Below are 72,089 nucleotides of genomic sequence, written 5' to 3'. Positions count from 1 at the left end.
GGGATCTCAGTCAGAATGTGATTCATCCATTTCTGAATGACCACCTGACAAAAGTCTCCCACGTCTGGGAGCTCCATCCACCCACGTCTAGGTGAAGTCAGAGGGGGCCGGCAGAGCATCGCAGGCTCTATGCATAACTCCCTTTACCATTTCTGGCAAAGGTTCACAACTCCCTTTACCATTTCTGGCAAAGGTTCACAACTCCCTTTACCATTTCTGGCAAAGGTTCACAACTCCCTTTACCATTTCTGGCAAAGGTTCACAACTCCCTTTACCATTTCTGGCAAAGGTTCACAATATCCCACACACCAGAGTACAAGAAGGCAGTTTCAACAATAAGCAGCATATAACGGAAGCACACGCGGAACAACCAAACGTACATGTGCCTTTTCAAAACAATGATGCAAGGAACAAATCTCTCACAAAAGTATTCAGATTTGGAAACGAAATGAAAGCAAGAGCATTCAAGGATTCCAAACAATCATATATAGCTCAATTCAAATAAGAAGATTTGATGAATTCAATGTCCAAAGGAATGAAACTGGAATAGGCACATATCAAAAGCAAATGCGGAACAATAGGATATACATGTGCCTATATGAGTCAATACGATATAGCATAAACGTTACACAACAGTTTTCAAGAATGCAATAATTTTAGGGACAAGAGCATAAAAGAATTCAAAGCAGTAATATAAAGCTCAATTGAATAAGAAAGCTAAAGGGTATCAACTTCCAAAGGAATGAAACCAGAATATGAGAAATCGACCAAAGCTCGATTTCTGGCAGAATACAAAAGGCACATTGAACAAATGATTCAAACTATCAATCGTGCTCCAATTTACTCAGAAATAATCATTGGATAATACTTTCAGATAAGACAGGCTTCATATGAATTGAACTGTCCAACAGAGAGAGTTACAAATAATTTGGTAAGCAAGTGTCGTAGAACAAAATCTTTGTTGGCAGAATTCATAAAGTCAGATTCAATAGATAACTGGCCAGGTGTTTGGATTCCAAATCTTTCAATCCATATATCAAAGAAAGGTCTACGAGTCTAGTTTCCAATGAAATCAGTTTTGAACAAATCAGAGTTTCCAACAAAGACTTATAGGCAGCTCGGTATCAAAAGGTCAGAATCTCAGAAGTTGCACAGATTCGAATCGTTACGTCTAAACAGGAGATATATCAAATGCAAGGCTAGAACAATTCAAAGTTCCTCATATTCAAAGCAAATGTGGAGATAAAATTGGCAGTGAGAAAATATCAGGATACTTACAATAAGACATATCAGAGCAATTATAGGAGAAACGATCAGGGAACTTGCAATAGAAAGGATCGAAACAAGCGGGAAACTTGCCTTTCAAATATTTTGATCTGAATATCCAAGGAAGGTGCCAATCCAATCTTTCTACTTTTCCTCCGTGTCCTCTCTCTGTTTCGTTTTGTGCTCCCGTTTTCTTCCTTTCTTCGTAACTACATCACGTGTCGAACATCGAGGCACAGTCACCTACTCTCTCTTACTCTCATTCCTTCTTTTTCTTTCCCAAACACAGCTGCCACAGCCGCCGTCGCTGCCGCTGCCACAATCGCAGCCACGACCGCAACTGCGGTCACAACCGCAGCCCCCTTCCACTGCACTATTTCCTTCTTCCCTTCTCTCGTTCCTACTCTTTCTCTTTCCCAAAAGCAGCTACTGCAGCTACTGCAGCCACCACCGCTGCCGCAGCTACCGCAGCCAACGTCGCAGCCGCAGCCGGAGTCGCAGCCACGGCCGCAGCCACCACACTCGCAGCCTCTTCTTCCTCCCCTGCTCATCTTCCTCTCCTTCTTCTCTTCCAACTGCAGCTGCCATCACCGTAGCCGTAGCCCCTTCTCTTCTTCCTCTCCTTCCCTTCTTCCTTTCTCTTCTTCTTCCTTTCCTTCTCTTCTTTCCCAGCTGCATGCTGCAGTCGCAGCCTCAGCCACGGCCACAGCCCTTTCTTCCTCCCCTGCTCATCTTCCTCTCCTTCTTCTCTTCCAACTGCAGCTGCCATCGCCGCAGCCGCAGCCCCTTCTCTTCTTCTCCTTCCTCCCCTTCTTCTTCCCGGCGTCACACACACCCTCTCCTCTGTTTCCTCTGCAGGGAACAGAGGTATCACAACCTCTTCTCCTACTTCCCCTTCTTCTTCTCTTCTTCTCCTTCCTCCCCTTCTTCTCCCCGACGAACAGTACCTCCTCTCCTCTGTTTCCTCCTGCAGGAAACAAAGGTGCCGCCTGTTCACCCGCTTCTACTTCTTCCTCTCCTTCCCTTCTCTTCCAACTGCAGCTGCTTTCGCCACAGCCGCAGCCCCTTCTTCCCCTTCTCTTCTTCTCCTCTTCCCTTTTCCTCCCCAAGGCGACACACCTCCTCGCTGCAGCCTTGCCGCAGCTATCCTCCTCTCTTCTTCTTCTTCTTCTTCTTCTTCTTCTTCTTCTTCTTCTTCTTCCCTTTTCATCCTCAACGCCCCACACATCCTCTCCTCTGTTTCCACCTGCGGGAAACAGAGGTGCTGCAGCCCTAGCTGCTGCAGCTGCCTCTCTTTCTCCTCTCTATCTTCCCTCTCTTCTACTTCTTCTTTTCTTCTCTTCTCCCTCTTCTTCCTCTCTTCTTTTCCCTCTTCTTCTCTTCTCCCTCTACTTCTCTTCTTCTTCTCCCCACGCCCCACCGCTTCTCTCTGTTTCTCGAAGAAACAGAGAGAGCGTGGGAGGCGGTGGGATAAAACCGAAGTTTTCGGTTTTCTTTATTTTCTTCTTTTTACAACTTAACAGTTTAGTCCTTGAAATTTCCATATTTACATATAGGTCCTCCGATTTATAAATAAATCTTTATTAATAAGTTTCAAAAGTGAGGGATATTACACTCTCCCCTCCTTAAAAGAAAATTTAGTCCTCTAAATTGATCATAGCTCAATCGATGAAAAGATGAGGATTATGATATCTTTATTTCCTCCTCCTGCTCTTAAATAGTTTCATCAATACAATACAATTACATAGTTATCCACGAGTGACCGAAATATTCTCCTCCTTGATCCTCAATAGACGGTAACCCGACCTTCAATCAATTTCTAAAAATACTTGCGCACCCTACAGTTAATCAAGCAAGTCGTTACTTCAGAAAATACTCATTTTTTTATGGTCACCTGATTCAATTGTCTATAATCATTACAAAGCCTTAATGTTCCATACATCTTTTTAACTAACACCGGAGCACCCCATGATGAAATATTAAGCCAAATAAAATCCTCATTTAATAATCCTTGTAGTTGCTTTTCCAATTCCACTTACTCAAATGATATCTTTCTGTAGAGAGGCTTAGATATTGGGATTGTCCCAAGGACCAAATCAAAAGCAAGATCACATTTGGAGATAAGGATTGTCCCAAGGACCAAATCAAAAGCAAGATCACATTTGGAGATAATCCAAACAAGTCATCCTGGGATACATTAGGCAAGGAGATAAATAATGTCCAATACTCTCAAAATAAAAGATCGGCTGATCAAATATGCAAAAAGTGATCATTGGTTATATACCAATCCATACTGGTATGATAAGAAGATAGCCAATCCATACCAAGTATAATATCATAACTCCAAATCTCTAGGAGAACTAAATCAGCAAAGTTCAAGTTCTCCAACAAAAATCAGATAAGAGGACCAGATTCAAGTTCGTTATCAAAGAATCTCCAATGATTGTACTTACATATAGCACATAATGTAGTGGTCTAGGTTGAATACCCAAGTGATAGGCAAAATATTCCGAATCAAATCGTAGATTGGACCCATGGTCGAACAAATATTTGCATTCTTTCATAAACATGCATAATACCTTTGACCACTAATTCAGAAGTTTCAGAATCATATTTAGTGATAGCATACACTCTGACATGGGCTGATGATTTAAGAGGCAGTGACTCTTTCTTTTATTTTATGATCCAACTTTCCACAAGCAAAATAGACTCTAGTCACCCGAAAGCACAAATTCGTTTCATAATTTAATTTGCAATTCACATGTGATTGAGTCTTTTGTGATGACTTCCCATTTCAAATCCAAATATCTTGACCCCCTCGTTATTACTTTCTGATTCATTTCCAATCATATTTTTATTGCTAAACTTATCCTTATCATTCTTGCCACATATCTCCAAAAATTCTTTTCATTGTTGCCAATAATAATCAGCCTCTACTTCCAATATAAGGTAGCAAAAGAAATATTTCGATCATCAGAACAATTTTATACATCGAATATCTTCTCTATTCGCATCATCCATTTTTCTACCACCAATGAAATTAGGTCCACCATGCTTCCGCTGCGCCACTCTGATTCAATATCCCCGATTACCCCTTTCATCCCACTTAATTAATCAAAATCAGATGAAGTAGGAGGACTAAATGTCATCGTCATCCTAGATTCCTAAAATGCATCAAAGAAAATTTCCACCAATCACTATAGTTCACTAGACCTCAATATATTTTGCACGTCAACATATCAAATATTTCAGTAATCCTCAAACAATGCTCTGATACCACCTCTGTCACGCCCCTCAAAATATCCATGATTTTTAAAACAATTTTCATCACAGACCAATCCAGGATCCAAACTAACGTTTGAGGATACTGAAAAACATTCTATTCATATTCACATCCATAAAACCTGTGCAGTTTAAAATCATATATCACATCACTCGATAATTCACATTTATGGCAACCCAAGCCAACTTGACAAAAAAATGAACAACATTTATAAATCCACAAGCTAAATAAATTATACAATCAGAACTCCAACTATTCACCACAAGTTCATATCACCATAAATTAGACTTAACATTCTGAAATTCCAAATAAGAGAGATCTCCTAACACTTGGACACAGTATATCCATTTCGGTTCATCGACAACATTTCATTATATACAAGACATACTTATACAACAATATCGTAATAACCAACCAGACTTGCCCATTATTCTGAATAGCTATCCACTGCCTCAGCCCAAATCAAACATCTCGAAGAGTGACAAGCTGACCTGAAAGATTTATATAACAACGGAGTGAGCCAAAAACGGCTCAGCAAGTGACAAAGCATATTCAGAACAAAAGGAACGATTTCAAACGAGTAAGGTATCATAATGCAAGGCAGAATACAAGAATTCTCAAGGATACCATCTCAATAGATACCAAATCATACGTATCATGTCATTCAAAACATATTTGATCCATAAGGAATGGGGCATAGAGTAATTGGAACATATCAATGGCAGATAGGACATTTCAGAACATATCAGTTCATAGCAAATGGAGCACAAAGTGATTGGAGCATATCAATGGCAGATAGGACATTTCAGAACATATCAGTTCATAGCAAATGGAGCACAGAGTAATTGGAGCATATCAGAAACAAAGGAAACATATCGGAGCTTATCAAAAGCATAAAAAATGTTCCAGAACACATCAACGATCTATGGAACATTACGAAGCAAACTCAATAGTGAATGAAGCATTTCAGAGCATATCAAACTCATATGTCGTACAGAAGCTCAAACGTCGTCCTTGACGTTGCAATCATATCATACTTATCCAGAGCACGAACAGAAATAACTCACCAAAACTCTGGATGTCATATCAAACATATAGAGGGTGTAGTGGGATCTCAGTCAGAATGTGATTCATCCATTTCTGAATGACCACCTGACAAAAGTCTCCCACGTCTGGGAGCTCCATCCACCCACGTCTAGGTGAAGTCAGAGGGGGCCGGCAGAGCATCGCAGGCTCTATGCATAACTCCCTTTACCATTTCTGGCAAAGGTTCACAACTCCCTTTACCATTTCTGGCAAAGGTTCACAACTCCCTTTACCATTTCTGGCAAAGGTTCACAACTCCCTTTACCATTTCTGGCAAAGGTTCACAACTCCCTTTACCATTTCTGGCAAAGGTTCACAATATCCCACACACCAGAGTACAAGAAGGCAGTTTCAACAATAAGCAGCATATAACGGAAGCACACGCGGAACAACCAAACGTACATGTGCCTTTTCAAAACAATGATGCAAGGAACAAATCTCTCACAAAAGTATTCAGATTTGGAAACGAAATGAAAGCAAGAGCATTCAAGGATTCCAAACAATCATATATAGCTCAATTCAAATAAGAAGATTTGATGAATTCAATGTCCAAAGGAATGAAACTGGAATAGGCACATATCAAAAGCAAATGCGGAACAATAGGATATACATGTGCCTATATGAGTCAATACGATATAGCATAAACGTTACACAACAGTTTTCAAGAATGCAATAATTTTAGGGACAAGAGCATAAAAGAATTCAAAGCAGTAATATAAAGCTCAATTGAATAAGAAAGCTAAAGGGTATCAACTTCCAAAGGAATGAAACCAGAATATGAGAAATCGACCAAAGCTCGATTTCTGGCAGAATACAAAAGGCACATTGAACAAATGATTCAAACTATCAATCGTGCTCCAATTTACTCAGAAATAATCATTGGATAATACTTTCAGATAAGACAGGCTTCATATGAATTGAACTGTCCAACAGAGAGAGTTACAAATAATTTGGTAAGCAAGTGTCGTAGAACAAAATCTTTGTTGGCAGAATTCATAAAGTCAGATTCAATAGATAACTGGCCAGGTGTTTGGATTCCAAATCTTTCAATCCATATATCAAAGAAAGGTCTACGAGTCTAGTTTCCAATGAAATCAGTTTTGAACAAATCAGAGTTTCCAACAAAGACTTATAGGCAGCTCGGTATCAAAAGGTCAGAATCTCAGAAGTTGCACAGATTCGAATCGTTACGTCTAAACAGGAGATATATCAAATGCAAGGCTAGAACAATTCAAAGTTCCTCATATTCAAAGCAAATGTGGAGATAAAATTGGCAGTGAGAAAATATCAGGATACTTGCAATAAGACATATCAGAGCAATTATAGGAGAAACGATCAGGGAACTTGCAATAGAAAGGATCGAAACAAGCGGGAAACTTGCCTTTCAAATATTTTGATCTGAATATCCAAGGAAGGTGCCAATCCAATCTTTCTACTTTTCCTCCGTGTCCTCTCTCTGTTTCGTTTTGTGCTCCCGTTTTCTTCCTTTCTTCGTAACTACATCACGTGTCGAACATCGAGGCACAGTCACCTACTCTCTCTTACTCTCATTCCTTCTTTTTCTTTCCCAAACACAGCTGCCACAGCCGCCGTCGCTGCCGCTGCCACAATCGCAGCCACGACCGCAACTGCGGTCACAACCGCAGCCCCCTTCCACTGCACTATTTCCTTCTTCCCTTCTCTCGTTCCTACTCTTTCTCTTTCCCAAAAGCAGCTACTGCAGCTACTGCAGCCACCACCGCTGCCGCAGCTACCGCAGCCAACGTCGCAGCCGCAGCCGGAGTCGCAGCCACGGCCGCAGCCACCACACTCGCAGCCTCTTCTTCCTCCCCTGCTCATCTTCCTCTCCTTCTTCTCTTCCAACTGCAGCTGCCATCACCGTAGCCGTAGCCCCTTCTCTTCTTCCTCTCCTTCCCTTCTTCCTTTCTCTTCTTCTTCCTTTCCTTCTCTTCTTTCCCAGCTGCATGCTGCAGTCGCAGCCTCAGCCACGGCCACAGCCCTTTCTTCCTCCCCTGCTCATCTTCCTCTCCTTCTTCTCTTCCAACTGCAGCTGCCATCGCCGCAGCCGCAGCCCCTTCTCTTCTTCTCCTTCCTCCCCTTCTTCTTCCCGGCGTCACACACACCCTCTCCTCTGTTTCCTCTGCAGGGAACAGAGGTATCACAACCTCTTCTCCTACTTCCCCTTCTTCTTCTCTTCTTCTCCTTCCTCCCCTTCTTCTCCCCGACGAACAGTACCTCCTCTCCTCTGTTTCCTCCTGCAGGAAACAAAGGTGCCGCCTGTTCACCCGCTTCTACTTCTTCCTCTCCTTCCCTTCTCTTCCAACTGCAGCTGCTTTCGCCACAGCCGCAGCCCCTTCTTCCCCTTCTCTTCTTCTCCTCTTCCCTTTTCCTCCCCAAGGCGACACACCTCCTCGCTGCAGCCTTGCCGCAGCTATCCTCCTCTCTTCTTCTTCTTCTTCTTCTTCTTCTTCTTCTTCTTCTTCTTCTTCCCTTTTCATCCTCAACGCCCCACACATCCTCTCCTCTGTTTCCACCTGCGGGAAACAGAGGTGCTGCAGCCCTAGCTGCTGCAGCTGCCTCTCTTTCTCCTCTCTATCTTCCCTCTCTTCTACTTCTTCTTTTCTTCTCTTCTCCCTCTTCTTCCTCTCTTCTTTTCCCTCTTCTTCTCTTCTCCCTCTACTTCTCTTCTTCTTCTCCCCACGCCCCACCGCTTCTCTCTGTTTCTCGAAGAAACAGAGAGAGCGTGGGAGGCGGTGGGATAAAACCGAAGTTTTCGGTTTTCTTTATTTTCTTCTTTTTACAACTTAACAGTTTAGTCCTTGAAATTTCCATATTTACATATAGGTCCTCCGATTTATAAATAAATCTTTATTAATAAGTTTCAAAAGTGAGGGATATTACATGTATGATCTCAAATGCAGGGTTGACAAAGGACTTTTGGGCAGAGGCGATTAATATGGCCTGTTACGTTGTCAACCGCGCTCCTTCTGCAGCACTTAACTTTAAAACTCCGGAGGAAGTTTGGTCAGGTACTCCTACTGATTATTCTGATTTAAAAATTTTTGGGTGTCCAGCATACATGCATATAAATGAAGGAAAATTAGAGCCTCGGGCTAAAAAGTGTATTTTCCTTGGGTATGCTTCTGGGGTGAAAGGATACAGATTATGGTGTTCTGATCCCAAATCCCCAAAATTTATAATCAGTAGAGATGTTACTTTTGATGAATTTTTTATGTTATCTTCCAAAGAGGATTCTACTAGTTGTACAAATGATAGTGTGCAGAAGCAGGTGGAGCTTGAGATTGGTAGTTCAGATTCTTTTAAGTCGAACTCTTCTACTCAAAGAATGCCAGTAGGTGGTCCCGAGTCTACTGACGCAGATGATCCAGAGGAAGAGCAATATTCCATAGCCAAGGATAGACCACGGAGAGATATTCGACCACTACAAAGATATGCAAATTTGGTTGCATATGCTTTGTATGTTGCAGAAGAGACAAGTGAAGTTGGTGAGCCTACTTCCTACTCAGATGCAGTTTCTTGTGATAATTCCGCTAAGTAGTTGATTGCGATGAATGAAGAAATTGAATCTCTCAATTGGAATAGAACATGGGATCTTATGAAGCCGCCTTCGGATAAGAAAATTGTTGGATGCAAATGGGATACCATTGCTGAGGGAAAGGTCCTTGTTTAGAAAATTCATACAAAGGACAATCCAGCTGATATGCTTACGAAGCCTCTTCCGGTTTACAAGTTCAAGCAGTGCTTGGATTTGGTTGGTGTTCATTGTTGGTAATTGCCCATTTGGGCTTTTATGAAAAAAGGTGGAGCAAGTTTTGTTGGGACATGCCAAGGTGGAGATTTGTTAGTTTGGCAAGTCCCATAGTCCTACATCGGGAAAATTAGACTTGTTATCTCGTATTAGAACTATAAATAAGGGTCTGGGCTTTGAAGTCAGATGCACCACAGGCACCACAAGTGGCACCACAAGAGGCACCACAAGAAAAACCTAAGTGTTTGCTTTGGTTTAAGTCCATACTTAGTTAAATAGTTTGGACTTATAGTTTGGTTTTTCTTGTTTAGTATTTTCGGGTGTTTTATGGCCTAGGAACATCTTCCTAAGGCATTTGTAATTGTCCCTCTTTTGCAGTAGTAATTTGCTCCTCTTTCGTCCGTGGATGTAGGTCAAAGTCAATTGACCGAACCACGTATATCTAGTGTTCTGGTGTTCTTGTCTTGCTTTTATTCTTTCCGTTTTATTGTCTTGTTGGGTTGCTAAAATTACCTTGTGGTAAATATCCTAGGGCTAGCTCTAACACATAGAATCCATCTCAGAATTCATGGTTTTTTGCCACTTCCCGAAGTCAATACTCATAATAGCCTCCTCATAGGTTTGAGGATCAATATCTTCAACATCCTCTCCTCTAATATGTACCACATATCTTTCAAGAGGATAGGATACTCTGTCGGACCTACGTAAAGTCAGAACTTGTGTGCTATGTACCTGAACAAACTTGGGCTATGGAGTAGTGCTTGAGCTAGGTTCTACAATCTCGCTCAACTCTATCAAGCTCCCACTGTCTCCATCAAGAATGTGTTCATTCTCAAAGAATATCGCTCTCTTAACTATAAAGACCTTTTGGTCCTCGGGATGATAGAAATAATATCAACAAGTTTCCTTAGGGTATCCCACGAACTTGCACAGCTCCATCCTCGATTCCAACTTATTGGAGTTGTATCTTTTAACGTGGGCAAGCCAGCCCCAAATCTTAATAACAAGATCGAGTTTCTTCTATTTTCATATCTTATTTAGTGTAGATACTACCGATTTAGTTGGAACTTTGTTCAAAAGGTAAGTTACGGTCTCTATGGCATATCCCTAGAGTGAGATGGGTAGGTCAACGAAATTCATCATTGACTACATCATGTCTAATAGTGTACGATTCCTCCTTTCATATATACCATTGAGTTGAGGTGTATAAAAAGGTGCCAATTGGGATAGAATCTCATGGTCCTTGAGGAATTGAGTGAACTCTGTACTCAAGTACTCACCTCCTCGATCTGATCGAAGAGTCTTGATACTCTTTCCAATCTAGTTCTCCACTTCATTCTTATACTCTCTGAATTTCTGAAAGGCCTATGACTTATACTTCATCAGGTACACATGTTCATACCTTGAAAAATCATCAGTAAAAGAAATAAAGGATGAGAAACCACCTATAGCATGAGTTGACATGGGTCTATATACATCACTATATATGAGTTCTAGCAGCTCAATGGCTCTCTCTCTAGTTCCTCTAAAAGGAGAGTTGAACAATCATTATTCTTAAAAACTAATTTATATCCACTAACTATCAAACATAAAATAGAAATAATATTTTTGATAATAGAAGGAACAAAATAGCATGCATCCAATGCAATAATAGCTCCACCGAGCAGATGTAGGGTGACCTCGCCAATAGCAACTGCAACAACTTTTGCTCCATTACCCATCATGAGGTCCATCTCGCCTCTCACTAATCTCCTAGATCTTGCTAGAACCTGCAATGAATTACAAATATAATAAACATTACTGGTATCCAATACCCATGTGTTATCATAACTCCTTATGATTCTCGTCATGTTCGGCCTCGGAACTACCATGGTCTCGAGGGTCTCGACCAACTATGATGTTCAATTAAGTCAACATCATCATTACAAGATAAGTCTGATTCGATTATATACCCTCGAGGGACTCGACCAACCATACCATGTCCTCAAGTCACCGGTGACATCTCTATATCATAGGCAAGATAGAGAATCACGATATAGGTGAGCCTCGAGAGACTCGACCAACTCAACCTACATCGAGAATTAGACCTTGGCTGTAATGATGGAAGGCCACATGGGTCAATATAATTGTCTCATGTTTACCGACTTAATACTATCAAGAGAGAGGATTTTGATTTGGTATCGTAATTATAGCATGTCACACACATACATATTTAATATATATCTACATCACATGTAAATATATATACATATCTAGTATCTAGTATATGTATAAGCAATCACACATCACATGAACAATCAAACCAGATGATCATGGACCATAGCCTAATATGATTAGGTCCGAGCAAATAGGCCTAATCACTCACATCAAGATCTATATATGCAGTGGTGCATCTCTATGCCCTGTGATTGTCAATCTCGTCCTCGTCGGTTTTGTTAGCATCTCGACGCATCTCCATGCATCGCAATCGTCCATCTCGTGGGTCCCGTTATCACTTTCACATTCCAATACATCTCCTCATGTGATTACAACTTAATTATAGGCACGCAGGCCCGACGATAAACGAGAAATAAAATAGAGGCTCATAGGTCCCAATAATAATAATCATAAGTACACACACATCATACGGTTCATGATCATCCGTCTACATATCATGCATCATATGCACACATCATCATCATGTAGGACTACTAGATAATAAAAATAATAATAATCAATTAATTTTTAATTAATTATTATTTTTTGAAATTAGGGACATATAGAGAATTTTTTGAATTATAAGGGGTATTTTCATAATTTGATCAAAAGGACAAAATATGAAATTTCTCAAATTCAGAGGGGCAAAACTACCTTTTGTTCGAAACCCTACTACTCCCATATTGTGTTGCGGCGTTACGACCGCTGCCACCTTGCCGGCGGTGGCCTTTGTGGGCGGGAGCGCCCTTGCTTGGCGGCAACTTGCTCGCAGGTGCTATTACCACGGATGATACTACCCCTTGTGGGTGACTATAGCCCTAGTAGGCACCACTGCGGGCGTTGTGCCTACGGGTGGTGCCACACCAGCAAGCGAGTGCCACCCGTTGGGGCTCGCGCATGGGCATAGTGTCCGTGGGCCAACTGCCGCCGCTGATGGCATGGATATGTGCATGGATATATTGCCTATTACTTGAATATATTGTGATGTCCACAGATATGTGCAATGGGAATTGGATCGTGATGAGATCACGATAATGAGATCGATTCGTCTTTAAACACAGATCCTAAATAATCTCGATCATAGATTACTCGAGAGGTTATACTCGTTCATATGATAGATGCAACTGGTCTCATAGCTGCTCATGTGGGGACACTAATGATACAGTACAAGTGCTCATTGAAGAATGAGTTTGCTAATAGATCTGCTTACGAAATACTAGATAGTTGGTGATGCCTTATTGTCAAACATTGATTCAGTAGTCCTAGTGGTATATATGGTTCTTAGACTTGAGATACCAAGGATGTCCTGTATAAGTACTCTATTCTTTAATACCAGACTTACAGATCTAGAGGTTCCAAATCTAGCACAGTTGGTCATCAAGAGTGGTAGCCAACCTTACGAGGATTATTGAGTATCGATAGAGGATCAACCACTCTTGGTGTCATGAGAGGAATATCTCATATGTTCTTGCTCAGACAAATCCTTAGCCAGGGTCATTTGAATTGAGAGAGAAAGAGTTCTCTGAGAGAATCCGATTAGAGCGAGACTCGAGCAGAAACCATATGGGTCTGACAACACCATGCCCGATATACGGTCTATAGGATATTAGATGGATGAGGGACTATATGTACACGATAACTAAGGATAGACAGGTCTAATAGATTGGATTCCTTTGTGTCATCTGGGGACTACGGCGTGAATTATTATAGAGATAATAATTCACTGAATCAGAAAGAGTTTTGATTAGTATGACTAATGGCCAGCCCAATATTGGGACTAGAGGATCATACATATATGGTTGGCGTTGCAATGAGTAGAGGTTCGGATATGAGATATCCGCCGGAGCCTCTATCTTATTGGATATCCAATGAGTCCCTAAATTATTGGATCATTTGGATGAGATCTAATAAGTGCCAATGAGAGATTATTGGATAGAGATCCACTAATCGAATAGGCTTGGGTAGCTAGATGGAGAACCAATACCCAATAGAGCTGGATCCATTAGGGTTATATTGATAAGGGACCTCTATAAATAGGAGGGAACCAACGGTTCATAGGCTAGACCCTTTTGGGTTGCCTCTCCTATTCTCCTTCCCTTCTCCTCCTCAAATAACAGGCTTGGAGTTTTTGAGGAGCATCACTATAACTATGTTGTATGCATTGTTGAGAAATCTTGGGGGCGACATCAGATATGCGCAGCGGAAGAACAAGAAAACAAAATCCCCGATTCCCAAAAGGATGTTCGTCGTCGTGCGAAGATTGGTGCGCAAAATCCGCAAAACTCAAAACTGCGTATAGAGTAGGTTGTGTTACCTAGGGAGATCGTATATCCCTGTTTCCTTGTAGATCCTTAGTCGAGGGTGAAGGAGGTCAAGCGTCCTCCTCTCTAGCGGTGATCCACACAGCAGAGTTGCGACGACGCTCCTCAAAACTCCAGGCCTGCTCTGAGGTGGAGAGGGAGAGGAGAATAGGAAAGGCAAGCAAAGACTCTAGCCTATGAGGCTCTGAATCCCTCCTATTTATAGAGGTCCCCTATCAAACCCTAATGGGTCCTCCCCTAGTGGGGTATTGGATCTGCATCCAATAAGACAAGGGCTCCGTCGGATATCTCATATCCGAACCTCTACTCATCGCAGTACCTACCATATGTGTGTGACCCTCTAGGCCCAATATCGAGCTGGCCGTGAGTCATACCTGTCAGAACTCCTTCTAACTCAGTGAATTATTATCTCTGTAATAATTCACTCGACTCATCGACTACGGACGTACTAGACCACTACGCCGTAGTCCCCAGACGATACAGGGGACTCCAATCCATTGGACCTGTCTGTCCTCAGTTACCGTGTACTTATAGTCTCTCATCCATCTAATATCCCAAAGATCGTATATCGAGCATGGTGTTGTAAGACCCATACGGTTTCTACTCGAGTCTCGCTCTAATCCGAGTCTCCCGGAGAACTCTTTCTCTCTCAACCCGAATGACCCTAGCCAGGGATTTGTCTGAGCAAGAATACATGGGATATTCCTCTCATGACGCCGAGAGTGGATGATCCTCTATCGACACTCAATAGCCCTCGTAAGGTTGACTACCACTCCCAATTACCAGCTGTACTAGATCTGGGACAGCCAAACCTATAAGTCTGGTATCAAAGAGTGGAGCACTCATACAGGACATCCTTGGTGTCTCAAGTCTAAAGACCAAATACACCACTAGGACTACGGAATCGCTGTTTGACAATAAGGCATCATCAACCATCCAACATTCCGTAAGCGGATCAATTAGTGAACTCAGTCTCCAATGAGCACCTGTACTGTATCCCTATTGTCCCTACACGAGTAGCTATGAGACTAACTGCATCCATCATATGGACGGGTATACAGCACATCAGTCTGTCCGGTTATCACAATATCCCTCTCGAGTAACCTATGACAGGGATTATTTCGGATATGTGTTTAAAGGTGAATCGATTTCATTATCGTGATCTCATCACGATCCTGTTGAATCTCGTATTTTGATGATGAAACCACTTGATATGTGTTTATAATTTAAATTGCATTTTGAGTGAAGCAGGTCTACTCGATCAGGATTAGACAGTTAACGCAGGAGGAATTGACGTTGCGCCGGAGGAGATCACATCAAGATATTGGACGGCAGAAGGCTTCGGACGTCGGGCATCGGGCCAAGGAGAGCGAAATTACGCCAAGGATATCGGGGTTGCGGAGGTCAACCGCTGATTGGGCAACAAGCCGCAAGAGAGGACGATGCACCAAAGAATCGGACGAAGCGCCAACTAATGACGTGCCGGGCAACGGAATGTCAATTCGCATTGTAATAATTGTCTAGATCGGAGTAGAGTTTTAGCTTGTGTGTGCAGGATTAACTACGATAACGACGAAGACATAAAGCAAAACAAAGTGTCGGAGTCAAGCACGAAGGATTCATTGCGAGTTCGAGAGTTCGACGGAAGTCCGAAGGTTCGTCGGGAATGCTGCCGGAACTAGCCGAGAATGAGTAGGGAGCTTGCCGAAGGGTTTTTCGGAAGCTCGCCGGAAGGTTCGTTGGAAGTTCGCGGAGCTTGCCGAGAAAGATCGGAGCTTGCCAAAGAAGCTCGTTGGAACTTGTCAAGATCAAATCGTGAAGTCTAGGAGCTTGCCGGGAGTCCGCAGAATGGTTTCCGAGAGTTTATCGAAAAATCGTCGGAAGTTCGCCGGAAGAAGCCTTGACTTACGGACTTTGTAATAGCTTAGAAAATGTCTTTAAATTCATAGTTAGCACATTACTTAGGGTAAGGATTAGGTGTTAATCCTATAAACCAAGTAGGGGCCAATTGGGCTCTAGTTCGGACTGGTTTGGGCCAATTTTGGAGCCCAACCAGTGAGCTGAAATAGTGTAGGCGATGGCACCGCCAGCATCGGGAACCAAAGAGAATTCAAATTTTGGAGCCCAAATTTGAATCCTCTTGAGGCCTATAAATACCCCTCAAATCTCAGCTGAGATCACAACCTTTTGAAAAGCAATAGTTTGAGTTAAGAGCCTTAGAATAGTCTTTGCAAGCCTTGTTTTTCATATTGCTTAAGTGTTCACCTCCTCCCATCTTGTTGAAAAGAATTGTAAGAGTGTGAACCACTTGTAAAGGTTGTAAGAGGGGTATTAGTCCTTCCCCTACAAGAAATTTGCTAGTGGAAGTTGGAAGCCTCTTCGAAGAAGGCTTCGCAAGTGGATGTAGGTCATTTTGACCGAACCACTTTAAAAACTGCTGCGTTATCTGGTTTGCATCCTACTCTTGCCATTTACATACTGCAAACTTCTCTACTTAGTTACTACACTTCCATACGTTTCTAAGTTATCAAGCTTCTAAAATCGGTTTCCATTGATATTGCTTTTCATCGTACGAAAGATTTATAAAAATCGAAGTTTTAATCCGCTGCACTAATTCACCCCCCCCCCTCTTAGTGCCGCTCCGATCCTAACAATTAGTATCAGAGCCCGGTATTTCTCATTTCGGATTTACACCTGAGAGAAATTGCTCTTCATGGCTTTCAAGAGGGCTTATCGGTTTTTCGTCCACCGTTGTTTAACAGATTGGACTACACTTATTGGAAAACTCAAATGAGAGTTTTCTTGATTTCTATGAATTTGGATTTATGGAATATCGTTGAAAACAGTTTTCAACTTCCCTCTAAACCGATGAACGAATGGTCGGATTTGGAGAAGAAGTATTTTTCTTTAAACGCAAAGGCTATGAATGCCTTATTTTACGCTTTGGACAAAACTGAGTTCAATCGGATTTCAACGTGCGAAACGGCTTTTGATATTTGGCGAACACTTGAAATCACGCACGAGGGAACTAGTAGAGTCAAAGACTCGAAAGTTAACATTTTATTGCATGATTTTGAGCTTTTTCGAATGCAACCAAGCGAGACTATAGACGACATGTACACCCGTTTCACGGATGTCGTCAATAATCTAAGTGTTCTTGGTAAATATTTTTCAAATTTTGATCTCGTGAGCAAGATCTTAAGATCCCTTCCAAAAAGATGGGATCCTAAAATAACCGCAATACAAGAAACAAAAGATTTAAATATTTTTTCACTTGAAGAACTAATTGGTTCATTGATGACATATGAAATGGTTCACAATACACATGATGAACATGATGAACAAAATCACCTTCCAAAGAACAGGAAGGATTTGGAACTCCGGACAAATGAATACCACTTGAGCGATGACTCAAGTGATGAGGACAATGTTGAACTTTAACTTCGAACACTAAATCTTAATAAGTTTATTAAACAAAAATCTAAAATAAACAATGAACTTGAACGGAGGAAGAGGCCAAAGAAGAGAAAGGCAACCAAGGATGAATCAAAAACTTCCAAAGGCGAAACAGCGAATTGGGCTTTGACGGGCTTCGACTACAAGGTAAGTAACTCAACTCTCTTGAATTATTTTGAAATTACTTAAAGCCCTTCATAAGTGCTTAATTTAGATAGTAGGAATAGGAAATAAAAAATTATTTTTCAAAAATCATATCATGTTTTTCTTTGTAGCATCTTTGAAAAATTAAAAAAATTTGATCATGAAAAGTATATTGCAAAGGTTTCATGCATGTTATGTTTTGAAATGTTGAATGATGCAATATTAGGGATGATAATATGATATGTGATAATGCTTAGGATTAATCCATACATATGTATATGTCATGCATGAGTTTTTGAAGTAAATGTTGATTTGAACCTCTCATTTTAGATTAATATGCTTTTGGTCTAATCGTTTTTATGATGAATTAAGATAATATTCTCATGACATATTAAGATGACATAGTGCATGTACATCTATGTATGAATTTCTTGATAGTCTTTTAATAATAGACGTGATATCATGATGTGTTTGGTCTTAACGGCTTCATGATGAAACTTATGTTTCAATTTTAAATGATAATACTTGTTTTCACAAAAAGACTTGAATACCCTCACATGAAATCAATTGTATGAAATGGAAATAATTTTCTATCCTATTAAGATTAATGAATTTATTTTACCAATCTTGTGAATCTCATGAAATAAACATGATGAATATTTTATAAATGAGTTGTCTTATAAGATTTTGCCTTTACGTCTTGAACTTTCATGCTTATATTGATTTGACATATAAAGACTAAGACATGCTTAGATGAAAAAGAATCACTTAAAAAATGCTTTTCCCATCTGATCGAGATTAATGATTTCATGATATTTTGTGAACCTCGAAATTGATTTTGATGACTTGATTATGAGTTTCAAGTTACCGATTTGATTTGAATAAGTTTTATTTAAATCATAATCTTGATCTTGCAAAATTGGAATCACAAATAATATCTTTTGGTATTCATGAATTGATACTCACAATATGAAAGTATTGGTATTCATGACTTGAATTTGATTGAAACATTGCATGCTTAAATTAATCATTCTCCTATGTTTCAAAAATTCTTTAAAAGCCTTCTGAGATGACTGAAAATTAATTTGCTTTATGATGAATCACGAATCATGACTTGATCTATGATATTGATATATTGGTTGTATAATTCTTTTGCTCTATTAAAAGGATTTATTGAATGAATCATGTCCTTCTTGAATTTTCTTGATATCATGACATGATTTTGTAAGTTGTCTTGTATAATGATTAAAATCTTTTAGCCATTGATTTCTCCATTCTTTTCGGTAATGACAAAGGGGGAGAAATATATGAATTGATACTATGAGTGCCATATTTGAATGATAAATATATGAATTAATGCTATAAGTGCCATATTTGAATTTGAATTATGTTAAGATATCAAAAGAAGCTTGCATCGAAATATATGGTAAATTGATAATCGAAATGCTATGATTGACATATGCCATGTTAAGATATCAAGAACTTGCATTGTAATTTTACTTGTTGATATCTTGTCATGTGATGAAATGCTACGATTTGTTGCTAAAATGATGAATGCAATACTTATGCTTTTTATGTGATGTATTACATATGATGTGAATCATGATTAATATTGCCTTAATTTAAATTCAAGGTTTATCTCAATTATGGAATTTTGAAATAAGAATGATTACTCACCTTTGTCATGATTTAGAAATTGACATAAAGGGTCTTCCCTTCCTTTTGACAATGACTAAGGGGGAGATAGCTAGCTTGCACAATTCAAGAAGAAAGCAAAAATTACACTTCTCAAAAGAGAAGAAATTGCTATCTTGAACATCACCGAGAATTGCTAGCTTGAAACATCAAGAAAATGCAAAAATGTGCTATCGTGCCTATCTCAAGAAAAGCAAATATGCCAACTTGCATATATTTGAATTTGCTAGCTTATAAAACTTGCATATTTCAAGAAGCAAGAGTTGCTTTCTTGAACATCTCTAAATTGCAAGCTTGCAAGTTTTAAAATGTTGTAAAATTGCTAGATTGCATGATGATAAAAATTTAATATTATGTTTTTCATGCAATGAGTTGAACTCATATAACAAACACTTGATTGTGGTACTTCTCCTTTATGTTGATGACAAAGGGGGAGAAGTATGTTGATGATATGACATGTGATGCATAAGTTTATGCATATGTTCATGATGATGTGTTGCAAGTATTCATGATGAATATTGCAATGACTTGAATTCAGTTTGAATTCAAGGTTCTATCAATATGGCATATTGATAGGGGGAGTTTGTTTAAACTCCGGGAGTTAAGGTAAACTCCATCATCAAGTGGTTGTCATCATCAAAAAGGGGGAGATTGTTGAATCTCGTATTTTGATGATGAAACCACTTGATATGTGTTTATAATTTAAATTACATTTTGAGTGATGCAGGTCTACTCGATCAGGATTAGACAATTAACGCAGGAGGAATTGACGTTGCGCCGGAGGAGATCACATCAAGATATTGGACGGCAGAAGGCTTCGAACGTCGGGCATCGGGCCAAGGAGAGCGAAATTGCGAGTGAGGTCAACCACCGATTGGGCAACAAGCCGCAAGAGAGGACGATGCACCGAAGAATCGGACGAAGCACCAACCAATGACGTGCCGGGCAACAGAATGTCAATTCGCGTTGTAATAATTGTCTAGATCGGAGTAGAGTTTTAGCTTGTGTGTGCAGGATTAACTACGATAACGACGAAGACATAAAGCAAAACAAAGTGTCGGAGTCAAGCACGAAGGATTCATTGCGAGTTTGAGAGTTCGACGGAAGTCCGAAGGTTCGTCGGGAATGCTGTCGGAACTAGCCGAGAATGAGTAGGGAGCTTGCCGAAGGGTTTTTCGGAAGCTCGCCGGAAGGTTCGTTGGAAGTTCGCGGAGCTTGCCGAGAAAGATCGGAGCTTGTCGAAGAAGCTCGTTGGAACTCGTCAAGATCAAATCGTGAAGTCTAGGAGCTTGCCGGGAGTCCGCAGAATGGTTTCCGAGAGTTTATCGGAAAACCGTCGGAAGTTCGCCGGAAGCTCGCCGGAAGAAGCCTTGACTTACGGACTTTGTAATAGCTTAGAAAATGTTTTTAAATTCGTAGTTAGCACATTACTTAGGGTTAGGATTAGGTGTTAGTCCTATAAACCAAGTAGGGGCCAATTGGGCTCTAGTTCGAACTGGTTTGGGCCAATTTTGGAGCCCAACCAGTGAGCTGAAATAGTGTAGGCGGTGGCACTGCCAGATTTGGCGGTGGCACCGCCTAGCAACCGATAGCCAGGTGGTGGCACCGCCCAGCACCCGATAGCCAGGCGGTGGCACCGCCCAGCACCCGAGAGATGGGCGGTGGCACCGCCAGCATCGGGAACCAAAGATAATTCAAATTTTGGAGCCCAAATTTGAATCCTCTTGAGGCCTATAAATACCCCTCAAATCTCAGCTGAGATCACAACCTTTTGAAAAGCAATTGTTTGAGTTAAGAGCCTTAGAATAGTCTTTGCAAGCCTTGTTTTTCATATTGCTTAAGTGTTCACCTCCTCCCATCTTGTTGAAAAGAATTGTAAGAGTGTGAACCACTTGTAAAGGTTGTAAGAGGGGTATTAGTCCTTCCCCTACAAGAAATTTGCTAGTAGAAGTTGGAAGCCTCTTCGAAGAAGGCTTCGCAAGTGGATGTAGGTCATTTTGACCGAACCACTTTAAATACTGCTGCGTTATCTGGTTTGCATCCTACTCTTGCCATTTACATACTGCAAACTTCTCTACTTAGTTACTACGCTTCCATACGTTTCTAAGTTATCAAGCTTCTAAAATCGGTTTCCATTGATATTGCTTTTCATCGTACGAAAGATTTATCAAAACCGAAGTTTTAATCCGTTGCACTAATTCACCCCCCCCCCCCCTCTTAGTGCCACTCCGATCCTAACAGATCCGATTCCCATTGCACAAATCCAAGGACATCACAATATATATATGCACATATGCAATAGTTATAAAGTGATATACGCCAAAATATAATAAGCAAAAAGATTCTGTATCAAGTCACACGTGCTATCACTCACGTGATTGGCTTGCTGGGCACCTATGACTAGCAATCTCCTGCTTGACCTAAAGCCAATCACCTATGTGTCTGATCCCCATCAGACCCCTGTGACGCTCAAAGACAATCTGAGACAACGGCTTTGTCAGTGGATCTACAATGTTATCTTTGGATGGTACTCTTTCCACCGCTACATCTCCTCGGGTTACGATCTCTCTGATAAGGTGGAACCTCCTCAGAACACTTCTGATGAGACCCGGGTTCCCTTATTTGAGTAATCGCCCCATAGTTTTCGCAATATAAGGAAGTCGACTTCTCGCTTTTCGGAATGACTCCCAAATCTATGATGAACATCTTCAACCAGACTCCCTCCTTTGCTGCATCTGATGTAGCAATGTACTCTGCCTCTATGGTCGAGTCAGCAGTGGTATCTTGCTTGGAACTCTTCTAGCACACTGCTCCTCCATTCAAGGTGTACACATACCCTGAATTCAACTTGCTATCATCGACATCAGACTGAAAACTTGAGTCTGTGTAGCCTTCAACCTTAAGGCTATTACCTCCATATACTAGTAAAAGATCCTTAGTTCTTCTCAAGTACAGAAGGATACACTTTACTGCTTTCCAATGCTCCAAGCCTGGATCTGCCTGATACCTGCTCGTGACACTCAGAGCATGTGCTATATCAGGCCTAGTACATAGCATGGCATACATGATAGACCCTATTGCTAAGGCATAAGGTATCATATATATGTTCGCCCTTTCTTCTGGAGCCTTTGGGGACATACTCGTAGAAAGCGATATCTCATGTCTCATCGGTATGAGACATCTCTTAGAATTTTCCATGCCAAACCTTTTGACAATGGTTTCTATGTACCTGGACTGGGACAAGCCAAGCATCCTCTTAGATCTATCTCTATAGATTCTAATCCCCAAGATATAGGATGCTTCCCCTAAGTCCTTCATGGAGAAGTGTCTAGATAACCAAGCCTTTACTGTGGATAGCATTCCTACGTCGTTCCCAATGATGAGGATGTCATCCACATATAACAACAAAAAGGTGATAGCGCTTCCACTTACCTTTCTGTACACACAAGGCTCATCTTCGTTCTTAACGAAGTCATAAGATCTGATTGCCTCATCAAATCTTATGTTCCAACTTCGGGAAGCTTGCTTTAGTCTATAAATGGATCTAAGCAACCTACACACCTTATCTGGGCAGTTCTTGGACACGAATCCCTCAGGTTGCATCATATACACCTCCTCCTCGAGGTTCCCATTGAGGAATGCGGTTTTCACATCCATTTGCCAGATCTCATAATCATAGTGTGCTGCAATAGCCAATAAAATTCTGATGGATTTTAGCATTGCTACGGGTGAGAAGGTTTCGTCGTAGTCAACATCTTACCTTTGACGATACCCCTTAGCCACTAGCCTTGCTTTATAGGTCTCTACCTTTCCATCTACTCCGATCTTTTTCTTAAAGATCCACTTGCAACCGAAGGGTACAATACCTTCGGGCGCATCAACTAGGTTCCAAACCTTATTGGAGTATATAGAATCCATCTCAGAATTCATGGCTTCTTGCCACTTCCCGGAGTCTATACTTATAATAGCCTCCTCGTAGGTCTGAGGATCAATATCCTCAACATCCTCTCCTCTAATATGTCCCACATATCCTTCAGGAGGATGGGATACTCTATCAGACCTACGTAAAGTTGAAACTTGTGTATTAGGTACCTGAACAGACTCGGGCTGTAGAGTGGTGCTTGAGCTTGGTTCTCCAACCTCGCTCAACTCTATCATTCTCCCATTGTCTCCGCCAAGAATGTGTTCCTTCTCAAGGAACACTACTCTCTTAGCTACAAAGACCTTTTGGTCCTCGAGATGATAGAAATAATACCCATAAGTTTCCTTGGGGTATCCCACAAATTTGCATCGCTCTGTCCTTGATTCTAACTTATCGGGGTTGTGTCTTTTAACGTAGGCAGGGCAGCCCCAAATCTTAACAACCTTAAGATCAGGCTTCTTCCCTTTCCATATCTCATATGGTGTAGACACTACCAACTTTGTTGGAACTCTGTTCAGAAGGTAAGTTGTAGTTTCTAGGGCATATCCCCAGAATGAGATGGGTAGGTCAGCGAAACTCATCATGGACCGTACCATATCTAATAACGTACGATTTCTCCTTTCAGAGACACCATTGAGCTGAGGTGTATAAGGAGGTGTCCATTGGGATAATATCCCATGGTCCTTGAGGAACTGAGTAAACTCTATACTTAAGTACTCACCTCGTCGATCTGATTGAAGAGTTTTGATACTCTTTCCAGTCTGGTTCTCCACCTCATTCTTATACTCTCTGAATTTCTCAAAGGCCTCAGACTTGTACTTCATTAAGTACACATATCCATACCTTAAGAAATCATCAGTAAATGTAATGAAGTAGGAGTAACCACCAATGGCATGAGTTGACATGGGTCCACATACATTACTATGTATGAGTTCCAACAGCTCAATGGCTCTCTCTCCAGTTCCACTAAATGGAGAGTTGGTTAGTTTTCCACGAAGGCAAGGCTCGCAAGTTGCATATGACACATAGTCGAATGAATCTAGATATCCATCATTTAGCAACTTTTGAATCATTCCCTCATGGATATGACCTAGCCTACAATGCCATAGGTATGCACTGTTCACCTCATCTCGTTTCCTCTTAGACACTTACATTCATGATATGTGGAGTAGTGTCTTGCATAAACAAACCTTTATGCAATATTCCTCTCGTCAATCTCCCCTCGGCTTTGCTAGAATTTACAATAAATTGTAGATGTGATCAGCAATACTGGTATCCAATACCAATGCACTATCACAAAAATCTGGCAATTGGAGATTGATCATGAATGTACCTGAAGCTTCTCCAAGCTTCTATTTCGCCCTTTCTATAAGGTACTCTTTGTAGTTCCTCTTCCAGTGCCCATCTTTACCATAGTGGAAGCACTGGCCTTTGTCCTTTGTTGGGTCTTTCTTAGCAACCTTTACTTTACATGGTCTGCCCTTGCCCTTTCCCTTATTAAGGGACCTTTCTGCTTTTCTTTTCTTTTTGGTCTCACTAGTGTAGAGAACTGGCTTTTCTTTCTTAATAGTACTCTCTGCCTCCCTCAACATATTGAGGAGCTCTGGGAGAGTCACCTCAAGCTTGTTCATATTAAAATTCATTATGAACTGTGAAAAGGAATCTGGTAGGGACTGAAGCACAATGTCCACACACAAGTGATCCTCTAGGACCATTCCTAGACTTGTGAGTTTCTCTATCTACTCAATCATCTTTAGGACATGGTTCTGAACCGGTGTCCCTTCAGTCATCCTAGCGCGGAAGAGGCTCTTGGATATCTCATATCACTGAATCCTTCAGTGTTCCTCAAACAATTTGCGGACATATAGGAGAATGGATCTGGCATCCATCTTTTCATGTTGTCTCTGTAACTCAGGAGTCATAGAGCCCAACATATAGCACTGAGCAAGAGTGGAGTCATCAATGTACTTCACGTAGCGAGCGATCTCATCCTCGTTTGCCCCTTCTTCGGGCGTAGGCATCACTGTATCAAGGACGTACACGATTTTCTCCGTTGTGAGAACAATTCTCAAGTTACGGAGCCAATCCGTATAATTTGGACCAGTGAGGCAGTTGACATCAAGTATGCCACGTAAGGGATTTGAAAGCGACATTTTATAAAAATAAAGATGCAGCAGAAATGAATAACATGCAGATTTTACAAGAAATAAACTATCAAGATATGGACTTCTATCTTAATATGCTCCCACTATTTTACTAACGAGTCACGCGACACCCTCAGCACGTGAAACGGAAGTCTCAGGCAGACTTCTAGTGGGGATCAGGATCCAATCAGCATCTTAGTGTAACCTCGAGGGACTCGACCAATCACACTAAGCCTAAAAGGTAGGCAACTCTTGCCGATCACAACTCCTTGTGATTCCCGTCCTGTTCGGCCTCCGAATCACCATGGCCTCGAGGGACTCGACCAACCATGATGCTCGGTTAAGCCAACACCTTCGTTACAAGATGAGTCTGATTTGATGATATACCCTCGAGGGACTCGACCAAGCATATCATGCCCTCAAGTCACCGGTGACATCTCTATGTCGTAAGCAAGATAGCGAATCGCGATATAGGTGAGTCTCGAGGGACTCGACCAACTCAACCTACTCCGGGAATCGGTTCCTACTTATAACGATGGAAGGCCACGTGGGTCAATCTAATTGCCTCACGTTTACCGACTTAATATTATCGAGAGATGTTTCTATGATTTGGTCTCCTAATATGACATGTCACACATATATATATTTAATATATATCTACATCGCATGCAAATATATATACATATCTAGTATGTGTATAAGCAATCACACCAGATGATCATGGACCACAACCTAATATGATTAGGCCCGAGCCAGTAGGCCTAATCACTCACATCAAGATCTATGTGTGCAACGGTGCATCTCCATGCCCTGTGATCGTCCATCTCGTCCTCGTCGGTTCCGTCGACATCTTGATGCATCTTCATGCATCACGATCGTCCGTCTCGTGGGTCTCGCTATCGCATCCACGCTCCCGCCGCACCTCCTCATGTGATTATAACTTAATCATAGGCACGCAGGCCCGACAATAAACGAGAAATATAATGGAGGCTCGCAGACCTCAATAATAATAATCACAAGTACACACATCACACGGTCCATGATCATCCGTCCACACATCATACATCACATGTATAAATAATCATCATCATGTAGGACTATTAGATAATAATAAAAATAATAATCAACTAAACCTTTTAATTAATTAATATTTTCTGAAATCAGGGACATGTAGGGAATTTCTCAATTCCTAAGGGTATTTTCATAATTTGGACAAAAGACAGAAATTAGAATTTCTCAAATTCACAGGGGCAAAATTATCTTTTTATCCAGAAAACCCTAATGCCCTTCTCCCTTTACTGCCGCCGCCGCCACCCTACTGGCGGCGGCCTGTGCGGTAGGGCGAGGGCGCTGCCGCTGCAGGTGGGCGCCCCCGCGGGCGGTTCTGCCGGGGGGGCAACGCCCATAGGCGGTGCTGTCCCACCGGGCGACCGCCCTTATGGGGGGGGGGGGGTTTCGCCCGCGGGAGCAGCGGTGGCAAGCACCGCTGCCCTACGGCGCCTCACCCCGCGAGAGAAGCGGCCGCAGGCGCCTCTGTCCGCGGGCTGCCAGCCCCGCCAGACGCAAGCCTGCTGCAAGCAGGCCGCCGGCCGGTTGCTGCAGACGCAGCCCCTGTGCTGCCCGCCTTCGGCTGCGCTGCACGTACGCATATCGAGGGCATCAACTGTTGCTGCCCTTCCTTGTTTTTGCGTCAATGATTTTGACGTCAAAATTCTTCCTAAACACAACACACGCGGTTCAAAACCAATTATTCGCACGAACAACCTGACTCTGATACCACTGTTGGGAAATCTTGGGGGCGACATCAGATATGCACAGCGGAAGAACAAGAAAACAAAATCCCCAATTCCCAAAAAGATGTTCGTCATCGTGCGAAGATTGGTGCGCAAAATCCGCGAAACTCAAAACTACGTATAGAGTAGGTTGTGTTACCTAGGAAGATCGTATATCCTTGTTTCCTTGCAGATCCTTAGGAGAGGGTGAAGGAGGTCAAGCGTCCTCCTCTCTAGCGGTGATCCACACAGCAAGGTTGCGACGACGCTCCTCAAAACTCCAGGCTTGCTCTGAGGTGGAGAGGGAGAGGAGAATAGGAAAGGCAAGCAAAGACTCTAGCCCATGAGGCTCTGAATCTCTCCTATTTATAGAGGTCCCCTATCAAACCATAATGGGTCCTCCCCTAGTGGGGTATTGGATCCGCATCCAATAAGACAAGGGCTCCGTCGGATATCTCATATCCGAACCTCTACTCATCGCAATACCTACCATATGTGTGTGACCCTCTAGGCCCAATATCGAGCTGGTCGTGAGTCATACCTGTCAGAAGTCCTTCTAACTCAGTGAATTATTATCTCTGTAATAATTCACTCGACTCATCGACTACGGACGTACTAGGCCACTATGTCGTAGTCCCTAGACGATACAGGGGAATCCAATCCATTGGACCTGTCTGTCCTCAGTTACCGTGTACCTATAGTCCCTCATCCATCTAATATCCCAGAGACCGTAGATCGAGCATGGTGTTGTCAGACCCATACGGTTTCTACTCGAGTCTCGCTCTAATCGGATTCTCCCGGAGAACTCTTTCTCTCTCAACCCGAATGACCCTGGCTAGGGATTTGTTTGAGCATGAACACATGGGATATTCCTCTCATGACGCCGAGAGTGGATGATCCTCTATCGACACTCAATAGCCCTCGTAAGGTTGACTACCACTCCCAATTACCAGCTGTACTAGATCTGGGACAGCCAAACCTATAAGTCTGGTATCAAAGAGTGGAGCACTCATACAGGACATCCTTGGTGTCTCAAGTCTAAAGACCAAATACACCACTAGGACTACGGAATCGCTGTTTGACAATAAGGCATCATCAACCATCCAACATTCCGTAAGCGGATCAATTAGTGAACTCAGTCTCCAATGAGCACCTGTACTGTATCCCTATTGTCCCTACACGAGTAGCTATGAGACTAACTGCATCCATCATATGGACGGGTATACAGCACATCAGTCTGTCCGGTTATCACGATATCCCTCTCGAGTAACCTATGATAGGGATTATTTAGGATATGTGTTTAAAGGTGAATCGATCTCATTATCGTGATCTCATCACGATCCGATTTCCATTGCACAAATCCAAGGACATCATAATATATATATGCACATATGCAATAGTTATAAAGTGATATACACCAAAATATAATAAGCAAAAAGATTCTGTATCAAGTCACACGTGCCATCACTCACTTGATTGGCTTGATGGGCACCTATGACTAGCATGGATCACCGCTAGAGAGGAGGATATACGATCTACCTAGGTAGCATAATATTTTATATACACATTTTTAAGTTTCACGGATACGGATTTTGTGTACCAATCTTCGTATAACGACAAACACATCTTTAGGAATTTTTTGGGATTTTTTTTTATGTTCTTCTACTACGCATATGATGTCGCCCTTATATTTTCCTATAATAATATTAATAAGCAAAAAGACTGCATGTCAAGTCACATGTGTTATAACTTATATGATTGGCTTGTAGGGCACTTATAACTAGTAATATCTTATTAGCAAATTCAAAATTCGGAAAGTTTTTAACAAGTGCTTTTTGACCATTGATAGCATCCGTAAACTAGGTATACATGTTTCTAATGGTCTCACTTAGTTTCATGTGAAATAATTCATAACTATGAACCAAAAGATTAATTTTTAACTCCTTACTACCACTCCCAATGACCAGCTGTACTAGATCTGGGACAGCCAAACCTATAAATCTGGTATCAAAGAGTGGAGCACTCATACAAGACATCCTTGGTATCTCAAGTCTAAGGACCAAATACACCACTAGGACTACGGAATCACTGTCTGACAATAAGGCATCATCAACCATCCAGCATTCTGTAAGCGGATCAATCAGTGAACTCATTCTCCAATGAGCACTTGTACTGTATCCCTAGTGTCCCTACACGAGCAGCTATGAGACCAACTGCATCCATCATATGGACGGGTATACAGCACACCAGTCTGTCCGGTTATCACGATGTCCCACTCGAGTAACCTATGACCGGGATTATTTAGGATATGTGTTTAAAGGTGAATCGATCTCATTATCGTGATCTCATCACGATCCGATTTCCATTGCACAAATCCAAGGACATCATAATATATATATGCACATATGCAATAGTTATAAAGTGATATACACCAAAATATAATAAGCAAAAAGATTCTGTATCAAGTCACACGTGCCATCACTCACTTGATTGGCTTGATGGGCACCTATGACTAGCATGGATCACCGCTAGAGAGGAGGATATACGATCTACCTAGGTAGCATAATATTTTATATACACATTTTTAAGTTTCACGGATACGGATTTTGTGTACCAATCTTCGTATAACGACAAACACATCTTTAGGAATTTTTTGGGATTTTTTTTTATGTTCTTCTACTACGCATATGATGTCGCCCTTATATTTTCCTATAATAATATTAATAAGCAAAAAGACTGCATGTCAAGTCACATGTGTTATAACTTATATGATTGGCTTGTAGGGCACTTATAACTAGTAATATCTTATTAGCAAATTCAAAATTCGGAAAGTTTTTAACAAGTGCTTTTTGACCATTGATAGCATCCGTAAACTAGGTATACATGTTTCTAATGGTCTCACTTAGTTTCATGCGAAATAATTCATAACTATGAACCAAAAGATTAATTTTTAACTCCTTACTACTTTTGCCTTCGTTTGTGATTTCAAGTATATGCCAAATGTCACAAGCTGTTTCATAAATAGAAACTAGATTGAATTCATTTTTATCCAAAGTACAGAATAAAGTATTCATAGCTTTGGCGTTCAAAGAGAAAGTCTTCATCTCCAAATCATTCCAATCGTTCATTGGAAGAAAAGACTTTTGAAATATGTTTTCAATGATATTCTATAACTCGAAATCCATAGAAATCAAGAAAATCCTCATTCTAGTTTTCTAATATGTATAATTCATTCCATTGAACATGAGAGGATGTGTGATAGAATGACCCTTATGATTATCGATAAAAACTATCTCTCTTGGGTTTTAAATTAAATTGAGAGTAACCTTGCTTTGATACCAACTGTTAGGATCAATAGGACACAAGGGGGGGGGTGTGAATTAGTGCAGTGATAAATATGATGGTTGCAATTCCAAATCTTTCCGAGTTGACAGAAACATAATAAAGAAATTGTATCGAGAAGATGTCGACTAGAAGTAAATGTACAATGTAGAGTGCAGCTAAGTAATGAAAGTAAGCAGTAAGGAAAGAACACATCAGATTTATATGGTTCATTGTTGTGACCTATGTCCACTTCCAATTCCTCCTCCATCGAGGTCACTGGCGTCCACTAATGGTCTTCCTTTAATGGGCAAAGACCAACCACCCTCTTACAACACTTTCTCCTTTTCATAGGTTTAGTAGACAACCCTTATAAACCTAACACCTCACTTGAATGATCATAAGACTTAGAAAGGGAGGAGGAGGACACTTAGCACTTTTATAACACTTTCACACCTTAACTCTTCAAGATTTTGTTCACACATTATTGTACCTTCATGTATAAAAGAGTGGGGTATTTATAAGCCCTAATGACTTCAAAATTAGAGCTAAAAAGTGTCTCATTCCGGGTTTCCAAAATACTTGCAGTACCACTGCCAGTATTGGGCAGTACTATCGCTTGACACTCTAACACTAGGTGGTACCACTGCCCAGTCTAGCGATACTACCACTTGATAGAGCCTCAGAGACTGAGCTTTGACGTTACCATCGCTTGACAGGATGGTACCATCGCTAGGCAACATTAACTACCGATGGTACCACCACCTAGACCACTTAGGAGGCTGAGCCTCAAGTGGTTCCACTGCCAAGTCCGACGGTACCACTACTTGACTGGGCTCTAGGTTAGTATTTGGGCCATCAGTCCGACCCAAACTAGCTCTAAATTGGGCCTAATTGACCCTTAACTGAGATAGTGGGATTATCTCCCAATCCGAACTCAATCTAAGTTCTAACTACAATAATTGAGGTAATAACTAAGCAATCTTTATCTGGTATGTCAATTATTCTTCGGGTGAAGTCTTGGCAAACTTTTAGTGAACTCTCGGTAAGCTTTTAGGGAACTCTCGACGAATTCTCAATGAACTTTTGATGAACTATTGGCTAGTTCCCGATAAACTCTCGACGAGCTTCTAGCACATCATTCGAATCTTCGACGTATCGTCCGATCTTTGACTTCGGCCCAACATCTACTTTATGCCTTATTTATTATTGTAGTTAATCCTACGATACTCTTCTCCAACATATGGATTAGATCAATAATTTATTAATTGATTTCATCATCAAAATTCGAGATTCAATACCTCATCCATCTAATATCGCAAAAAATCGTATAGCAGGCATGGTGTTGTCACCCCCATACAGTTTCTACATGAGTGTCACTCTAATCAGATTCTCTTGGAGAACTCTTTCTCTCTCAATCTGAATGACCCTGGCCGAGGATTTGTCTAAGCAAGAACACATGAGATATTCCTCTCATGACACTGAGAGCGAATGATCCTCTATCGACACTCAATAGCCCTTGTAATGTTGGCTATCATTCTCAATGACCGGTTGTGCTAAATCTAGAACCTTCAGACCTATAAGTTCGGTATCAAAGAGTGGAGTACTCATATAAGACATCCTTGATGTCTCAAGTCTAAGGACCAAATACACTACTAGGATGACGAAATCGTTGTTTGACAACAGACATCATCAACCATCCAACATTCCATGAGCGGATCAATCAGTAAACTCATTCTCCAATGAGCACTTGCACTATATCCCTAGTGTCCTCACACGAGCAGTTATGAGACCAGTTGCATCCGTCATATGGACGGGTATACAGCATACTAGTCTGTCCGATTATCTTAATGTCCCTCTCAAATAATCTATGACCAGAATTATTTAGGATATGTGTTTAAAAGTGAATTAGTCTCATTATTGTGATCTCATCACAATCTGATTCCCATTACATAAATCCATAGACATCACAATATATTCATGTAACAAGCAATATAAAATAATAAAATATCAAATAATAATAAACAAAAAGATTATGTGTCAAGTCACATGTGCCATCAGTTACGTGATTGGCTTGCTTGGCACTTATAATTAGCAAGTTGATCTTTGTTCATTGAAAAGAAGATTGATAGTGAAAGTCAATGGCCTCAACGGAAGAAGAATCGAGAGTGGACATAGATTGGGAAGATCAAACCATTATAAATATGTTCACATTGCTTTTCTTACTTTTGATTTGTTGTTGCTAACTCATTTATTTTACTTGAACCTTTATCCACATTTTTGGTTAATCATATTTTTTATACGAATTTATCGAACGAACTTTATAATTGATTAAATTTGTCAAGGTACTAATTCATTCCCTCCCCCAATCTTTCCAATCTTTTAGTATCATTACGATCATGAGACGAATTTAGTCTATCAATTATTTATAAATTTTATTAGTTTATGATTTATTTTATAAATTGTCACATAGCAATATCCAAAATGACTCTAATTTAGTTTCCTAATTTACTAAGGAATATTTAAAGTGAGAAAATATAGAAAAAATGAATAGAATTTCAAATTATAACTATAATCAAAGATTATAAATTCTGATTGAAGATTAATGAAAAAAAATTTATGAAAAGATTAAATCATATATTTGATTTGATATATATATATATATATATATATATATATATATATATATATATATATATATATATATATATATATATATATATATATATATATATATATATATATATATATATATATATATATATATATATATTACTTATCCCAAGGTTAGATACCGTAATGTACCAATAAAAAATAGATCAATAAATTGGGTTATGTTCTCCTTGAACCAATAAAAATATGATATTTATCTATTTATTTTTTGTAAAACCTTATAATTATTATTATTTTTCTTTCATTGTCTTCCTTTTTACTCGTCCTATGTTAATTTCTCTATTATCTTTCGATTATTATTTTCTCTTCTTTCTTTTTTATTCGTTTTTGCTTGTCCGGATAAAAATAATAATTAGATATTAATAATTCTATGTTTTCAGCTATTCAACTTCTGATGATGCTTCACTCAACGGTGTTATTGTTTATGTTTGCTCTTCCGATGTCAATTGTTTTGGAAGTCCACACGCGGAGACAGGGAAAAAGACTGATCAATTGGCTTCAGTCTAGCCATCAGACATTGATTTAAAGAAAAAGAATGAAAGAAGCAAACAAGACCTGACGCGTTATTGGTCTAGTCTTTACGGTAGTTGTACTCTCTCTCTCTCTCTCAATACAATATGATCTCAATACGTAAGGATTCTCCAAGTCTTCGATGCTGTAATGGGAGTCAAGTCTTTGCCAAACGTGTTCACGCGTCTCTCTTTATCTTAACGCGGAAGCTATCGCAAGTAACCGTGTTTGGTAGAAGCATCAGCATCTGCATCTTGTCGCGAAAGAGAGGCTATCCGCTGCAATAAAGATTTGATCACTTTCTTCAGCAGGCTGTTGTGCTCTTCCGGAAGTCGATTTTAACAGACAATTGCTTCGGTTACTTTTGTATATTGGGTAGGTAAGGAAGTCAGCACTCCTGTGTCTCTATCTACTTGTTTTGGGCTTTAAAGAACAACAACATATGGTGCAATATTCAACATCAAATGCAGCTAGGTTTCCTTGCTTTGTTGAGATCGTCACTGTCACTCCCGCCTATGTTCGAGTCAACAGTAGTCTATTATAAACTGCATGTGCAATGATGGTTCCTTCTTCAAAGAGATGAGAAGGAAAAATCACTCGGTAATTCTTTAAGAAGAAACTGCAAACATCCATCCAGTAGAAGGCTTTTTGATGGTTGAATCCCACAAAACATATTTGATACCCTATATGTAAGAATTAAGCATTTGGTGAGTATATATCATTCATTTGGACTTGGAACACTTTAGATTGGTAGCTCCAATTCAATAAAATTGCAGATTGAATCGTGACAATTTACATGTATTGGAGCAGATCTAGTAAATGAACATGGGGAGGAGGAAAGAACTACTAATAGATCGAGTAGGAAGGATTACTGTAAATGGTCATAAAGGACATAATTTGCGCATGGGAAAGAGAGGGCCGAGGAGGTTTGGTAGTTGACCGTTGGCGGGAGAGTGACATCGGAGGCATTACGTCAACCTTCTTGTAGGAGCAGGGAACGCGCTTTGTTCCCTCACCTTCCCAGCTGTTTCCTAGTACTTTCCTATGGTTTTAGTTCTACAGGCCTCTACTGCGGCTGTTCATATAAGTCCAAGGCCACCCTCTCTGCGACCTCCATGTTCCATCCATAAGCCCCTGCTCTTCCAAGACCAATTCGAGACCCCTCAGCTTCCATCCCTTCCCTCCACAAAGAGAGCAACAGGACATGGCAGCGAAGAGGCTCCGCGATGACTCCGATCAAGGGTCTGACCCATCGCAGAACAAGCGGATGCGAAGCGTACCTTCGTTCTCGACGTCAGTAATCCCAACGGCCTTCTTCTGCTCACCCTTCTCCCACTATTTGCTTTGTCGTTGTCCAAAATCCATCTGATCATGGCTTCTCTTTTGCGTACATGAATAAGAACAAGTCTCAGATGCCTTAAGGTTTTGTTTATGTGGTTGCTTTGGTCTAAAATGATGTATGACCTCCCTCTTGCCTTTTGACAGGGTGATTAGAGAGGCTATGATGGCGAAATCTCTACAGAACTTCTTCTTTGTCTTGGAACCATTGCTTCGCAAAGTGGTATGATGATATATCCTACAAGTGATGCTGCCTTGGAACCATCTCTTTACTGCTTAATCCCTCAAAGTCACAACGAATAAGAGAACAAATTTATGTTCTTTTTCATTCCAACTGATCTCAACTAATAATTCTTCTCGTACAAAAACTAGGTGCAAGAGGAGGTCGAGCAAGGAGTAATTCGCAGCATCCACTCATTTCAGAGGTGAAGAATGTGTATTTCTCTGTCTACTTCAGCTTGATTTGTTGATTGGAACTCAAAATCCTGGGTAAATTCCATTTACAAAAGACTAATATTGGTCCGAAAATGTTGTTTAAGGTCTATCCCGACTCAGATTGAAGCAGCAGAATCATCAAGCTTGAAGCTTGCATTCAAGCAGCAACCTTCACTCCCCATATTCACTGGCAGCAAGATAATGGACATTGAGAATAACCCACTCCAGATCATCATCGTAGATGTAGCTAACGGAGAGGTTCCTTTATCCTCATTACCATCAGCTGTCAAAGTAGAAATACTAGTCTTAGATGGAGATTTTCCTTCGGGAGATGGAAATGAGTGGACCAGCGCAGGATTCCAGAAAAAGATCGTGAGGGAGAGGACCGGGAAGAGGCCATTGCTCACAGGGGATGTCAATGTTACACTGAGAGATGGCACTGCTTACATCTCTGATATCTCCTTCACTGATAATTCTAGTTGGATAAGAAGTCGACACTTCAGGATTGGTGCCAGAGTCGTGCCGAAGGGCTACAATGGTCCAAGCATTAAAGAAGCCATGACCGAGCCCTTCATGGTCAAGGATCACAGAGGAGAATGTGAGTGTGAAACCCTTGCTCTTGTTACTTTTGATGCAGTCAAATTCAAGGTGCATATCTAAAGCTAGATCTTTGGTATAGGATCAATCATCGATACGTGCTTCAATACAAAATTCTAAAGATAGACAGAACTAATCGGTGAATGATTATAATAATGCAGTGTACAGGAAACATTATCCCCCAGCTCTTTGGGACGAGGTATGGCGACTAGAGAGGATAGGGAAGGATGGGGCGTTCCACAGAAAGCTGTCGGCAGAGAGCATCAACACGGTCCAGGACTTCTTGAAGCTGTGCGCCGTCGAACCTGATCGTCTCCGCAGTGTACGTGTTCTTAATTCCCTTGCTGAACGCAGTAATGCTGCTGTAATGTGGCCGATGTGCCAAAATGCTTTGTGCCCTTGTTGAGGTGTTGCTTTCATGGATCAGATATTGGGAGTGGGGATGTCGGATCGCATGTGGGAAGGAACAGTTGCTCATGCAAAGACCTGCATCATCGGAGACAAGCTTTACCTACACCGAGGACCACAATGGAGCCTTGTCTTAAACCCTATATGTGAAGTGGTGTCGATTGTGACTGGTAGCATGACCTGCACAGTGCAAGAGCTAAGCAGACCTCAGATGGTGAGCACCAAAACCAGCTTCTTCAGATCTTTTACTTATGTTTGACTCTTGAACTGCTGATCTCACTGTGCTCCGCTATTCTGCAGGCCTATGTGCAGCATCTGGTTGAAGAAGCATATCGAAACTGGGACAACTTGGAAGAGACTGATGGATTGCTTCATCCGAGCGTTGTTTTGCCACAAAGTTAGTAAACCAGCTCGGTAAATTATCGATGCAGATTGAACTGACTTGTGAATGTACTGATGTTTTATAGCTCTTTCGACAGATTTGGGGATGCAACAGCAATGTGAGATGGATACATCGCTTTGGTATTCCGTTCATCAAGAGAATGCAATAGATTACAGAGTTGGAGGATACGATATCGTCAGCTCTGTGCAGCCTTTCTACGACTGAAACCAAACGACAACCCATAAAGTCTAGTCTCGATGTAAATTAAGCTTAGAAATCATAGCATCTATTGTTAGGTACGAATCGGGTGCCCTGATTGCTTGCTTGTTGACGATGATACAGAACGTAGCAAGCGACAAGAGGCGTACGTACGTATACGGATTCTTTGGTTGTTCTTCTACTGTAACTCACTTTTCTTTGAAGATTGTAAGTCTGTTTGTTTGAGGAGGCGGGGTGGAGTAAAGACTGATGACGTTCACAAACATGTGGGCGTCCGGTCTATTCCTAACGACAGTCCCTCGTTTGTACAAATGATCATCATATTAGGAAAAAGGTTGGTCCAAAAATGATCACGTTTCTCTTGAGTTGCATTTCTTTTTCCTGAACATGCATGGAATGGAATGAATGCCAAATTAATGGTCACATCAGCCATAATTCTCTTGATCAATGATTTTGCAAAAGGATATCTTTTATGATGCACCTAAAGATGCTCACGGCGAGCCTTCACAAGAATTATGGCAGTGATAGAAGGAAACCCCACAAAGGCATATCTGTACGACAAACAAGCAAGCACTCTCGTTAGCTGGAATCCAAGTACTGTGTTGCAGTGGAGTGAAAATTACTGCTGTCCCAAACTTGGGAATACACTGTCAGATTGTAGAGTCCCTGTTCGGAACATGGACAAAATTGCTATGGTTCTAAAATCCATATGATCTCAGATACCGCTTAGAACTTGACAATGACAATCTCCTCCTGATCACCTATCCTCGTTGTATGGAAATAAGAAAACTTATCAATGGTAAAAATGAATTCTCAATTGAAACTAAATAATCGTTGATTTGAGAGGGCCATGTAGTGCTGCTGATTGGGATCCAAGTGTCTTTTTTGTATGTGAGAATTGTAATGTTATTTGGTGATTGGATTTGGATCAGGACAATTATTGGAGATGATTCCGGATCCTATCAAAGAGAACGGATAGCAGAGGTGCATATACCGATATCCCGGATTAGGGAGATCTCGGGATAGGATATACTCTTTGGGAATCTGGTCAATAGCGGGGCGCGTTATCATCCCCAGGACACCGCGTTCCACGGGGTCCGGATCCTATGCCATGGACGAGGCAACAGATGCTAAAGATTGAGTTTTGTAATAGTCGTCGGTAAATGTGGGTTCCAACCATACTGTAATGGACAGTCGCATGAGCCTGCCTGCTGGCTCGGCCGAGAGAGGTGAGCCGTACCACGATCCAACTCCCAAAAGAAGCGGGCCCCGCCCACCTTCTCTACAGGCTGGGGAGGCCCCACCCGATCTGCACGTGACTGACCATCTTGTGGGCTCCGGCGGTGGTGAGCTGCGTGATAAACCCACCGCCCACCTGCTCCTCCCCTTCAGCCTCCTCGCCTGGCTTCTTGATCCCGTCACCGGCGGCGGCGGCGAAAGCGGTGTCGCCCTCTGGGCCGTTGATGAGTCCGCGGAGGCGGCGGCGGCGGAGATGGGCGGAGTCACGTCCTCGATCGCCGCCAAGTTCGCCTTCTTTCCCCCGAACCCGCCAACCTACGCCGTGATCGCCGACGAACAGAGCGGGCGGCTCGCCATCCCTGGGATCGCGGCGGCGGGGCGCGACGACGTGCACGTCGTCCGCCTCCCAACGCGGCGGGGCAACGAGATCGTGGCGGTGTACCTGCGTCACCCCCGGGCGACCGCCACGCTGCTCTACTCGCACGGGAACGCCGCCGACATCGGTCAGATGTTCGATCTCTTCGTCGAGCTCAGCGTCCATCTTCGCGTCAATCTCATCGGGTTCGTCACCCCCCTATCCCTCCTCCTGGTGAATTCCACTTTGGTGACTCTTTCTTTCTAAATCTCTTTTTCTTTGCGATTGATAATAATTTGGTCTCTATTTCTAGTTGGTTTTTGTTGTTACTTGCTTAATTTTGTGATTCATGGGATCTAATTATGTGTTTGTGGACTTCCTCTAAATCTCTGCAAGGTTGATTTCTGAGCAACGAATTAACCTTTTGTAGATCTGTTCTCCAGTAAAGCGACTATGATTTCCTATCAACAAGATGTAGCTTAAATTCGTTACAGATGCCATGATATCACTAGTGAGAAGTAGATAAGCATTGATGGTCAGCTATTGTCGACAAACTGCCATTCAGAACTTAATAGCTGAATCGAAACCTGATCGATTAGCGAGAACATAATTGCTTTTCTGTGCCTTTTGAGGTAGCAATGGTTCAAGTCACAGAGATTGTTGGTTTACTTGCTAGTATACCAAGGGTTCAAGTTATAGAAACAATCTCTTCAAAATATTTAAAGGTCAGGCAGGCTGTGTACATTTACCCTCTTCAGACCCTGCATTGGATGAGCCTTGTGCATTGGGTACGTCCTTTTTGTTGGTGCACTTGCTTTTTATGTTGTTGAAAGTAATTATGGATAAGAAGTTCATGATTGCTGATGCTTCAAGGATTAAAATTCCTGACTGCCAGTAAATAGGATCTCTAGTTTAGAAAATATGGATATGATGTAGTGCATATCTACGGAATTGACATCCAAAAGTAGTACGGTTGTTCTTTTTTAACTCTAATGCTTATCATACACTCTGATAATCCATTATAATTATCATACCTAAGAAGCCTGCATGCATATGTTTGTGGTTCGTATGCGTGACATTGCTGACACGTTAACAGAAATATCTCAAAACAATTGTATGTATTTGCATGTCTAATAATTCTTGTAAAGCTTTTTTTGGCTTAGTCAGTAAAGAGACACTTTAATGATCTATTTTTATCAACTTGTAATTCTTTCATATATATACTCTCATCAAGGTGTGGCTCAAACCTATACTTTTGCAAAATAACTGTTGCTAATGCTGTTCTGAGTATGACTCTACCTATCATTGTAATTTTCTTGTTCATTAAAAACGACAATACTTGGAACTGAGGTGAAAGATCAATGACATTAGGAGTTGCTTTATTTGCCTATTGGGACTCTCAACAGATCAAATACTTGCGCCAAGGCTTTGTTTATAGTTGCTGACTCTTTACTATTTGTTGCAGGTATGATTATTCAGGTTACGGGCAATCAACGGGAAAGGTCAAAGTTCATTTGTTACTATGGCAAAACCTCACATGAATTTTGGCTCATGAAGAAAATAATACATGAAATATCATCTTTCTTAACTGTTTTGTTTGTGTCATAATCTATTGTTCCTAACAGCCTACTGAATATAATACATATGCGGACATAGAGGCAGTATATAACTGTCTTAAAGAACAATACGGAGTAGCAGATGAGGACCTAATCTTGTATGGTCAGTCAGTGGGTAGCGGTCCAACTCTTGATTTGGCCTCCCGTCTACAGAAGTTAAGAGCTGTTGTTCTACACAGTCCTATCCTTTCTGGACTTAGGGTACTATATCCAGTTAAGCGAACATATTGGTTTGACATTTACAAGGTAAAATTTTCAGTGTTCATCTGGTGTAATAATCCTTTTACATTCTAAATAATTTTATTGCTTTTGCAGAACATTGACAAAATTGGCCTTGTCAATTGTCCGATATTAGTTATTCATGTAAGCTTTTCATTTCATATTTCAATCTTTATTCTGCAGATTATCTTCAATACATTGCCAAATTATTTTTTTTCCTAATTTACTTCTTTGTGGCTTACTGGTTGCTTACTTTTGTTAATAGCATGCATTAAGTGGTTAAACAGTACCCCAGTAGTCAGTTTTTGGTTATTTATGCAAGCATTTCAGGACGAGGCATTCATTAACATGCTGAAGACCTTATCAGAAGTCTTATTTACGTCAATATCAAATTCCACAGTCAGTATTTAGAAAAAATAAAACACATGAAAGTTGTAAACTTCAGATTTGAATAGTGGTTCATACTAGATCATAAACATATAACTTGTTAGAGGATATGTCAAGATATACTGCCATAACTTTTTTATAAAGGAAGCAAGGATGCCATAAATTATACATGTGTAGTTGGTTTGCATTAGTTGATGTTGGTCATAAAATACATAATTGCAAACAATATTATTGACCGATTTAAAAAATCCAATGGAATTTTTTCCTTAAAAAGTAAAACTTTGTTAATTAACTAGGCAGGGGACATAAAGAGCTTGTGCATCCAAGGAGAGTAGGATGTCAAAATCAGGTGGTCAATCTTTTAACATACAAAGCTAGAACTACGCAAACACCCCTAGTTTGAAGACCAGAGTATGTAGGTTTCCCTTCTAGTCTAACCAGAAGCTTTGCATCAATTCTAATATTGATTTTGGATATTCCTTGTTGAATGACCGTTCTTAGTCCATCAAGAATTATTTTGGTCTTATAATAGAGCGCATGGCGACTATGCATATAAAAGCATCGAGCGACAATACATGATCCGGGGCCTCCCTCATCCATCGATTTGTGTTAAGAACTGTCAATGTTAAGTTTGTTAGGATCAAGAGCGGCACTAAGAGGGGGGGTGGGGGGGGTGTGTGAATTAGTGCAGCGGAAAAATTACGTCGGTTTAAAAATCTTCATATGATAAAATCTGATTTTAACGAAAACCATTTCGTTTTTCTTGAATGAGTAGAGAAGAGGGGATTGGACAGTTTGTAATGAAGTAAAGTTGAACGCAATAAAGAGATTAAGCAGTAAAGAATGAACACACCGGAATTTATAGTGGTTTGGTCGTTATGACCTACATCCACTTTTGATTCCTCCCCCGTTGAGGTCATCGATGTCCACTAATGGTCCTCCTTCAATAGGCGAAGACCAACCACCTCTTTACAGTACTTTCTCCTTTTCACGGGTTTTAGGAGATAACCCTTATAAGCCTCACATATCTTCTTGGATGATTACAAAGCTAAAGAGAGGGAGGAGGACTCTTCTAACTTTTACAACACTTTTAACACCCTAACACTTAGAGTTTTTTTTCACACTTTGATTGCACTTTGTTACCCTTTCATGCAAAAAAAGGTGGGGTATTTATAGGCCCCAATGGCTTCAAAATTGGAGCAAGAAAATGTTTCATCCCGGATTTCCGGGGTACTGGCGGTACCACCGCCTGACACTCTAACATTGAGCGGTACCACCACCTAATTTGACGGTACCACCGCTTGACAGAGTCTCGGATACTGAGCTCTGACAGTACCACCGCTTGGCAGGTAATAACTACCGGCGGTACCATCGCCTAAACCACCTAGGAGATCGTTCCTTAGGCGGTTCCACCACCCCAATCTGACGGTGCCACCGCCAGACAAGGTCCAGCAACTTGGTTGGGCCTTGAATCTGGCCCAAACCAGTCCAATTACGGGCCCAGTTGGCCCTTAGGAGGGTTAACGAGATTACCTCCCAAACCTAACCCTAATTATGTGCTAACTACGATTTTTAAGGTATACACTAAACAAATCAAATCCGGTTAGTCTAGATTTCTTCTGGCGAGTTTCCGATGAACTTCCGATGATCTCTCAGCAATGTTCCAGCGGACTCCTAGCAAGCTCCTGGATTTCACAACGATCTTCTTGGCAAGTTCCGACAAGCTTCTTTGGTAAGCTCCTGGACTTCTCGGTCAATTCCAGTAGAATTTCCGACAAACGTCTGGACTTCCGTCGATCTCTCGAACTCCTAACAAAATCTCGATCTTGACTCCGGCATTTTGTTTTGCTTTATGCCTTGATCACTATCGTAGTTAATCCTGTACACTTTTCTCAATATATAGATTTGATCAAATAATTTACTAATTTATTTCATCATCAAAATCCAAGATTCAACAAAGTTTAGTCTAGTTAGGGCTTGGCTTGGCTTCGCCTATCTAATTATATTGGGATATTTCTCAATTAATCCTTCATCAAATTGTTTAGAAAATTTAGCCTCAATAAAAGAGGGTATTTTAGATAAGCAAGCAATTTATAAAAAATGGACGAGAGAAAATGGAGATTCCTTGTTGAATAATAGTTCTTAGTCCATCCATAATTATCTTGGTCTCATAATAGAGCGCATGATGACCATGCATATAAGAGCATCGAGTGACAATACATGATCCAGGGCCACCCTTATTCAACAAGGAGTCTAGGGCCTCCCTCATCCATCGATTCGTGTTAAGAACCATCAGTGTTAAGTTTAGTCTGGTTAGGGCTTGGCTTGGCTTCGCCTATCTAATTATTTTGGGATATGTCTCAATTAAGCCTTCATCAAATTGTTTAGAAAGTATAGCCTCAATAAAAGAGGGTTTTTTAGATAAGCAAGCAATTTATAGAAAATGAATGAGAGAAAATGATACCGGGGAGGGTAAAAATGCAGAATGGATTTCCAAATAACTCCGATGGAAAATTTGTTCAGATAGAAAATGTCACAGTAGACAAGGAAGAACTGATACCAGAAGCACTAACGAAGCAGCTTAGATAAAAACGAAAAGTAGCTCACCACCAAGTTTAAAATCACAATGGGATACAGAAAGTTCACCACCCAACGGAAATTAAACGAGGATACAGAACTAGAAAATAAAAGACTCACCACTCAAGGACGCATCCAAGAGATACAGAGTTTAAGGGGTTCTCTAAGAGCTTCTGCCCAGATATCATCAGTTTCTAAAAAAATCTTTTTCTAAGCCCTAAACCCCAAAATAAATACTAGTGCATGAAACAACCCTTCATGCATAGGAAATTTCGAAATTAAGTGCTTTACAGCTGCCAACCAACTCCATTAATGAATTCCTTAGCCATGAAGAAAAGTACCATGATACAGCTTTACAGCTGCCAACCAACTCCATTAATGTATTCCTTTGTGCTGGGAATATGCTGATGAGCTGTCTTATCTGAGTAGGCTGAGTTGAAGATTATGTAGCAATATTGTTGGCTGAAAAAAATATATTATATTATCAGTATGATCCATATGAGCAGATTGTAGCAAATTAGACACTCCCGTGTCAATCTCCCCTGGTTGAAAAAGACTTGTCCTCAAGTTCTTATTTGTTTCGTCATCATGATTATAAAAAGGACTTAAGTCAGCCACATTAAATGTTGGGGATACTCCGTAATCTTTAGGTAGCTCAATCTCATAAGCATTTTTGCCAATTCTCTTAAGCACCTTGAATGGACCATCAGCCTTAGGTTTCAGTTTTCCAAATTTTCCCGGCGGAAACCTCTCTTTCCTTAGATGAATCCAAACCAAATCACCTGCATTAAACTCCACAAGTTTTTTGTGTTTGTTAGCAGCTTGCATGTACCTCTCATTTTGTTTCTCAATGGTTGCTTTCACACCCTCATGTAGCTTCTTTATCTGCTTAGCTCTTTCATCAGCATCTCCACTAAATTGCTTTGTTGTAGAATGAGGGATTAAGTCCAAAGGACCAGCAGGATTAGCACCATAAACTACCTCAAAAGGACTCTTACCAATACTATGATGCATAGAACGATTGTAGGCAAACTCAATTTGTGGAAGAATGACATCCCATTGCTTAATATTCTTGCCAACATAGCTTCTAAGTAAATTTCCCAAGCTTCGGTTTGTGACCTCAGTTTGCCCATCGGTTTGCGGATGATGCGAGCTGCTGAAATTCAAAGAAGTACCCACCTTCCTCCAAAGAGTTCTCCAAAAATGACTAACAAATTTTGAATCTCGATCAGACACCATAGTTCTTGGAATACCATGCAATTTAACAATCTCCTTAAAATATAAATCAGCAATATGAGATGCATCATTTGATTTATTGCATAGAACAAAGTGAGACATTTTTGAAAATCTATCAACAACAACCATGATAGAATCCTTGTTCCTTTGAGTTCTTGGCAGTCCCAAAACGAAATCAAAACTCACATCCTCCCATGGAGCATTTGGCACTGGCAATGGAGTGTACAAACCAAAATTTTGACTTCTTGTTTTTGCCAAATGACACAATCGGCATTGCTTCACATGTCTATCCACATCTCTGAACATTTTAGGCCAGTAAAAATTTGATTGAACAAGAGCTAGAGTCTTGTCCCTACCGAAATGTCCTCCTAAAACACCACCATGAGCTTCAGCTAGAATTACTTGTCTCAAAGAACAAGATGGAACACACAAAGCATTAGCTCGAAAAAGAAAACCATCAAAGATAAAAAATTATTGAAAGGAACCTGATTTACAATTCTGCCATATCGAGCCGAAATCCACATCATTCTCATATAGATCTTTGAATGTTTCAAATCCAACCACTTTGACTTCCATTGCTGATAATAAAGAATGCTTTCTGCTCAATGCGTCAGCAACTACATTTTGAACATCAGATTTGTGCTTGATTGTAAAGTTGTAAGATTGTAAAAACTCCACCCAAGCTGCATGCCTCTTGTTTAGCTTGTGCTGGTGATTAATGAACTTTAATGCCTCATGATCAGAATATATAACAAATAGCTTGGCAAGAAGATATTGACTCCAATGAGACAAAGCTCGATAAATCGCATAAAACTCCTTATCATAAGTGGAGTATTTCTTTCTCGTATCATTCAGCTTTTCACTAAAAAATGCAATGGGCTTTCCGTTTTGACTCAAAACAGCACCAACTCCCACATTTGATGCATCACATTCAACTTCAAACACATTATCAAAATTTGGTAGAACTAAGATAGGAGCTTCAGTAATCTTTCTTTTCAAAAGCTCAAAACCATCATTAGCCTCACTAGTCCATTTGAATCTATCACATTTCAGACATTCGGTGATTGGAGCGACAATAGAGCTAAAACCCTTGATAAATCTTCTGTAAAACGAAGTTAAGCCATGGAAACTCCTCACATCATGCAACGAAGCAGGTGTTGGCCAACTGAGAATAGCCTCTACCTTATTTTGATCCATCATGATTCCATCTTTTGAAACAACATACCCCAGAAACACCACACTAGAAGTAAAGAAATCACACTTCTTTAGATTAGCATAAAGCTTTTGATTCCTCAAAATAAGAAATATCTCTTTCAGATGATTCATATGCTCCTCTTCGCTCTTGTTGTACACCAATATATCATCAAAATAAACTACAACAAATATTCCAATGCATGGCTTAAGTATGTGATTCATAAATCTCATGAAGGTGCTAGGAGCATTAGATAGTCCAAATGGCATAACCAACCATTCATATAAGCCTTCTCTAGTTTTAAATGCTGTTTTCCACTCATCTCCGGGCCTCATTCTTATTTGATGATAGCCACTCCTCAAATCAATTTTTGAGAAAATACAAGCACCACACAATTGATCAAGTAAATCATCTAACCTTGGAATAGGAAAGCGATATTCCACTGTGATTTTGTTGATGGTGCGACTGTCCACGCACATTCTCCCAGAACTATCCTTCTTGGGCACTAACAAAGCAGGAACCGCACAAGGACTCATGCTCTCCCGGATTAACCCTTTTTTAACCAATTCATCAACTTGCCTTTGAAGTTCTTCATGCTCCTTGGGACTCATTCTATATGCTGCCTTATTAGGTAGAACAGCCCCCGGAATAATATCAATGTGATGTTGGATATCTCTCAAGGGTGGAAGGCCATGTGGAATCTCTTCTGGTATAACATCTTCAAACTCTTCCAAGATTTGTTTCATGATTTTTGGTATCTCCTTGTGTTGTTCATTTTCTTCTACTACTAGTAGAGCCATAACATGACCACCCTTGTCTAATTCATCTTTGCATTCACCATAGGACATAAAAGCGCTAACTTTCTTTTTTGGTGCACTGATTTCGGATGGTTGTAATGGAGCTAAAATAATCTTCTTTTCGTTCACCTTAAAAGAATAAGTATGTTTGTAGCCGTCATACAACACCCTTCTATCATAATGCCAAGGTCTTCCCAACAGCAAATGACAAGCATCCATAGGAGCAACATCACACCATACTTCATCTTTATAATACTTGCCAATAGAAAATGAAACTAAACATCTTTTAGTTACATTGATGTCATTTCCTTTTTGCAGCCAACATAACTGGTATGGATGCGGATGAAGGATGGTGTCCAACTTTAGCTTCTGTACCATCTCCAAAGATACCACATTCTCAAAGCTGCCGCTGTCGATGATTACCAAGCACACCTTGCCAAGAGAAGTGCATTTAGTGTGAAACACATTTTTTCTCACCCAGCTTTCATCGTCGGCCACATATGACACTTGTAAACTACGTTGTAATACAATAGACAAACCATGATCAGCATAAGTAATCTCTTCCTCATCATCATCGTATTTTGGTTCGTCGTCAGCTTCATCTTCGCCTCCATCACTATGATCTTCAACCAAAGTTACAATCCTCCTATTTGGACAATCCGAAGCAATATGCCCAAAATCATGACATTTGAAGCATTTTCGGCCACTTGGAGTAGAAGAATTAGGTGTTTTTTTGTTGCCAGCAGACTCTTCACCCTTTTCTTGCACCTTCGATATCACCTTGCTTTGGACAGTAGGCTTGGAACTTCCTCCTTTCGTGTAGCCTTCTTTTGAGCCATACCGAAAACTCTTTTCAAACTTCTGTTGCTTTTCAACTTTCAATGCCAGCTTGCTCACATCATTTAAAGACCAATATGGCTGTAGCTGAACAACTTTAGCAATCTCATACTTCAGACCTCCTAAGTATCTTGCAATTGTTTGCTCTTCCGGTTCCACAAGCTCTCCTTTTAACATCAAATTATTAAATTCTGCAGTGTACTCCTCCACACTAAGATCTTTTTGCTTGAAATCATGTATTTTGAGAAAGATCTCTTGTCTATAATTATCAGGTAAATATTTTCACTTTAGCTCCCTTTTCATTTTCTCCCATGTAACGATCTTACTCTTCCCCTCACGTTCTCTTTGTTTCTTCAGATTTTCCCACCAAAAAGATGCATTCCGCCTGAGTTTGAGTGCCACAAGTTTGACCTTCTTTTGTTCTGGTGGTTCATGAAAATCGAAGATTCTTTCTACTGTATTAAGCCAATCGATAAAGTCATCAACATTTATTTTCCCTTCAAATTCTGGAATATCAAATCTGGGATTATATTTATTCTGCCACTCGTCTTGGATTTCATTTCTTCTCCGACATCTTCTTGACTCCCTTGGAAGATGAGGTGTTTCATCATCAGAAGTAAACTCTCGAGCGTCATTTTCATGCTGGTTGTGTCTGCTTTGAAGTTCGTCGATTATTTCATTATTTTCTTGTAGGCTACGCAGCAATTTTTGTAGCTGCAGCCTCAACGACTCAGCGTCATTTCCATGGTCGCTACCTTCACCAACTACACCTTTTCCATTCCGCCTTGCCATGATCTGTAGCCTTTAGCTCTGATACTAAACTGATACCGGGGAGGGTAAAAATGCAGAATGGATTTCCAAATAACACCGATGGAAAATTTGTTCAGATAGAAAATGTCATAGTAGACAAGGAAGAACTGATACCAGAAGCACTAACGAAGCAGCTTAGATAAAAACGAAAAGTAGCTCACCACCAAGTTTAAAATCGCAATGGGATACAGAAAGTTCACCACCCAACGGAAATTAAACGAGGATACAGAACTAGAAAATAAAAGACTCACCACTCAAGGACGCATCCAAGAGATACAGAGTTTAAGGGGTTCTCTAAGAGCTTCTGCCCAGATATCATCAGTTTCTAAAAAAATCTTTTTCTAAGCCCTAAACCCCAAAATAAATACTAGTGCATGAAACAACCCTTCATGCATAGGAAATTTCGAAATTAAGTGCTTTACAGCTGCCAACCAACTCCATTAATGAATTCCTTAGCCATGAAGAAAAGTACCATGATACAGCTTTACAGCTGCCAACCAACTCCATTAATGTATTCCTTTGTGCTGGGAATATGCTGATGAGTTGTCTTATCTGAGTAGGCTGAGTTGAAGATTATGTAGCAATATTGTTGGCTGAAAAAAATATCATATTATCAGTATGATCCATATGAGCAGATTGTAGCAAATTAGACACTCCCGTGTCAGAAAACCCCATCAAGCAAGCTTCATTTCTAACATCTAAATTAACCACAAGCATATTGCAATGAAACCCCTAAGGATGTCAACATTTGAAGAGGTATCATCCTAAGAAGCATGGACACAGACATAACACGACACAAACATGACGACATGTTATTTTTTAAAAAATTAGGATATAGACATGATGAGGACACATATATTTTTTGACATATATAATATTTGATAACATGAGGTTTTTAATATTTATATTTAAATTTTATAGACTCAGTAATATAAACAAAGAAATATCATCACACAAGTTTAAATAATTAAAATAATCTAATTCGAAGTATCCAAAATAAAGCAAATAATATTTAACAATCACTAGGCTCATTCTCTACATCATTATCACCTGTATCTGGTGATTCATCGATATCATTAGTAAAACTAATTTTTTCTAGCTCCAGTTCATCCAAAGATAAATTTGCAACTTCAAGTACTCCAACGTATTCAAATGAATCAAATTTTTCGCTAGTAATACCCTACATCTTAGTCTCTCCCTTTAAGTATCCTAGGGTTCTATTGGAAAGAAGATGAAGATTATTATGAATGAATACCAAATCTTCTGTATGTTGAGGAATCATTTTGTTCCTTTTAAAAAAGTGCACGAAAGAATAGGTACTCAAGATTCTCTCACAACATGATGAAGAAGAAGACTGCACAAGTAACTTCAAAACTAACACTTAAAGTATGAGAGTTGATGAACCATATACAACTCACCAACTTTTAGGATCCATATGGTAGCTATCGTGTAAACGATCATAATCAATAAAATATCTAACTCTATAAAGAAATTAGCATATTCTTCGTTGATAAGTATTCTCTCCTCAATGGTTGAATAATATCTTCTTAGACATTTCAATCTTTCTTGAGAGGCCTCAAGATCTCTATGTGGGGTACTCAATTGGGATCCCATTGAAGTCATTCATACTAAATATTTAAAATAAAAAAGTAAAAATAAATAATTCTGTAAATATGCTTAATTATGTAAAAATATCATTAAAAATTAAAATCAGCATATACCTTAGATTTAAAGAATGATCAAGTAATGAAATAGAGTGTTGTTCTTTATCCAACAATCAATAAGAATTTTATAGATTACATCATAGAAAGATAAATATTTGTTTGATTTCTTTCCTTCATGTGTATATTTTTTTCCTTCACTTTCTCAATCATACTATCCCACATGTCATATACTAAATGAAAATATGGGTTATTCGTGTCATAAAATCTAAGTATATCATAAGTAAATCTTGTGAAATCAAGAATATAATCAATTCCAAATGTCATCATGTTCCTTGTCCTTTACAGATTTTGCTTTACCAATATCATCATCTCTGTAACATATCCCGTTTGTCGCTAATAACCATAGACTGAAGTACACCTTTGATAAGTTTAAACCTCTAAAGCATAATAGTTGTTAAGGCAAAACGTGTGTCCACTATAGAAAGTAACTTTTATGGCACAAACTCATTAAATATGTACAATATCATCGAATGATTCATGGTAAAACTTTTTATCATTGTAATATCACTAGCAATATCAGATATCCAACTGCATGCATTATATGTTAATTGATTTTGTTCAATATTCATTATTATATAAATATTTTTTAGTGCTAGGTTGAGAGTGTGAACCACATATAGAATCCAAATAATATTTGAAAACTATGACTCAATAATTTGTCCAAACATTATGTTTTAATTCAATAATCTGTATTATGTTCTGATAACCAACCTCATTAGTAACTTTTTTCATTAGATTTGACGTAAAATATTTATGACTCTATTATTAGTTATAGCCATAAAGTTAATTAAGGGCATCATCTGTAAATCGCTAAATTCGTCACTTACAATATTAACTTCTTTTTCATTCCATGTACCTTCAGTCAGTCATAATAACCTCTCAATATTTGCTTTTTCTTTCTAAAATAGAATAGTTCTCAATAAATTGTAACCATATGGTAAACAACGAGATGAATGATTGTTGGCAACAAATTCAAAAACAATAACAAAATATGAAATTGTTGCTAGGTGAAATGGTAAACCAGCATAAAAAAACATTCTAGCTATCTTAGAATGTAACTAATCACATGTTGTCATATTAAATGCGGCTATGATACCTTTCCATTTGTCACTGCCACTTAAATTTCTTTTCTTTTAATCGTGTATAACTGTTCATCTAGCTATGGACAAATAGTACAAGGGGGGTAATGGTACTTTTTTCGGAGCACTTTGTTGATGTCTTGTTTTAGCTCCTTTTAATCTTTACACATATCAGAGGCATCTTTTATTGTTATTTTTGTACATACTATAATTCTTTGATGGTCAACTTTAATAGATGTGCTTTAACTCTTATATAAGAGCTTTTCTTGACCTAATGACAAAACTTACATTGTCATGTAATATTCCCACCCTCTCTGCTTAATTTGTCCATTTTAGTAACATTTCTCTATAACGGTTTATAAACATCCTCATCATTAGCTGTACGATGAACAGAAGAGCTATTGATAGAACTTGACGAACTCATTTTGATAGTTTTATGGATGACTCTCCTTTTCATCGAATATCATGGGAAAAAAAACATAAAAGTGATTATTAATAAAATGGAGGAGGAAATGTAATAAAATTGTAGATTTAGATTGTTATCTCTAAAGTACAAGAAATTGACCAAGGAAATGCAATAAAATGGAGAACCGACATAATTATGATAATTGAAATTTGAAAGCCATCACTGTGATTATTAAGAACCTAAAGCATAATTCAATATTTTATAAATGTCACATAAGATAGAGTACTTCAATTAATGGTTTCATATTAAAATTTCTAGTTATAATTCTGGTTGATTTTTTTAATTATATTTCTAATTAGTGATTTTATATATGTTCTCATAAAAACGAAAGAAATAAAATTTTATTGCAATAATCATGATATATTCATAATGTAACATATATCATGGCTAAAAAAGCATAACAAATAACATCTAACCTATTATAAATAAGAGGTAGTAATAAAAAAGCATAATAATAAGATCTAACCTATTCCTCTTGTTATACACAGACTTATTATGAATAAGAGGCCGACATTATATCTCTTAACATATAATTTATGCAGACATCAAAATACAAATATAAAAGGTGATTAATTGATTAAGAAAAACTAAACAAAAACAAAAGGATTGAAATCGACTTACTTTTGTGCACAAGTGATGGGTCACCTCTTCTACACATGATGGATAGGTCGACGAGAGGGATGCCAAGGGAAACCCATGATCCTTGTTGCCAATGATGAATCAACGAGAGGCGCATCGAGAGAAACCCATGAGTGAGGTCGTTGGTGATAGGCGATGGGTTCTTGAGGGCAAGAGGGACATCGAGGGCACATGCCATGCAATGAGGGATGCCAAGGGAAACCCATGATCCTTGTTGCCAACGATGAATCAACGAGAGGTGCATCGAGAGAAACCCACGAGTGAGGTCGTCGGTGATAGGCGATGGGTTCTTGAGGGCAAGAGGGACATCGAGGGCATGTGGTGATAGCAACAAGCTATCGAGGGCACACGCCATGCAACGAGGGTGAGGTCGCGAGTCATCGAGGGTGCACGTCACGCGATGGGTCATGGTGCACATTGTGGAAGTGGCCTCCGAGCACTAGCGTAGAGCTACAACGGCGCCACCGGTGCAACTATAATATGATGTTCTACTGCTTCTGCTATCATTGGCATTCCTTATTGTCGATGAATTTACTTCTGATGCAATGTGGTGTTCTAAATATGCTGCCACTTGTCGTTGGTGTTCACACACTGTACAAATCCTCGATTTCACGTCTCCCCAAACTCTTGAGGTCCACAATTTAATGTCGCCGATCCTCCAGGTTTGGCGAGAAATCCCCAAATTGTCTAGATTTTAAGCCTCTACTCCTTTGATATCATGCTTTCCTGTCCCCGCATAAAGGCCACACAACTTAGCGACACACGTGAGCATCACGTGAGGAAGGGCGCGGGAGTGATGAGGAAGGGTGTAAGAGATGTCCGACATGGATATGTCGTGTCCCAAAAAATAAATAAATATGTAAGACACATGTTCGACCATATCAGTGATGTATCCGTGTCTGACACGGATATGCCAACCAAAATGGCATGTCTGTGTTTCCCTTCAGCAAGCCAATTTCTAGAGTACCAAATATCAAAATAATGAAAAAAATTACATTTCATTCATAAAGTCAGGGCCTTGCTGACATATATAACATGTGTGTCCATCACCAAGACCAAGTTTCATGTTCTGTCCATAGTGGGGAGATAACACTGGATGAGCTTCGACCAAAACAAGAGATTCTTGGAGTTATTGAGAGCTTCCACAACCTCTACCACCAATTCTCTTGGTCTAGGAATCTATATATGTTGTCTTAGCAGTGACTCGCCCATTAGAATCATCTTTCCAAGCCCACATATTATCCTTTAGCTCATAAGATAAATTCATACCAGTGATAAGGATGTGAGAAATTTTTTTCAGAGTTCCACATGCATGTTGATTTACTGAACAAAATTATAATCATCGAGAATATTCACATTCACTGAGGTTGGTTTAAGGGAGCAATAGATTTTATCTGACAAGATTTTGCTAGTTTTATTATCAATTCTTGAAAGGGGAGCATTTTAAGCTAATTCCCAAATATTTGGTAAATCATATTGATTTTGGTCAATTCCAAATTGGTTACACACGAGATTGCCAGAAATTCAGTATCTAATTTAGTGCTGGTGAGACTTGAGAGAATAATGAAGCAAACCAAAGAAAGAATTTTAAAGATGGCCATGATTTTGTGAATCATTGCAATACAGGAATCAGCAGAATGTGAGCTCAAATTCTCTGATTAGAGTACTTCTTTAACAAGAGTTACAATTGTGTGATATTGGGGATTCTTAGGGTTTTCCTAACAACTAGGTGGCCCAGATGTTAGATTAAGTAAATGCTTTAGCCATAAAATTATACATAATATTAACAAGAGGGTTCTTCAAACTGTAAAGTGGAAAATTATTACTCCTTGAAGCTGTCATTTAAAAGTGAGGCCCATAATGCCATTTATCATGAAAATGTGCTTCGTCTGCCAAATGAGCAAACAACCCAATTTACTAAAACATATAAATTTTTTTTTTTTCATATTAGCAGAAATGAGTTTAATATTACTGGAGAGAAACAGCACATGTGCAAGGCATGATATCTTAACTATTTCAGGATCTAGATTAATTGGATTTTAGAAAACTAGTTTTTTGGTCATTCTATAGAGAATACTCTGTGGAACACATCAAGGTTCTTCTCTAATCTCTAATAGGTCTCAGCAAGTTGTTTGAATCATTTAGATCAACGTTGTGTAACAACTTCTGTTGCTTAACACGATAACTATGATTACAAAAATTTTATGGAACTTAGGGAATGTCTTGGAGGTGTCAGCTCATTAACAGGCTAACCATTACCAAGTACCAAAGCAATAATTTTTCAGACAGTATCTCAACAATGGCTGCTTAATTTTTCATTGAAGATACTGATGTCTGCCGAAAATGACATTTGTTACCCGTGATCTACTTGAACCTCTCTATGGTAAATGAGAACCTCTTTGGTTGACCTTGTTGTTTTGGATTTTGAATAACTTAACAAGATAATCTAGAATTCCAGTACTTGGATATAATTACTGAGATTACTAGATAGATAATGATAATGCTAAATGCACAGAATGTGATAGTTTGATTGTGGTTCAACCTAGTAGTTTGATTGTGATATGTCACTATTAATCTTTTTAGAGCTCGTTGGTAGATGTAGAAGAATGACTATAATCCACCTATCTTGTTGCAGGGTACTTCAGATGAAGTAGTTGATTGCTCACATGGGAAACAGCTTTGGGAGCTAAGCAAACAGAAATATGAGCCTCTTTGGCTAAACGGTGGAGGCCACTGTAACCTTGAGCTATACCCTGAATACATCAGACACCTCAAGAAGTTTGTTTCGGCTACTCAAAAGGACAGTGCCGCAAGGAGCAATCTGAAGGAGACCAAGCCACCGACTAGGGATGATGAAAGCGGTCAGTCAGAGATTAAAGCCGCAGATGATGAGCACAGGGCATGCAGCTGTTCTGAGATTGCAAGAAAGAGTTTGGACAGTCAACTTAGGAAACCACCAAAGGCGGACCAACCTGAGAAGTCACGAATGAGCACCGACCTTGGCGAGCGAAAGAGGAGGAAAGGCTTGGTATGGTGAAGATGACTTGTTGCCGGTTTCTTCGAATGATAGTGTATCGGGAGCTGAACAGCCTCCAGTCATGATCCAGCATTAAGAGGGGGAAAAAAATTTCTTCTGTTTTTGATGAAATGATAATACTATGCACATGTATCTAACTGGTGCATAACTCGGTTATCTTCTGGTAATTGTCAAAAGAAGGCAAAACTGATGCAGATGCAAATGCTGACTCCATATAACTGAGCTCTCCCTGTGACATACCAATCAATTTGAAGTGCCAAAGCAGCCAATTGATTGTATTGAGTTTTTCGATCTAGAAGACAATTATCTTCTAAATCCTGTCGGACGAAAGACAAGAAGAGGAAACGGCTTCTTCGACACTCTAAATTTGTGCTCCGTGCTGTGTGTCAATCCAATGATTTGTGCTCCGTGAGGTCGCATAATGTAAATTAGTTGGAACCCAAGCGACAACCTCTGATGCAGAGTCCAAAGGGCTTCAGCAGCCTCTTCCATTTCTTCTAAGAGTGAAAATGGCGTATAAAGTGAGTACCTTGTGCAGCTTCCTCTTTCACTTCTCTCGTGCTCTGCCTGCACCGACTCATCAAATTTGATTCATAAACAATTTAAGCATTGGCAGCTTCAGGCAGCTCGAGTCTGCATTTGTCGTGTTGATGGCATCGTAAAGCCTATTCAATCCGGCACATCTTTCTTACGTGTCTTGCAATAGATGAAGAACAAGCAAAGACTGACTAACCATCTCTCATTCCTCCTCTCGTCCATTTAATAGGTAAAAACCCCAAATCGGTTTAGAATTTAGGATCACATTTTTCTTTGTTTTTTTTTATCGTGTGTTCGTTTCGGAAATTGAGACTGCGCCCGCCCAGTTGCTACTGTGCATGCTTTTTCTCGGGTGAATTTGTTTGGCTTGGGGGTACCAAGTTTCCCTTTGGACCTTCGGCGATACTTACAAGAGATACTCTAATTGATACTGTACATCTTGGGACTCATGCCCGATGTTACCCGTGTGATTCACGCAGTGCACGGCGTGTGCATGTTTCACACGTCCGTTGCTCTCCACAAGCGTCATCTTGTTCCTCTGTTTCTACGACGTGGCTTGCTTATTTGGTGCCTACTCCTGGTTGGGCCCAGAAACACAAAAGAATACACCGGCTTTTCCCTCCTGATTCTCCACGTATGAGAGAATCAACTATCGAGAATATCTTAAAACCATTACCTCAACAAGCACGAAGTTAAGAAAATATTATATATATATATATATATATATATATATATATATATATATATATAATTTTTATTAGAGGATAGAAATTTTTATTTTTTTGTGTTACATTTGGGTAAGTAACGATTTTTATTTTTTACTTCGAACCTAGGACAGGACCTTTATAAAAATATTTCTTGCTGATATATCTATCTATCAGTTAGACTTCGTCTGTCACCAATTTGGCATCGACACACACACTACCGGTCTGCGATCCTTCTTACCCAAACGAGGATGGAAAGAAGAAGCTTAACAAGATCGTATTTAACTAATATCGTTCTATATCTCTCATGCAAAGAGTCGGTGTTATTTCGCGTTCGAAACCCACCCCCGACAGTTTTGCAAAAGCCACCCGAGTGCCTCGGCCTTTAGGTGCCTTTGGCTGCAAGCTTAATGGCACGTGACACTTGTTAAGGAAAAACATGTTAAAATGAAATAATATTTTTTCCTCTTTGTGTATCAAAATGGATTCCTTATCAAAATACCAACTTGATATCAAAATACAAATATCAACCAGAATAGTATAAATAATAGAGTAATAAATTAATCACACAATGAGATCAAATTTTTAACATGGAAAACCACAGGATCGTAGTCCACCTCACCTCAAACTTCCACTATCAATAGTAATGATAATAGGTTTATAGTAAATCTTCTCTAGAATAACTAAAGGATCATAATAACATCAAGAACATAGATCTTGGCTCAAGAATAGCATATCATCATCACAAAGGATGGATCTCAGCAAAAGAGAATTCTAGATCTCACAAAGTGGGTATAGCAGAAAAATACCCCAGAGAGGGTAAATTGTAGATCAACACCATTAAGATTATAGAGCTTACTACAAGGATTCTTTACATAAAATTTGGGCCAAAACTGACAACGTTTGACCACTAATCGTCAAGTAAAAAACTCAAGATCCTAATCTTTCTCTCTCTCTCTCTCTCTCTCTCCTCTGGCTGTGCGTTGCCATTGCACGCACGCACACTATCCTCTCTCTCTTTTTTTCTCTCTCTATTCTTCTCTTTCTTTCCTTCTCTCTCTCTCTCTCTCTCTGTGCCACCATAGTTCACTACGTGCTCTCTACCTTCTCTCTCACCGTGCATCGTCGCTGCTCGCTACGCACGCACAAAAACTTGTCACTGCACCGATTGCCCTCGTTCGGTGCTTCCTTTTTAAATATTGATTTAGGCTCCAAAGGCCCAATTGTCTAAGCCCACATATGGGCTGGACCCAACAATTCTCCCCCTTTAGCTTATATGGTGGGCTATACCAAGCGCGCTCTTCGTCTACATGTTTCAAACTTCTCCTTAGGCAAAGACTTTGTCAACATATCTGAATCATTCTCATTGGTATGCACTTTTTCTAATTGTAATTCTTTCATCTCAAGCACATCACAAAACCAGTCATATCTCACATCAATATACTTGGATCTAGAATGGTATGTTGAATTCTTGGAGAGGTGAATGACACTCTGACTATCATAGTAAACAGTATATTTTTCTTGTTTCAAGCCCAATTCCTGTAGAAACCTTTTCATCCATAAAGTTTCCTTACAGGCTTCAGTAATTGCTATATGCTTCTGTAGTTGATAAAGCAACACAATTCTGTAAATTAGACTGCCAAGAGATTGCTCCTCCTGCAAATGTAATCAAGAATCCCGAAGTGGACTTCTTGTAATCAATATCATCTGTCATGTCTGCATCTGTGTACCCTTCTAACACAGGTTCATTATTGCCAAAACATAAACATAACCTGGAAGTACCTTTTAGATATCTTAATATCCAATTCACTACTGCCCAATGTTCCTTTTCAGGATTAGAGAGAAATCGGTTAACAACTCCAACTACATGAGCTATATCTGGCCTAGTACAAACCATAGCATACATTAAATTGCCTACTGCAGATGAGTAAGATACTTTGGACATTTCTTCTTTTCCTTTCTCGCTTGTAAGACATTGTTTCGAACTAAGCTTGAAATAACCTATAAGTTGAGAACAAACTGCTTTAGCTTTACTAATGTTGAATCTTTCAAGAACCTTTTCAATGTAGGTCTCCTGAGATAGCCAAATCTTTCTTTTTTTCTTATCATGAAAAATATTCATGCTAAGTATTTGTTTTACCGATCCCAAGTCTTTCATGGCAAAAGACTTACTTAGTTCTCTTTTAAGCTTTTCAATTTTACCAGCATCATGACCAATAATCAACATATCATCAATATATAGCAGGAGAATAATGAAATCATCATCTAAAAATTTCTTCATAAACACACAATGATTAAATATAGTTCTATCATACCCTTAGCTTATCATAAAGGAATCAAACTTCTTGTACTACTGTCTAGGTGCCTATTTGAGCCCATATAAGTTTTTCTTGTTTTCACATCAAGTTGCCCAACTTCTAAATTTAAGCGGGCAGCCAAACCAAGAATAACTTGGATAGAGGACATTTTCACCGCAGGAGAAAATATTTCTTCAAAGTCAATACCTTTCTTCTGACTGAATCTTTTCATAACTAGTCATGCCTTGTATCTTTGTTGTGAGCTATTATTTTCAGACTTCAATTTGTAAACTCATTTATTCTTGAGAGCTTTCTTCTCTTTAGGCAACTTTACCAAGTCATAGGTGTGGTTCTCAAGTAAGGATCTCATTTCTTCTTACATGACTTTAACCTACTCATTCTTTTGCTCATGTAGAATAGCTTCTTGGTAAGTTTCTGGCTCTCTCCCATCAGTAAGCATAACATACTCATGTGGAGGATATCTGGTAGATAGTTATCGCTCTCTAGTAGATCTCCTCAATGGAATCTCAACTGGTGGTGGAGGTGCTTGTTCACATCATCAACTGTAAGAGTATCATCACTGACATTCTCACCACAATCTTCTTGTTCATCTCCCCCATGATCATCATGAACTACAGGTGAAAGAATTGGACTCAAACTCCAAGGAATATAAACAGAGGTTTCTGACTTCTCAATATTATTATCATCATTAAACAATTGGTTTTCAAGAAATACAACATCTCTGCTTCTAATAATCTTCTTATTCACTGGATCCCATTATCCAAACTTTTCATGACCATATCCCAAGAAGATACATGCTTTTGCCTTACTATCAAGCTTGGACCTTTCATCTTTGGGAATATGAACAAATGCTTTACACCTAAAGACTCTCAAATGATTATAAGATATATCTTTTCCTTTCCATACTCTCTTTGGAACAATACCTTTCAGAGGAACCGATGGAGAAAAATTTATGAGGTCAACTATAGTTCTCATAGCCTCCCCCCAAAATGACTTCAGTAACTTAGCGTGGGAAAGCATACACCTAATCCTTTCTTCAATGGTTTTATTCATCCTTACTGCCACACCGTTCTGCTAAGAAGTTTTATGAATTATTTTCTCAAGCTTGATATCATGGAATATGCAATAATTCTCAAAAGGACCCTTGTACTCGTCATCATTATCTGATCGAACACACTTTAGCTTTCTACCAGTTTCTCTTTCAGCACTGACATAAAACTCCTTGAAAACATTGAGCACCTGGTTTTTAGATTTCAAAGCAAAAGCCCACACTTTTCTAGAATGATCATCAATAAAAGTAACAAAATAAAGAACACCTCTAAGAGTTTTAGTTTGTATAGTACAAACATCAGTATAAACTAAATCAATAACATCTAATCTTCTAGATGATGGATATGTATAAAATACAACTCTATGCATTTTTTCAGCTAAGCAATGATCACAAGATTTAAGAGATGTACCTTGCAACTCTAGTAAGAACTGCTTTCTAGCAAGAGTTTGAAGTCCCTTCTCGCTGATATGACTAAGCCTCTTATGCCAAAGATCTATACTTTCACCTTTTTGAATTGCATTAATCTCTCCTTTGTGTAGCTTAGCTTCCATGACATAAAAAAAGTTAAGCTTCTTTCCTCTTGCCACAATTAGAGAACCTTTAGTGAGTTTCCATTTGCTTTCACCAATATAATGTGCAAAGCCCTCATCATCAAGTCTGCCTATAGATATCAAGTTAAGACGAGTATTTGGAATATGCTTTACATATTTGAGTATCAATTGTTCCCAATACTGGTCTCCAAGCAAATATCTCCAATACTCATAGATGTACTACTGTTTCCTATTCTGATATTACCAAAATCACCAATAGTGTAAGACTTGAAGAAATCACTATGAGAAGTAATATGAAATGAAGCACTAGAGTTAATTACCTAGTTATTGTCCTGAGCTACAAGACTGATACAACCATCATCACAAACAATAGTGATATCACCTTCAGCAGCAACTGTATTGGTCTCTTTCTCATTTTTCTTCCGTTCATTATATTCTCGCTTTCAAAACCTACACTCTTTCTTCATGTGACCTGGTCTGTTATAGTGGAAACATTTGATATCTCTTCTAGACTTGGATCTTCCTCTACAAATATTTAACTTCTTCCACGCCTTTTTTGTTTTTTAGTAACAAATGCACTAGAAGAATATTCACTCCGTTCTTTCCTTCTGACATCTTCATTTAACAAACTATCTTTAACCATATCTATAGTTAGAGTTCCCTTTGACGTGGAGTTATAAATAGTCACCATAAACGTTTTTCAACTTTTTGATAAAGAGCTGAGAAGTAATAATCCTTGCATCTCATCATCTATATTTATTGAGATTTTCTAACCTTTGCCAAACAACATCAACTCTGGTTTCATCTGAAATATACTCATGCAAGTTTATATTCATCTATCTTCTAATATGCAATAGCTTTTCTATATTGAACTTCCCGTTCCTCATCGTCCATAGTAGAAGGTTTATCTTTAACCTTGACGAGCTTATATAAATCTTTGCAATAAAACAGATATTCCATCATACGCTTCCAAGTGGAATAATTTGATGAGTTCAATTTAATCATACCATCTGACTGCTCCATTTCAATCACACAAGAAAAACTAGCACCAAATAACCTATTGCTCCGATACCACTTGTTGGGAAAAACTTGTTAAAGCTGAATAATTATTTTCCTTCTTTGTGTATCAAAATGAGTTCCTCATCAAAATATCAACTTGATATCAAAATGCAAATATTAACCAGAACAACATAAACAATAGAGCAATAAATTAATCACATAATGAGATCAACTTTTTGACGTGGAAAACTCAATGCGAGAAAAAACCACGGGGCCATAGTCCGCCTCAAACTTCCACTATCAATAGTAATGATAACATGTTTACAATAAATCTTCTCTAGAATAACCAGATGATCATAATAATATCAAGAACATAGATCTTGGCTCAAGAATAACATATCATCATCTGAATTTAGAATTCTAGATCTCACAAAATGAGTACAGCAGGAAAGTACCTAAGAGAGGTAAACTGTATATCAACATCGTTAGAATTATAGAATTTACTGTAAAGATTATCTACGTAAAATTTAGGTCAAAATTGACAACGCTTGACCACTAATTTAAGTCAAAATTTAGATTTTTTTTTCTCTCTCTCCTCTCGCTGTGCGCTGCTGCCGTTCTCTTCACGCACGCACGCACGCTGCCCTCTCTCTCTCTTTTTACCTCTCTCTGTTCTTCTCTTTCTCTCTCTCTCTGCGCCGCCACAGTTAGCTGCGCGCTCTCTGCCTTCTCTCTCACCGTGCACCGCCACTGCTCATTGTGCACGCACAAACACTCTTCTCAATCAGTTCTCAATCAGTCCTCACCTTCACTACTACAATAGTTGAATCCAAGAAAGCATTTCTATTTACAACAGAACAATGTGCAAAAACGAAAGCATTTCTATAGTCAGCATTTTAGTGTTGACGATTTGAGTTGCCAATAATGGCATTTATGGATGAGGATTCACCTGAAATTGCTAAAAAGAACATACCAGCTGTTAGTAGTGTCAGCACATGCTTTGTTCACCACATTGCAGCCTTTGTGCTTAGGCTTTCTGGAGCGGGTGCCAAAGGAGGAGTTCAAGTTTCAAGTGTGAAGTAGGAAAAGAAAGTAAGAGATTATATGCACGACAACTAATATAAAAAAAAGGTAACAACACCTCACTTCACTCTCACCTCAAGTGCGGTTCTGCTCTACCTGCACCCCGAGTTGCTTCTTCTCTGCCACTTACTCGATTCTGCTTCCTCGCTGCATTGCTTCTCGTCGTTGAACAACCAAGGCTCGAAACCATTTACTTTGTTTTCCTTGTGTCTTCGGTAATGATTTCATGCCTTTAATAGTTTGTGGAGAAATTTAGAATGATTACTAACAAATCTTACACAACGCATTCTTTTTCTCAATTGGTTCTGAACAGTTGCAGAGAATCGCAGACACATTGCTGAAAAGATGAAAATTAGTGTCTAAAAAACAAAAAAAAGATGTAGGTATTGCTCTAGTTGAATAACAAATCATATGCAGCTATTCCATTTCTTTGTTTCGGATTCAAAATTGACATTTAAATATTGCATCACTCACTCTTATCGAAATATAGAATTAAAAAGGAAAAAAGGTAAACATATCAGCCAGTTTTGCTTTACTGTTGTTGGCTTTGGTTCGCAGGAATGAGAAGATCAATATTGTGGAGGATCTGAAGTAGTTCGTCGGATCATATCAATTACCACATGAAACAAAGCTGGTTTAGGAGAAGACTATGATACTTGGAAATGTGAAACAGGTTTTGGAATCAATCAGCATTAGATCATATAAATTAAGACGTATACGAGTTTCTGACGTCAGCCATCAAAACTTCACATGTTAGTAACATAGCTGTTTGGAGAAAGCAAGGCAAGAAAAAGTAACCATTTATTGGAGAAAACAGATAGCAATTTCTTGGGAGATAGATGACTCTGTTTAACTTTTTATCTTTTCGTTCTAATTGGGGGGTAAAAAGTCAACCAAAGAAAGTTGACTTTCAGCTTAACTGCAGTTTTCTTGAAAGATAGAGATAAAAGCAAAAAAAAAAAAAAAAAAAGATCAGACTGCTAAAAGGCCTCTAAAATTTCACACCAAGATTGCACTTTGGACTTCTTTTGCATTTTCAAGGGTACTTTTGAAATGTGAAGTAAAATTATACATAAGAAAAGACAGATGCAGAACGTAGTAGTAGGGCCTAAGAATAATAAAAATACCATATGCTAGCTAGCTAGCATACAGCAACCGATGGAAAATATCATCTGCATTCACGTCAATATTAAACCTCGATTTGGAAGAAAGGGGAAAAAAAAAAAAAAAAAAAAAAAAACAGATTAAAGAAACTTCAATTTATCAATCACTTGAAGTGCACATTAACAAAAACAGAGCATCTATCAAACTTTCTTTCTTCGTGAAAATAAAAAGCATTCCTATTTGATTTTAGCGATTAGTCAATTTTGACTGATAATAAGCTTGAGAAGACAAAATCCTAATACCTTTTTGGAAAACTTGTTGACATATTATCAGCACACTTTTACCAATTTAATCTCAACGACACGTTCTTATGCTGCGGCCGGCTTCCTCCCGCTGCTGCCGAGACCGCCACAACCGCCGGTCATCATAGTTTTGAACTCCTCGAAGCTGACGCTGCCGTCGCCGTCCGAGTCGACCGACCTGATCATCCGCGCACAGTCCTCCAGGGTGCACTTCTCCCCCAGGCTCCTCATGACCCGGAGGAGCTCGTCCACCGAGATCAGCCCGTCGCTGTCGAGATCATACATCCGGAACGCGTCCTTAAGCTCCGCCTCCGCGCCACCGCGGCCAACGCCGCAGCGGTGGAAGGCGGCGAACTCCTGGAGATCAACGAAGCCATCGCGGTCGGCGTCCATCTCGGCGATCATGTCGCGGATCTCATCAGGAGAGGGGTCGGATCCGAGGGCTCGGAGGACGGCGGCGAGCTCGGAGGCGGAGATTCTGCCATCGCCGTCGGCATCGAAGCGGGCGAAGACCTTCTCGAGCTCGTCCATCCGGTGCAACCCGACGGAAGACGAGCGCGAGGGCGTGGAAGACGACGACGAGATCTGCGATTTTGCCATTGCAACGGGGGAGGATTAATGTAAGTGTGTGAAGCAGCGACCAAAGGATTCGGTTTCCTTTATAAGAGGGACGTGAGATATCAGCATACATTTATCGCCAAAGGTGAGACGACATTAACGTCGTTATATATTTGAGAACGTATTTATTTCTTATTTCATTTTTTAATATAGAAAATACAAAATCTGAATCTATAAAACGAGGTGTGTTTTTTTTTTTCAGTATGCGAGAAATTTAACCATCTTTATTATTGTGATTGCTATTTATTTAAACTACGATTGAATATATTATTATTCATTGGTTTCTTAATCAAACCAAATAGGAAAGCCATCCATCCATCCATCCATCCATCCAAACTTCTTACGTTCATTTGATCTTTCCGAGGAAATCAAAATTCTTATTTATTTTATTTCCCTTAAAAATATATTAAAATATCCCTAAATTCTGAATTTTTTTTTTTATATTGTGTGGCAACATATTTTCTTCATGATAGAGACTAAAAGTGTTCTATTATTTTCTTCATGATGTTGTGACCTACTTTTTGGTTGGGGACCAAAAGTTGAAGCATTTTTTTTTTGTTTTAGAAAAAAAAAAGATTTAGACAGATTTAATTGTTGTTACTACGAGGATTCGAGTAGGATTAATTATCATAAATTCTCGATTATTTCCTATTAAATCAAATTAGATAATTCAAGCAATCTATATAATAGTACAGAGTATTTAACTTAGTTTGAACTGCCCCTTCTCTTGGGGTGATTCTCCTTTTCCTAACCTTATCAGTTAAAGTAGGTTTCTGCCCCTAAAAATGTCGATGTCTGTGAATGAAGGAGGGATATTAACCTTGCTCTACGTTTGTACGCATACTTTCCATCCTTAAATAAATCTTAATATTATTTCTGATAGAAAATCCTCACTTGTAAGCATGGGACTCCTAGTCCTTTTATATTGATCGATTTTGTTCCTAGACTTTCTTCCTTCCTATCATCTACATTGTTATATTTAGCATGGGAAAGATTTTATACACTCCATATATTTTTTTGAAATAGTGTTTGGTCATGAGACTCATCGAGTCAAATGGAATTTTAGAATTTGAATCAATCTGACTTAGGTAAGTAATGATTCTACTCTCCACAAATTTTTGCAAGTTAAATTCAATCTTGTAGGTGAACTTCATTAGCGATCGACAAATTTTGGCTTAAAGAGGTATCTCAACTAAATCCGACTATTCATCTCAGCATCGTTACCATTGTTGTCTCCTCACTTGGTTGTTTTCGAAGAATAGAAATTGGAGTATAAATATTGCAACCGCTCTTCCTAACCATCACTCTTCGGCTTAAGCTATTGTCCCTTTCCAAACATGTTGATCTCACTAATCATGAGGACTTCCCACCCTCGACCCCCTCAAAATATGCATGTTGATCTCACTAATTAATGATAAGGACTCCCCACCTTACTTTCCCACAAACCATGCTCTTCCCGGCTATCACTCTTTAGTTTAAGCTCTTGTCCCTCTTCTCAAGCGTGTAATCCCCAATCTCCAACCCCTTCTTCATCCCTATTTTCCCCACAAAATGTGTAGTTTCAGCTTACCGTGATGGTTCTTCCACTAACCCTACTTGCTTTGGTAAACATCAACTACGATATTAATGGCGTTATTTGGGAGAAACAATCGTAGGGCTTATTTATAGTCCCCCTACAAACTGAGTATTGGATTGTGTGGAATGGACCACACCAAACCCAAGATATTGAACCTCCTCTCCTTTTTAACATCGATGCCTTTGAGTTGGTTCCAATTTTCAACCGCACAAGGTTGCACCATTTGTCCCTACCCTATCTCTACAGCAATATCTTCTTACTAGCTAGTAAGGGAGGTCAACGTCTTAGGTTGGATTTATATTAGTAGACAAGTAAGCTTTTCTGTTTACTACCTTGCCAATGAGGTAAGAATTTAGGAGGACTCTTTATCATTTTCTGGATATACTCGTCGGTCCTTATTGAATAAATAATTTTATTTTCTTTAGAAAAACTTCCTTTGAGAAGGAAACTTCAGAAATAGTTGGGAGACAAAACTTTGATTTGAATTTACCGAGTACAGACAGACCTTGGACACTGTCAACTGACAAACATGAAATATCTAATTGTATACATTCTTCACGGACCGCATAAAAGCCCAAAACTTCGGTGTCATGGCTCGATCAGGATCACATGAAGCCTCGTGGGTCACAAATGCCTGAATTGAAGACTTGCATTACCGGTCACCTGCCCGAGCCATTTAGATGATGCCACCTACCTACCCTCATTATGGAGATTCGAAGCTAACAACTACACGACACCACCTCCTCTCTCGCTTTAGTAGAACGGATTCCGAACCCGATCGATGACGCGGAGAGGCGCGGCAACACCTTCGGCCCCTTCTCCCTCGAGTCCGAGACCCTTCAACTTCGTCGTATCGGTAATTTAACACAATAAATATGGATTAAATATATTTTATAAATTAAAAATTAAAATTTTAAATATTTTTATAAAACTTATTAAATTTATAATAATATACATAAAATTCTATAATAATTACAAAACATATTAACACACAAGCATACTTAATGAATCTATCGAAGTATTTTTTTTAAATCAATTAGTGAATTAATCTTATAATCGGAGAGTATCCTTATGAATCTTTCGATTTTGATTTTTGTTTTACGGTGAACAGAAATCTAAATTTGATATTGTAACCGGGGAATATAATTATTTTTATATTCATAAATATATTTATAGTTATACCCCAGGATATTTAATATTTCTAACTTATCTCGTCATCCAATCATAAAAAATTACTAATAGTATCCACATAATTAATTTTCATGATAATTATGCCCCTTAGCCAAATAACTTTATAGATCACTTTAATTTTTACTAATCAAAATAACAGCTTAATATATTTAATTATATATGTGTGACCCTAAAAGTTCTAGCAATCACATATGTATCATTATAAATGTGTTATACTTTATGAGCTTAAAACTATTATCATTATTAAACATGACATATAAAACAATCACGTCTATTAGCCATATTAGTATAGGACCAAAGTGGTTTTCGCTAAACCCACCCATGATCACTAATATTAACATAACCAAATGACATAGATCAATCATGAAATGTGTAGCATAAAAATTATATGAATATGATATGTACATATCAATTTTCAACTTGTCAACTCTATCTTTATGAGATCATTAATAACTTTAATAGTTATAATATAAAAAGTATAATAAACTGTAGCTTTATTTCTGATCAGAAAATATCTATACAAATATAGAATCTGGTATAGAATATATAACAAACATATGACAAACTTTCACTAAACTGAAGTTTTTTTTAAATTCTAATATACCCATATAAACAGTTTGCTCATGAAAGACCTTGGGTGGTACACCTTTTCTGAGAGGATATGCTAACATAAAGTTTATCCCTAAGTGTTCTATGGAAATTTATCTACTTTGTACCCTTTCTTTGATAACTAGAAACTTGATGTTAATGTGCTTTGACTTAGTCAAGCTCCTATTGTTGTTGGAGTATAATATAGCTAATTTATTGACATAGTATATCTTTAGTGGTCTTTCAACCCCTTGTACTATTTGTAGCCATGTGACAAAATTCCTCAACTAAATTTCATGATTGAATGCCTCAAAACATACTACAAATTCTATTGGGTGGAAGAAGTAATAAGAGTTGACAACATATAAGTATAGCCCAAAGTGGATTTCCTATTGTCTTGGCATCCAGCAAAATTGGAATCAAAATATCCAATAATCTTCAAATGGTTTGATTTCCTATATGTAAGCATATGATCTTTTGTCTTCTTTAAATATCTTATGACTCTTTTAGTTGCCTTCCAATAATTCATTCCAGAATTACTTAAGTATCTACCTAACACTCTAACAATATATGCTATATTAGGGCACGTACAAACCTGTGCATACATTAGACTCCCTATAGCTGATGCATAGGAAATTTTTTACATTTCTTGAGTTCCGAAATTTCCTTTAGGGCATTGATTTGTTGGGATCAAGAGCACTAAGAGGGGGGGGGGGGGGGGGGGTGAATTAGTGCAGCGGAAATCTTTCAACTATTAAAATCGAAAGCTGCGTTCGTTCGATAAAAACGATTTCGATGTAAAAACCGATTCTAAGATTACTTTAACTTAAGATTAAGCGAGATGACGTTAAGTAAATCTACGAAGGCAGTTTGCAGTTTATGATGAAAATCAGAATGCAAGCGCAAACTGAAATGCGACGTTCGTACGTTAAACCGGTTTACGTCTAAATGCCGATTTTGAAGATACTGAACTTTGAGATACGTTTTCTAAATGCGCAGAAGGCAGTTTGCAGTTATGATTGAAATCAAAACGTAAACGTAAACTGAAATGTAATGATCGTACGAAAAAGCTAATTTACGTCTAAACGCAGATTCGGAAAGCTCTAAACTTAGAAACTCGTTCGTAAAAGCGCAGAAGGCAGTAGCTATTTAGGAGGTTTGCAGTAAAGATAAAATGCTCAAAAGAAATGCAAACCGAGATTTAGAGTGGTTCGGTCAATCTTGACCTACTCCACTTTTGGCTTCCTCCACCGACGAGGTCACCGATGTCAACTAGAGGCCTTCCTTCAATAGGCAAAGGCCAACCACCCTTTTACAGTTTCACTCCTTTTGATGGGCTTAGGAGACAACCCTTACAGAAATTTTCTCTCCTCTCTTTACAACTTAAGACTTTGAAGAACAGAGGGAGGAGAACTTTTGGCCTTTACAACAATTTTGAGCTCTAAGAATCACAGAAAAAGATCAAGATTTCAAGTGTAAGTTGTGCTCTTTCAGTGCTGAATGGGTGGGGTATTTATAGGTCCCAACCCAGTTCAAATTTGGAGCTCAAAACTGTCAATTCCCGGAATTCCGGGATCAGGCGGTTGCACCTCCTGATTGGGGCGGTTGCACCACCTGGCAGAGCTTGAAGACTGACCCTCTGGGCGGTGCCACCTCTGTTAGGCGCGGTTGCACCTCTCTGCCAGAGCTCGAAGACCGAGCTCAGGCGGTTGCACCTCTTGACTGGGGCGGTTGCACCGCCTGCCAGAGCTCGAAGACCGAGCTCAGGCGGTGCTACCTCTTGTCAGGGGAGGTTGCACCGCCCAGTCTCGCTCGGAGACTGAGCCCAGGCGGTGCTACCTCCTGGTTGGGGCGGTTGCACCGCCCAGTCTCCCTGGGAGACTTAGCCCAGGCGGTGCTACCTCTTGGCTTGGGCGGTTGCACCTCCCACAGCAATCAGGGTCCGAATGGGTTGATCCATTCGGCCCAATTTGGGTTTTTCAGGGGCCCAATTGCCCCAAGATTAAGCTAATGGGATCACCTCCCATTTTCAACTTAATCATAGTGCTAACTACAATAAATCCTAAGATAATTTATGCAGTTTGCTCCGGTGAATCAATCGCTTCTTCCGACGAGTTTCCGGCGAACTTCCGTCGATCATCCGATGAACCCTCAGTGATGCTCCTGCGGACTTCCGGCAAACTCCTGGACTTGCGACGATCCACTTGGCGAGTTCCGACGAGCTTCTTTGGCAAGCTTATGGACTTCTCGGATTTGTTCCCGCAGAACCTCCGACGATTGTCCAAACTTCCGTCGAACTCTCGAACTCCCAACGTGATCATTGTCTTGACTCCGGTGCAACTCCTGCTGCATGTCTAACTTTCATCGTAGTTAATCCTGCACACTTATCTCAACACATAGATTAGACAACAAACGACAATTGACTTCATCATCAAAATCCGAGATTCAATAATCTCCCCCTTTTTGATGATGACAATCAATTGATAATGGAGTTAACCTTAACTCCCCCTATTTATATGCCATACTTGAGATAAGTCATTCTTGAATTCAAAACCTTAAGAATTCAAGAGACATATTGATAAGTTAAAATCATTTGAACATATCAATATTCCCATCATGATTCCTATCATGATGTATCTCTCTGAAGATGATGTCAAGGCTTGACATTCATTTTCAAATTTTACATTACAAGTTTGAATGATGGTAATAGTAGCAATTCATCATATTGTAAGATATCAACATGTAAAACTACGAAGTAAGATTTTGATATCATTACATGATGTACACATTTCATTTCATCACACGGTAAGATATCAACTCGTAAAATTACGATGCAAGTTTTTGTTTGATATCTTGACACGATACAAGGCATAATGCAAATCATAGCATCTATTCATATATCTTTTGGTGATGCAAGCATGGCATAATTATAGCATCAGTGTTTATAGCATTAATTCATATATTTCGTTTATAGCATCAATTCATATATTTCTCCCCCTTTGTCATCAACAAAAAGCATGATAGTTGTGATACCAGGAGAACAATACAAGTAAATTTTGAGCATGAGTGCGATGATTGTTTCATGCCTTTACTTGATTCATGTTATTTCCAATAGTAAATGATAGGAAATTAATTGTTCAAGCACATAAAGGAAAACATGATATGTTGATTGCTTTGATTCATGCTATTTGTGAGTTTGCTTTGAGTCAAGATATGTGAAACAACTTTTTGTAAATACTATCATCCATATTTTAAGATGGAATTATTTCATCAAATCCATTTCAGAAAAATATTTTTCATAAGAGTGTACGAGAAAATCCGATTTTTTTGGCATTTCAATTGTTAAGCGAATCCGAAAATGAAATTAACTCTTTCATGCATTCGGACAAGACTATGCTACAGATTTTCAAATACAATCAAAAGACAAAACATTTTTGTATTCAACACATAATTTCCAACATGTTATTTAGGCATGTAATGACAGTCAAGTGATTTGATCATTCAATAAAGTCCGAAAGGTAATTTTAACTAGTTTAAGTATTCGGACACATCAACATTCATAATTCTCTTCTTATAAAATCAAATTGTTCTTCACTTAGAGGTTTTGTAAAATATAAGCTAGTTTAGTATCAATATCATGGCAATGTCATGACTTATCAATTACATTGGTGTATCACTTTCTTAAATTATATTTATCATGGAAATCAAGGCACAAGGTTTTCAAAACATTTAGTTTCAATGTAAAATCTGAGATAAACAATGAAAGATGTTTGTAACTCTGCATATGCTCACAAGAAAAATATATCAGGTAACCATATCAAGGATCGAGGCAAAGCCCATCATGGTGAGTAATATAAGGAGTTTACAACAACAACAGATGATTATGTTCATACAAGCTCATTCATGAGGTGGAAAATTAAAGTGCCTAAATAAAGAGTCAAATTATCGATGAATTTACTGCAGCTCAGATAGGATTTGATCTTGTCGATGTTCAAGCCGTTCTTGTCTTTGTTCGAATCGATCCATCCGAATCCTAATATCTTCGACATATGATGTATGAGTTTGCTCAAATGGATGTGTTTCCTCAAAGGGACAGATCGAAGGAGATTGGGAACCCCTAAAGACTGGTGTCTCCGGTTCTGGTTTAGGTTGAGGGGGATCGGTTCTTCTAGGCATTCTAACCCAGTTACCGTTTCTATAAAAACATCTTAATCGGTGAAGTAGATTTTTATTTATTATGCTGAACCTATCTACCTTTATTACTTCTTCTTCTGGCGGTATTAGAATATCGTAGGCTTTCATTATTCTAGTGATTAAGCC

At 39.3% G+C, this 72,089-nt stretch overlaps 3 protein-coding genes across 3 annotated transcripts; 2 read left to right on the top strand and 1 right to left on the bottom strand.

Moving 5' to 3' along the window:
• Positions 1-34,670: 34,670 nt before the first annotated feature.
• On the top strand, positions 34,671-37,308 carry LOC135645249 (protein SAR DEFICIENT 1-like). Its single transcript, XM_065163438.1, has 8 exons — positions 34,671-34,851; positions 35,044-35,119; positions 35,269-35,321; positions 35,436-35,929; positions 36,090-36,250; positions 36,356-36,550; positions 36,637-36,733; positions 36,816-37,308. The coding sequence occupies exons 1-8, from the start codon at positions 34,763-34,765 to the stop codon at positions 36,941-36,943; spliced, it is 1,293 nt and encodes a 430-aa protein (XP_065019510.1). The 5' UTR covers positions 34,671-34,762; the 3' UTR covers positions 36,944-37,308.
• Positions 37,309-38,281: 973 nt separating this feature from the next.
• Positions 38,282-55,429, top strand: LOC135645842 (uncharacterized). The gene is made up of 5 exons (XM_065164657.1): positions 38,282-38,737; positions 39,997-40,033; positions 40,157-40,393; positions 40,463-40,510; positions 54,746-55,429. The coding sequence occupies exons 1-5, from the start codon at positions 38,430-38,432 to the stop codon at positions 55,145-55,147; spliced, it is 1,032 nt and encodes a 343-aa protein (XP_065020729.1). The 5' UTR covers positions 38,282-38,429; the 3' UTR covers positions 55,148-55,429.
• Positions 55,430-61,583: 6,154 nt separating this feature from the next.
• LOC135644037 (probable calcium-binding protein CML18) lies at positions 61,584-64,468 on the bottom strand. Its single transcript, XM_065161411.1, has 2 exons — positions 63,797-64,468; positions 61,584-62,620 (listed from the first exon to the last, which is right to left on the bottom strand). The coding sequence occupies exon 1, from the start codon at positions 64,394-64,396 to the stop codon at positions 63,863-63,865; it is 534 nt and encodes a 177-aa protein (XP_065017483.1). The 5' UTR covers positions 64,397-64,468; the 3' UTR covers positions 61,584-62,620; positions 63,797-63,862.
• Positions 64,469-72,089: the final 7,621 nt, after the last annotated feature.

The sequence above is a fragment of the Musa acuminata genome, chromosome BXJ3-8 (assembly GCF_036884655.1).
Source record: "Musa acuminata AAA Group cultivar baxijiao chromosome BXJ3-8, Cavendish_Baxijiao_AAA, whole genome shotgun sequence".
NCBI classification, from domain to species: Eukaryota; Viridiplantae; Streptophyta; class Magnoliopsida; order Zingiberales; family Musaceae; genus Musa; species Musa acuminata.
This window is presented reverse-complemented; position numbering and strand designations above follow the sequence as displayed.

Excerpts from the sequence above, each read along its gene's own strand:
- LOC135645842 (XM_065164657.1), top strand. The coding sequence starts at position 38,430 with ATGGGCGGAGTCACGTCCTCGATCGCCGCCAAGTTCGCCTTCTTTCCC. Across the intron at positions 38,738-39,996 it reads CTTCGCGTCAATCTCATCGG|GTATGATTATTCAGGTTACG; the intron begins GTTCGTCACCCC and ends TATTTGTTGCAG. Across the intron at positions 40,511-54,745 it reads GTCCGATATTAGTTATTCAT|GGTACTTCAGATGAAGTAGT; the intron begins GTAAGCTTTTCA and ends ATCTTGTTGCAG.
- LOC135644037 (XM_065161411.1), bottom strand. The coding sequence starts at position 64,396 with ATGGCAAAATCGCAGATCTCGTCGTCGTCTTCCACGCCCTCGCGCTCG.
- LOC135645249 (XM_065163438.1), top strand. The coding sequence starts at position 34,763 with ATGGCAGCGAAGAGGCTCCGCGATGACTCCGATCAAGGGTCTGACCCA. Across the intron at positions 36,551-36,636 it reads AGCTAAGCAGACCTCAGATG|GCCTATGTGCAGCATCTGGT; the intron begins GTGAGCACCAAA and ends GCTATTCTGCAG. Across the intron at positions 36,734-36,815 it reads GAGCGTTGTTTTGCCACAAA|ATTTGGGGATGCAACAGCAA; the intron begins GTTAGTAAACCA and ends CTCTTTCGACAG.